Source organism: Quercus robur, chromosome 8 (genome assembly GCF_932294415.1).
Source record: "Quercus robur chromosome 8, dhQueRobu3.1, whole genome shotgun sequence".
Taxonomy (NCBI): domain Eukaryota; kingdom Viridiplantae; phylum Streptophyta; class Magnoliopsida; order Fagales; family Fagaceae; genus Quercus; species Quercus robur.
In genome coordinates, this window is record NC_065541.1 from 7,788,376 (window position 1) to 7,860,464 (window position 72,089).

The following is a 72,089-nucleotide window of genomic DNA, read 5'->3' on the forward strand; positions in this document are numbered from 1 at the left end:
CCAATAGATTTTTGCAGTTTTAACAAACATTAACAAATTTCTTTAATGATTTTTTATTTTATTTTATTATCCACGTGAATTTCATGACTGAAACTGAAGGGGACTACTTAATTAAGAGTTTTAGACATGCGTTACTAGTTATCAACCGCCAAAAACCTTTTATGCAATTTTCTTCCCAAAAAAATTAAGTAGAGATGTAAGTTACACCATTAGAAGTCAAGTCTCTATTAAAAATTTAGGTAGAGCTTCAAGTTTCACCATTAGGTAGAGATGCAATGGCGCTTAAACAAATGTGTTGTGCCTCGACACAATGATAGCTCTATTAAGACCCCGATAGTAGATGTGATATTATCTTTACCGTCACATGATATAGGGTTGATGAGTTTAAACGGGGATCTTTTTTGTTTAGCAAAAAAAAAAAAAGTGTAAAGTGACTTAAAATGCAAGTTAGTTGAATCCGAGACTTGGTAAATTGCATGGTCCATTCACACGATGATGGGACTACTGTTTCCCTGTTTTAGTCTTCAACAACCACCCTCTTTCTCGTGCATTTTTTCGAAGGAGCTGTTTCTTTCACACAAACTGCCTAATTTCTTTAATATTTTATGTTAAAGAGTTTTCCCCCTAACTTTTCCTAAAGCAAGTTACAGTTTGTTGTCTTCAAAATCACAAGGCCCCTCATCACAATTTTCGTACCCCATTTTGAAAAAAAAATACACACAACGGAGTCTTTTCACAAGGTCTTCTTTATTTTGGCACTAGATTCCTTTCTTTTTCTTTTTTGAGGGCCCCTGATTCCTTTCTTAAAGAGACTTAAAATGCAATTTAATTACTAGAGTCAACTAGAGTCTTGGTAATTGCATGGCCTATTTTTCCAAGGAAAAGACACCCATTTTTTTCCCCTCAAAAAAAAGTTACAGTATCCAGCAAAAAATAAAATGTAGGAAACATTAACGGATAAGTGTTAGGGTATTTTTTTTTTTTTTTTTAAATCTATTTTACCACTGTCAGGGTTCAAGTCTCTAGGAGGGAGCTTTACACACATATACACTTAGATTATCTTGTATAAAATAAAATAAAAATCTATTTTACACATTTAACATATATTTTGATCTATTTTACCATCTTATTTTACAATTTAACAAACTCTATTCATTTATTTATTCATTTCTCTCTCTTACTCCCCACTTTTTCTCTCTCTTCCACTCATTTTTCTATCTCATCCTTTAAAACAAACAAAATAAAATAAAATATTTTTGTTTTACAACCATGCTATAGTAGTTTGTATATATACAAAGTATAAACTTACTGCTTATAACTGCTAGAAAGTTTTAGCAATAACAACCAAATAAAGCAAGTTTTGGACCTCCAAGAATGTAAAATAGCAATTTGAAGGGTTTTACACCCCCAATGCTAATGCTCTAAGAGAACTTGTATATGTTCTTGTATAATAAATATATATATCACATTTTAGCCAATTAAGCTAAAATTTTATCAACATCAAATCATGTGAAATTGTGTAAAAATACATAATTGCTATAGTAATTATATAAACTAGTCGAGAACTCACGCGATACGTGGATAATGTTATAAACTTCTATATGAGAAGGTTATGTAGAATGTATAAGATATGTTAAAATAATAACATTAAGTAACACCTTTTTCCCAATTCACAAAAATAAATTCAATTAAATTTTCCAAAATTTCTCATGATCTAGAGTCAGAGTCGGGGTTTTTTTAGACCTAAGGGCTAAGGCTATAACGATTTTTTTTTGGGCGATATTTTATTGACAGTTTTTTTTTTTTTTTATAAATTTTTTTTACATTTTATTTATTACTGGTTTTAGGGGTGTCCACGGGTCGGGTTTGTGCCCAACCCGAGACCGACCCGATAGAATCGGGTTGAGAAAATCCTGATCCGCCGCCGACCGGCGAGGGAGTCGGATCGGCTTGGTCGGTTTTGCGCCGGAAACACAATCGGTTCAGTCGGAACCGTCCACGGTGAAAAATCCAATCAAAATAGTTGATTTCAGGCGAAAAAACGACAAATCCGACGGAGATCTAACCGGATCTGGTGAGATCTTGCTAGATCTGGTGAGATTTCACTAGATTTGGACGAAATATCACTAGATCTACTTGATAAGTCGCCGAAATATGAAAATTTGTTGCCAGAATCTGAAAATTTGAAGTCGGAATCTGGAAATTTGAGGCCGGAATCTAGAAAATCTCACCGGAATTTGGAAAATCACGTTGGATTTTGGAAAATCCCACCGGATTATGGAAATTTCTGTCAGATTTTGGAATTTTTTTGCTTGAAATTCTTAGTACATCGGTCGGATCGGGTTTTTTCGGGTTTTGGGAGGAAAATCGAGACCAACCCGCCGGAGTCGGTTTTTGGAACAAATGACCCGCCGCCGACAGGTGACTTGATCGAGTCGGCCGGTTTTCAGGTCGGATCCGGTCGGAATCTTCGGGTGGGTCGATTCATCTGATTGGATGGACAGCCCTAACTGGTTTAAAATGTAAACAAACAATTAATGGCAAATTTTCTTAAAATATAATTCATAGTGGATTTTTTTTTTTGTTTATTTATACAAGATAGAATTTCTACTCTAGTCTAATCTAAGTGTATATGTGTGTGAATCTCCCTTCTGGAGACTTGAACCTTAGCACTTGCCCTCTACACCCCACAAGCATTTACACTTGTAGAATGATCACCGCACCATGAGTGCACGGTGCACAATGGATTTTTTAACATCACTAACATGTTACACTGTTAGAGTCAAGTCTTTTGTGCATTACTTTCCCAGAAAAGATGCAAGTTACACTGTTAAAGCCAAGTCTCCGAAATCACATGGTGGATTTTCTTATTGATTCTTTTGTTAAAGGAGTATGGGTAAAATGCAAGTAACTTGTGTCAAGTCTTGGTAACTCGATTTTCCTTTTCCACTTTTTCAAAGAAAATAAATCTACCAACTTGTCCAAAAGCAGCAAGTTACAGATTCAAGTCTCCGTAATCTTTTCTTTTTTCTTAGAATCAAGTCTTTGTAATTACATGGCCCTGTTTATGGTTTTCATTGGAAAACTTAGATGTTTGGCCCTGCATTCTTTTTTTCCACCAAAACTCACATTCCTGACCAATTTCTGCATTTTCATATGAATTTGATCATTTTCAATTTTCATTTACAGTAATACATGCTCCCTTTTCATTTTCTAGAAAATAATCTAAGCCTATCAGAATCTCAAAATCTAATTGATTATTTGATATCAATTTGATCAGTCACATAAGTTGGCTGAAAATGTTAATATTTGGAATTTATTGCAAATTATATTTTATTTTTCTTATTAATTTGAAATACAATTTTTAAGTATATGATATTTATCTTATGAATAATTTATTTATTTATTTTACTTGTATATATGCTTGATCATGCTAATTCAGATTGGTTGCCTACTTATTCTCAAAAAAAATTGGTTACTTGCTTAGTTGGGGAGCTCATTCCTTATTTCTCTATTTTAGATTTTGAGGAGTAGTAGGTTTATCGTTGAGGTGGTTTGTGTAAGAAGAGTATTACGATTTGCATTAAAAAATGGTTTTTTTTTTAGCTTGCAATATTAATAAATGTTAGAAACTAGTGTTTTGTGATTATTGGATTGTTTTAGGTCCTTTTGTAGTGGTACTTTAGTTATGTAATGTATTATAAGCTTGTTTAAAAAACTCTATATATTACTTTCATGTTTGTGTGTTCTAATAAGTATTACTATTTCCTCAAAAAAAAAAAAAATAATGATTATTGGATTGTTTAAAATTTGATGTTTTCTAACTATTTTGATTTTCTAAGAAATTTACTTTTGTTGTTGTTGTGATGTGGATGTAAATTTTCTTTGTCTAGTTTTCTTCTCTCTTTAATTTTGCGTTAATGAGTTTATTTTCACAATAGTTGCTGACATTGAAGATTAGCCAATGCTAAACTTTTATTTTTTGTTTTTTTAAGAATATTCAAAGGAATTTTAATTTGTTATTGTGTTTTTTTTTTTTTTTAGAGAATAATTATTAAACTTTAGTGGAGCCTTGCACACTTGTGAATATTTCTTGATGTTTGGAGCCTTGCACCTTTTTATTAATTGCCAAAATAGTTTGTGCAACTCTTGATAAATTACCAGTTGTCTTAAAAGTTTAAGTTATTAGAAAATATTAAATTTAATTACTTAATTATAATTCTAATACTCTCGCTAACGTATGGGCCCAAACCTTCCTTAATAGGTGAGGCTCAACATGTTGAATTTTTAAGATTGTACATTGGAGATAGAGAGGAGACTGGAGACAAAGATTGAACTTAAAATTTCTTACTCTAATACAATGATAAACTATTGATTAACCCAAAATCTTTAAGTTGTTTGGAAATGTTTCACTTACCTATAAGTTTCACAATTTTCTTTCCAAAAAAATTTGGTAGAGATGCAAGTTACAATGTTTGGAGTCAAGTCTTTGAAATCACAAGGCCCATTTTCTTTATTTTGGGCCCCTGGTTCTTTTGTATTAAAGGCAACTTAAAATGCAAGTTACTAGAAACGACTTAAGTCTTAGTAATTTCTTGGCCCACTTTGACGGTTTCATTCCTCTCTCTTCCTTTTTTTTTTTTTTTTTTCTATCCACTTTTCTAATGAAAAGACATAATCAACTTTTCCTAAAATAAGTTACACTAATCAAAAATAAATAAATAAAATAAATTAGAGCAAGTTGCAATGTGAAGTCTTAGACTCTCTCTCTTTAATCACACGGCCCCTTTTCACAATTTTAGTTTTGGGGCCCCATTTTGGTATGTCGTGAGTCTCGTGACTCCTAAAGTACTGTTAGGGACTTGAGTCCAAAGAGCTAAACATGTAAGTTTTCCAATTAAAATGGTGAAGTAGAGCCATGATGTGATTACAAAGACTTAAATCTGTAATAACTTGCTTTTGGACAAGTTGCTAGATTTCCTTTCTTTATAAAAATGGAAAAGGAGAATGTAGTTAGCAAGACTTAACATGAATAACTTGCATTTTACTCTTTACTATTCCTATATTAAAAGAATTAAGGGTCCCAAAATAAAGAAAATTGGTCATTTGAATTCAGAAACTTGACTTCCTCTTTTTTGGGAAGAAAGTTGCACAAAAGGTTTTTGACGCTCTTGAGTCTTGCCTAAATCAAGTAGTCCCAATTCACTCATGAAATTCACCTTGATATTAATATATATAAAAAAAATCATTAGAGACTTATTATTTTTTGTAAAAACTTAAAAACCTTCCTGATGCAATGAATTATAGAAGGCATGTTTTTCAGTTTCATTAAAACTATATGTTTTCATAACTACAAACTGCTAAATACCCACTACTGATTTTAATGAATCAGAAAAACAAGCCTCCTCCAATTCATTACAGGGGATGCATATCTTATGATTTTATTGCTATCAACCCAAATTTCATGAGCGAATGGGGACTACTTTATTCAAACAACTAAGCATCACTAGTTATCATTTATTAATTGCCAAAATATTTTGTGCAACTTTTGAGAAATTACCCATTTCCTTAAATGTTTAAACTATTAAAAAATTGCGAATTTAATCACTTAACCATAATTTTAGTATTCTCACTCATGTGTGTGCCCAAACTCTCCTTTAATAATTGAAGCTAGACAGTGATTGAACTTAATAAGTTTTGCTTTAATACCATAAAAAACTATTGATTATCCCAAAAATTTAAGTTGTTAATTTCTTCCCACATAATATTTAGGTATAGTCGTATAGATGCCAGTTACACGGTTAGATCAAGTCTTTGAAAACACAAGGGCCCATTTTCTTTATGTTCGGCCCCTGACTCTTTGATAATTTGATTCTTTTGTTAAAGGTGACTTAAAATGAAAGATAATAGAGTCGAAGCTTGGTAAATGCATGGCCCATTTTCACGCTTTCTTCTTCCTTTTCCTAAAGCAAGTTACACTATACAGAAAAAAGTAATAAAAGCAAAATAAAATAAAGCAAGTTATAGTTTAAAGTCTTTGACCCTTTGTAATCGCAAGGCCCCTTTTAACAATTTTGGGATCCCATTTTGGTATATGTTGTCGCGAGTCTCGTCGTGACTCATAACAAATAGATATACATACAGTCTTTGTTTTAGTCTCCAAACATTAGAAAGTGAACTTAATAAGCGTGCAAAATTGTCCCATTTTTTCCCTATAAAATAGATACTAACATCCCAGCTCTCCAGATATCACATATCTGCTTATGAACTCATCAGGAATAATGAGGTGGTTCATATGGCTCTCTCAACTCTTTTACCTCTTGCTGCTCTTTTATTCTCAACTTACTTCGTCATCTTCTTCTTTCAACTCTTCTTCACCACTACTGTGCTCCCAAGACCAGAGCTCTGCATTGCTCCAATTTAAGCAATTGTTTTCTCTTTGGGAATATGCTTCTCTCGATTGTGATATTTCTTATCCAAAGATAGAGTCTTGGAAGGAGGGCACTGATTGTTGCTCATGGGATGGGGTTACCTGTGGCAGTGTGAGGGGGGACGTGATTGGTCTTGACCTCAGTTGTAGCAAGCTTGACGGCACCATCCCTTCCAACGCTAGCCTTTTTGATCTCCCTCACTTGCAACGTCTCAACCTCGCTTTCAATAGCTTTTCTCCATCGCAATTTTCATCTGGGTTTGGTCGTTTTGCTAAGTTGAGATATCTTAACCTTTCTTGGTCTTTCTTAGAAGGCCAAGTCCCACTTGAATTATCTCACCTCTCCCAATTGTCCTCACTAGATCTCTCTGGCAATTTCCGTGTCAGTTTCGAAACATCTGTTGTGAAGAGGCTTGTTCAAAATCTGACCAAGCTAAGGGAACTTCATCTTGATTATGTTAACATGTCCTCTGTTTCACTTAGCTCTTTCATGAATTTCTCTTCTTTGGTATCCCTTACGCTGGAATACTGTGATTTGCCTGGAAGTCTGCCAGATGACATTTTTGGCTTACAAAACTTACGCGAACTCAATTTAGGAAGTAAGTATGAATTCACACCTTTTTATTTTTTGGTTTCTAACACGTACTAGAGAAAATCATTTTTTTTTTTTAATCCTCAATAAACTTTCATTGAAAAATATTAAGGAGTTACATCAGCAAATACATATGTTGATGGCACTTTGATATAAATAATAAATTTAAACAATTCATGTGGGTTTGAGTTTTAAAGATTTTTCTTAAACAAAAATTAAATGACATTTTACACCTTATTTCATTTTGAATCATATATCATATGTATTATATTAAAATAAAAGTTGAGAGAAAGTTCAATTAAGAATTCTAATTTGATTCTAATTGCATTCCAATTTTCTACAATTGTCTTCTAATTTGATGCAATATGTCCCTAGATTTTAAATGAGTTTCAATTTTGTGCCAAGTCGTTATATATCTTATTTCATGTCTAGTCTCTTTACAAATTCATGCATGAATCTTAACTAAAAAAATATGCAAGGAAAATTAAAATTTATTACACTTCTATCTTACAATTTCAATATGTAATACTTCTTTCTAAGATATTAAAAACTATTTTAATACCCAATTGAAAATTGAAACTATTTGCAATCTACTTAAAACTAATCAAGATTTTCATATAAAAAATTATTATTAGTTTAAATTTAAATTTCAATGAAAAATATATACCATGCTCTAAAAAATTAGTTGTTCATACCTTATTTGAAAAAATGTATACATGAAATAAATTTATTGTATCACAATAGCAAAAATGAAGTTAAGAAGTGACAAAAATATATTTTATTGTTTTTTAAAATAAAATAATAAATAATCTGTGTACTCTACTAAATAATCCTTCAAGGATTTTTTTTTTTTTTTTTAAGAGTTGACGAAAATATAAAAATGACTATTAGTAGTATTCAACTTAGGTAGGAATATTAATTTGTATCTAATTATTGATAGTTTCTAAATTCATTCATGCCTACGCATAGTGTTATAGGCTAGTTAAAAATTAAAATTCAAATAATTTTCTTTAAATACCTAATTCCAAATAAGTCATTTGTTTTGAAGCACCAAATAAATCATTCAGGATTGTATAATTGCTATAATTGTTAAATACCTTACACAACTCATTTATTTGGATCTATTAGTTAGCGGTTTGATTGGTGAGATTCCATCATCATTTTCAAACCTCAAGGCACTCTCTTCCTTAAACAGGTAACTGTCTCAACGGTACGATCCCATCGTCACTTTCAAACCTCAAGGAACTCTCTTACTTGGATCTACAAGGGAACTATCTCAGTGGTAAGATCCCATCGTCACTTTCGAACCTCAGTATCAATTAGGAATACACAATTCTTGAAAAATATTTTGAATCTCACAAATTGCAATTTTTTAGGACCAATACCTGCGTCGTTGGGAAACCTCACCAAAGTTACTCAAATTTTCCTAGACTCTAACTACTTCACCGGCCATATTCCTTCATCACTTTCACATCTAAAGGATCTCAATCGTATTGACCTCAGCTTTAACAAATTTCAAGGTAGAACTCTTGATTTTTTTACCAGCCTCACAAAACTTGCCAAAGTTTACTTATTTTATAACCAACTAATTTTAATTTCACAGGATCAATACTAGTATTTGGGAACCTCACAAAAGTTACTGATATTATGCTCCAATCTAACAACTTTACCGGCCAAATTCCATCATCACTTTCAAATCTGAAGTATCTCAATGTTATTGACCTTAGTTACAACAAATTTGAAGGTAGAACTCTTGACTTTTTTACAAAGCTATAAAAACTTGCCAAAGTTTACTTATTTTATAACCAACTAATTTTAATTTCACAGGATCAATACCAGTGTCTCTTGGGAACCTCACAAAAGTTACTAAAATTACGCTCCAATATAACAATTTCACTGGCCACATTCCATCATCACTGTCAAACCTAAAGGATCTCACTTTTATTGACTTCAGTCACAACAACTTTGTAGGTTTTGTTGGTAAAATTCCTTTTTTGACCAACCTCACAAAACTCACTGCAGTTAACTTGTCTTACAACCAACTCACTAGTCAAATGTGTGAATTCCAACGTAACAATTCACTACAAAGTCTTAGATTGGAAAATAATAGGATTAACGGCTCTATTCCAAATTCAATCTCTAATCTCGTGAATCTTAGAGAGCTTCATCTTTCATCAAATGACTTGAGCGGCATTGTGGAATTTGATAAGTCCACAAATCTCAAAGAACTGCACACTCTTGATCTTTCAAATAATAGTCTGTTCTTAGGCATCAAAAGCAACTCTAACCATACCTTCCCCAATCTTCGGAAGTTAAACATGTCTTCTTGCAACATAATTGAATTCCCAAATTTTTTTAAATCGTCAAAATATTTAAATTACTTGGACCTATCTAATAATAGAATCCCAAACCAAATCCCAGAATGGATGCTTGAAGTTGTGGAGAATCTACAGTTTCTTGATCTTCATGCCAATCTATTGCAAGGAAATCTTCCTGATCCACCTTCTACTATGATCGCCTTTTTTATGTCAAACAATAGACTGACTGGGGAGATCCCGTCTATGATTTGCAATGCAAGTAGCCTTGAAATCTTAGATATCTCTAACAACAATTTGAGTGGTAAGATTCCACAATGTTTGGGAAACTTTGGTCATAGCCTTTCAGTGATGGATTTGCGAACGAACAATTTCCATGGCACTATTCCTGATACATTTGAAAAGGATAATAGTCTAGCAACTATTGCCTTTAATGGAAATCATTTAGAGGGGAAATTACCAAAATCATTTGTCAATTGTACAAATTTGGAAGTTCTTGACCTCGGAAATAATAAGATTAATGATTCATTCCCTTATTGGTTTGGAAGCCCTTTCGGAGTTACGGTTACTTGTCTTGAGTCATAATAGATTTCATGGTCCCATAAGAAATCATAAAAATAAGGGGGCATTTTTCTCTAAACTACAAATTCTTGATCTCTCTCACAATGAGTTTACTGGTCTTTTACCAAGAATTTGTTTTGAAAATTTGGAAGCCATGATGACTATTAACGAAGATGCACAAGAACCACAATATTTGGCACAACATTATGGTAATGATTATAGCCCATATCGTCCTGTTACTCCTGTATATAAATCAGATGTGCTTAGCGGTTCTTATCAAGATTCAATAGTGGTAACTGTGAAAGGGGTGAAGATAGAATTATTGAGAATCCTAACCATCTTCACAACAATTGATTTATCAAGCAACCAATTCCAAGGAGAGATCCCAGATGCACTTGGAAGACTTAAATTTCTCCGATTGCTCAACATTTCCCATAACAACCTAACCGGCCATATCCCATCAACGTTGGGAAATTTATTAGCACTAGAAGCATTGGATCTCTCTTCAAATAAGCTCATTGGTGAAATTCCTAAGCAATTGACACTACTAACATTTTTGGCCATGTTAAATCTTTCACAAAACCAGCTTATTGGACCCATACCTCAAGGCAAACAATTCAATACATTTGGTAACGAATCATATGATGGGAACTCGGGATTGTGCGGATTTCCATTGTCAATTAAATGTAGCACTAATGAGCCACCAGCAACAATATTCCTAGAAGACAATGATTCAACGTTTGCCAAAGGATTTCATTGGAAGGCCGTGTTGATTGGCTACGGATGTGGATTTGTGTTTGGATTAGTTGTGGGATATGTTGTGTTTAAAACAAGAAAACCCCAATGGATTTTAAGGTTGATTGAAGGAGAACGAGAGGGAAGGGTGACAGGGCGTATCAACCAAAGACCCAAGCGAAGAAGACGTTAATGCCACATGGATTAATACTGTGCTATGGATTAATGTGTGCTCTTAGGTGAGTGTGACAAACTTCTCTTTGCATTAATATTGTGCAGTGGATTTATATTAAGTTATATTAGAAGTAGCATTAACATTTGTAGTTTCCTATATATTCAATAATTTTTCTCTGTTTACTTGCAAGGTACTGTTGGAAGTGATGAGGACCCTATTATCTACTATGAGTTGAAGAAGATTACGTGCTTTGACTTACAACTGTTCATTAGAATGTTGGGTATTAAGGAGTTGATCATGCTTATATGAATTATGGTGTTGTTTTCCTATTCATCTAATAATAATGCTCAGATTTCACGTATGTATTTGAGGTTGAGGGTATTCTTTGTGTTTGTTTTAAAATTGTATCATGTCTTGGACTTAGTTTTGAGGCTAGTGTTGTGCTCAGTTGGCTTGTACTTATTGGAGGTTATTTCGTGTGTTCATTTGTGTTTGTTTTGATATTATGTGGCGCATTGGACTTAGTTTTGAGGGTGGTCTTGTGCTTAGTTAGATTACTAATATATTGTTATGAAAAAAATAAATCTAAAATGAAATATTTCTAATTGTAAATTATAAAACAAAAGAATTTTGATTTTGAAAAGGGAAATTTTCATTATGTGGGTTTATTTTCTGTAAGTAATTTTTAAAATGGGAAGAGGGATTAATGCTGCCAATCATAGGAATTATTAATTTTTTAGTAACTTGGACACTTATTTTTTGGACTATTTTTTTTGTGTGATCATGTGTTAACCGCTGAAGGAGTAATCTTACTAGAATCTACTTTTTGAGAAATCAAGCCAGGCACTGGACAACGACATAAAGAAGACCAATGGTATTAGTGAATCTTCAACCTAGAAGAAAAACCAATCCAAAATCTAAGAAGCGAAGCATGCGTGTTAAGTGGGATTTTGATTTAGGTTAAGGGGTGTCGATAGAGTATTTTATCTGCTCTCAATTTTATTGTAAAATTTTGAATAGGACATAGAAAATTACATGTTTGCCGCCAAGGCCAATGGAATGACAGGTATTAAATTAATTTGTCTCTATTGAATGTAGGATCCACCAATGTCATGAATTAGGCAGTGGGATTGACTAATAGTCAAACAGGCTCAAAATTCTACCAACACACCTTATCACACCCAAATACACCTTCCAAAGCGCTTTGACCAAATTTGAACATGTTCGACAGAGAATTTACCAAAAATCCAATTGTCTGATCGTGACAAGTTCAAGCTCATGGATAAGGTAATTGAATTCCCTTTAAATTTGTTGCTCGTGGGTCAAGTTCAGACTTAAATCAAGCAAGATATCATGAAAGTAATGAAAAATTGGAAACAACAAAAAAGAAGTCATTTTAATGAAAAAGTGTCCTAGAGCTTATTTGCAACCAAATTGCGGTTAACACTTTGTTTGGTCGCAATTGAGAGAAGAGAAAGGAAAAGAAATAAGTGAAAGGAAAAGAAGAGAGGAGAAAAGGAAAAGAAAAAACTTCCCTAGTATATTTTCATGATATACAAGAGAAAAGAAAGAAGTAATCCTTTGTTTGACTTCCAAATGAAAAAAAAAATAATGATAAAAAAAAATAAAAAAATATTATTATTATTATTATTTTTACTCTTATGCCCACATAAATTAGGGAGAGAAATATATAAGATAAGGACAAAAGAGAAAATTCAAGCTGTAAGAAGTAAAAAAGGTGGGCTCCACTTTTTTATTTGAGTTTCCCTGCTTCCTTTTCGGCCCAAATTGGCCGGATTGCAAACTGTGGGCCTGGAGGATTTGTTTTCTATACATTTCTTTTCTTCTCTATAATCCAAATACAAAAAATCCCTTCCCTTCCATAGCTGGTGAAATTATTATGTCCAGAATCTACTTTTTGTAAAACGTTTATGCATAAAAACTCAATTTATTTGTCTTCGGTGCTTCTTTTTTTCTTGTAATTTTTTATGAACTTTTTTCTTTCTTCTTCTTTTTTATTTTTTTATTTATTATTATTTTTTTTTATAGATTTGCCCTCCTTATATATTTCTATCAAGCTTTTCAAGGGAGGATTTTGTATGTTGACCTAGTTGTTGAGATATCTGATACACAAAAATATGTGCATGAAAGATGAAATGTACTAGTTGTTTAATTTTTTGTTAAATATACTAGTCGCTAGATTTCGCAACGCTCGGAATAATTCAATATAAAAGGTCCTTAAATATACTAATCATTTCATTTCTTCTTAAATATACTAGTCTCAAATATTTTCTTTTCTCCAACTAAACGTCCTTGTACAGCTATTTACAATATTTTTTCACCTTTGGAAATATCTCCTCATAAGAAACAAGCAATTGATAGAAGTAAACCACTCGTATCACATTCCACCCTTGGGGTTGTTCTTCAACCTTCTCTCCCGACATGAAAATTTCTCCACATCACACTATTGCCTTAGTAAATCAAAAGGGTGTTATTTGGCGCTTTATTGGTTTTTATTAGCATCTAAAAACTTTGAAGAGAAGATCTGTACTTTTGCAGTTGCTTGGATTCTTGAAGACAATAAACTTATTTGGGATAGTTTTGAATTTTCTTTTTTCTCTTTCATTTACGATATAATCATGTTGCTCTAGCCTTAGTTAGTGTTGCAAAAGAGAATAAGGAGGTCATTATTTGATTAGAAGAATGTCCATCTTTTCTCTTTCCCATTGTATAACATAATTTTGTATAAATAAAGTCTACTATTGTTTCCTCTCAAAAAATAATAATCTACAATACAAAAAAAAAAAAAAAAAAAAAAATCTCAAGATGTTAAAAGGTAAGGTAGGAAAAATATCCATTTCTAAATAACATTTATTGCTAAAAATTGGTAATTATTCTCTAGAAAAAAAAATCTTTCTCAAAATAAAAATTGTTTTCTCTCTAATATCCAAAACATAGAAGATGCATAAAAAAATTTAATAAAAGAAAAAAAGGGGGAAAAATCATAGCAAAATCCAACATTTCTATTAATAATATTTAAAACACAAAATGTATCCCAAAATTTTATAAATTCAAGAAAAAAAAAACTTTCAAAAATCTAAATCCAACCAAATTAAGTACAATTCAAAAAAAAAAAAAAATTGTTTTCTTTTGTCATAATAATATGGCGGTTTGGTTTTAATATTCAAATATGGTCTATTAAGGAAAAATCCAAGTGACAACAATCAGATGAGGAAGGTCAGACAGAATGTTAGGATTAGGATGCACATTTTAGAAAAGATCAAATCAAACATATAAGGCGACACAAATTGATAGAAACATCGGTTAATAAAGCGTATACAAGTAAGCAAGAGACACTATAACGGTGTTGATGTGGGAGATGGGGGACAAGATATTACCTATAATTCTGTTCAAAATACGTAATTCATCAGTTAAGCCTGCCACCCAATGAAAAATGTGACCCACAAATTGAGTAAGCATTTGAGAAGTGAATAATTAGGCCTCTTAAAGGAAGGGAAAGGGGCATTCTCAACCCTAGCTAGGTATCCCTAAAGTATCAGACACAACATGAAGATAATTTGATAGTTGTTACCCTGAATATAGACCCCAAATGAACCGTTTTCAGTACCACAGTTAAAGTTGTTAGCATAGAATTCAAAAATGATATGGGTTGTTGGCTGCGGAAATACAGAGCAAAAGGAAAGCCAAAGTCTAGATGTAAAAATGTGGGAAACACAATTAGACTCCAGCTCATTCAGACAAATGTGCTGCTATAAGACCAAAAAAATGAGGGGAAGTTTGGACTTCGTAATAGTCCCAACACGACTCTATATCCCTAAAGTGATGTCTATCCAAAGGAGGGGAAGATCAAGTGGATTAACGAGATCTTCTAGGTGGCATGGTGAAAACCTGAGACCCATGCAACACAAAGGTACAAGAAAATGAATATGGTGCACATGAGATGTGATATGAAAACTCAATGCAAAATACACCTAAAACTTAAGTCTAAGCATGGAATATTCAATGAAACGGCCTAGGCTACCTGAATGGAAGCACATGAAAAGCGTAAAGTGGTTGAAAAACCAACCTTGCATCTTTCAGGCATTTTATCGAACAATTAAAGTGCGCAATTAAATCTCCTACTGTCAAGAACAGATGTTATTTTGATTCTGTCAAATTTTTACACCCAAATGCAATAGGTAGGACTAACTTCCCTTTCACATTCCAAACATTGATATTAAAATCTCCTAACCCAAGTTTACAACTAATGCCAAATTAATCATTACGCATGCATGAGCTTGGAAACCGTTGATGATGATAAAGGGAGAGGGTGATGGACGGCTGAGATTATTTCCGATTCGCCTCGTACAACTTGTGCCCATGACCCAACGGGTTTGTGCATCAAGAGTTGGTTGGGAAAAAGAGAGAGGAAAGATAAAATGGAATAATTAACGAATTAATTAATTAAAAAATAGAATAAGGAAAAGAAATTAAAAAATAATTTAATATATTAATAAAAAATGCTGACCTGGATTTAGAATTACTCAAAACAACGTAGTTTGGTGATTTTGGGCTGAGGTGATTGTTAAAGGTCAACTCAATTTCGAACGGAGCAAAAAAATTTAGATTGGGGGAAAGTGGTGATATTACAAATTTATATATCAGTTAAGACAAACCTCCACACATATACGCACATACATATATATATATATATATATATACATATATAAATTAATTTTTTAAGAGAATTTTTTTCCCTTTCCCTTATGTATGTGTGTTTGTTTCTCAAAAAAAAATTATTTTCCAAATTTTATTGAGTATATAAAAGTCGTGTACTTTTTATATTAGACATGTACAAAAATAAATAGTAAAAAAAATAATGTAGCATCTCATATTAAAATTATGCTTAGTGATGATCTTTCATATAATAAAATTCATTTTTTAACATCTCCATAATGAAATTTTGAAGATTTTCATTTTAATATAAATTACTAAATCATCTACCTAAGTGAATAAAAAAATTTCAATGGAATTAATAAAGTTTTCAAGTTCAAGAATAATGCAAAACTTTAACATAACCTACATCATAATTTACAGTAAAAAATGCAGGTGAGAAAAAATATATATATATATTGTCTCTATAACTACTAGACCAGTTGGTCTTTTTTTCTAATTTGTATTTTAAGCGTGTAACAAATTAAACCCTATAGTTTAAAAGTAACAAATTAAACTTTATAGTTTCAAAATTAATAAATTAAATTCATTTCAAGAAGTAATAAATTTAACCCTCAACTTATATTAAATCTCAAACACAGTAGGTCGAAGTTTAATTTGTTACTCTTGAAACTACATAGTTTAATTTGTTAAATCTCTTAAATTATATGATTTTAAATATAATTTCTCTTTCTTTTAAGAGCACTGTTGAAATGACTTAAAATGTGGGTGGCCAACTTCAATTGTTACAAGTTACATTTTTTTTTAAATGTAAATAATATACATACTATAAAGGAATTTCTTAAAAAGAAAATTTTAGGGGAGGGGGGGCATGTGTGTGGCCCTACTATTGATTATGAATGAATGGAGCAAATCTAAATAATAAGTAAAATTAAGGAAGTGTATCAAAATTTTGAAACTTTACTTTAGGGACATAATTAAAATTACCCCAAACCATAAGAATATAATTTCACTAATTTGTAATTTCCTGAAATTTTTGATTAATTAGAAAAAATTATTTGGAATGTGGGAGAAAAAAGAAAAGTTGTGAACTCAAGTCCCACTAGTTGAATGTTGAAGCTTGAATTTGTCATTATTAAGACATATGTTGAGACTTTTGATGACTTTATCTTTATTGTTTAATGAAGTTGCAATAGTGCTTAATTGAATCTCAAATAGGATCTTTTAACAAATTTGTTTTTACAATATAAAAAATACATTAGAAAATTTAGATGAAAATTTCACAAATAAAAAGGAAATTAAAAAAATAGATAATGAAATAAATAACATAAGAGAAATATAATAATTCAATAAATATATTAATGTCTAAATATGTAATAAAATTACTAATTATATAAAAATAAATTGATCTTTTCAAAATGAACATTTCACTTAAAACATTTGTAAGGAATCAATTAGTAACGACCCCAAATTGATTTATTGGGTTCGAACGTTAAAGGCCCAAATAATAAATTTGTAGAGAGTGGGCTAAAAGGCTAAGTTTTGGCCACCGGACAGTTGTTAGTCATGGTGTTCACAATAATCGCACAAGGATGGACCGTGCTTGCCCAAGAAGGCTTTCTCCTCGGTACGGCCTAGGAGGCTCTAGTTCTTGACATCCTTTCTAGATTGCTTCCTTCTCCTTTTTATACTAGCTTTTACCCTCCCTCCAACGTCCACGTGTAGGTTCAGCTTTCTAGGGCTGATACTTGTCCTATCAACTCATACCCAAAGTGGTTGGGAGTGGTTGTAAAAGCTGAAAAGCATTACTCTGTCAGGCGCAGAGTACTTAATTGCAGTAATGGTAGCCTTTCCCTTGTCCTTTGTCACCACACTGTTTAGGGGCCCTTTCCTCATCAATGCAGAGGTGTTTAGATTTTCCATGCACCGCTCCTATACCGTACTCGCCCTTTCTTCTAGGAATGCTTTGGGATGCCGAGGACAGAATCGTCCTCGGCTATATCTCTAAGCCATTTGGACTTTCGTTGTATGTCCTTGGCAATGTCTCTCCTCGGCTCGGGTCTTGGATCCTAATGTAAAATGGATTGGGGTCACAAATTCTCTGGCTCCACAATAACCCCTCAAAATCCTGCTGTCCGACCCCTCGGACAGAGAGGAGGGTTTTGGTGACGTTAGGCCTATGTCACGGCTTGCCTAGCCTTGTCCTTCATCAATGCCGGTGCCTCTTCATTTGCTTGGGACATGCTCCTGGTTATGAGACATTCCTTTAGTTTTACTCACGCCGCATTCCTACCGTTTCAGTGCAAGAGGCGTGTTTTTAATAAGTTCTCTTTATGAGGCGACGCAAATCCAATGGTTGAAGACGGCGTTGGGAGTTGATCGGGACTTATCTCGTTTGTAGCTTTTCTTGGAGATTTGTACAGATTAAATGCCACCAGGCTTGCCCCCCTTATAAGAAGCACGGTGGGGGGGTCATTTTCTTTATTCGTGGACCCTTTAAGCCTTTCAAATCCTTAACCCTCCAGTTGTATCCATAGTCCATATTACCAGTATGACTGAGCCTTCGAGGGTGATATGGTCAAAGCTAGGATGGGCATGAAGAGACCACACCCTCTCCAGAAGTATTGGGTTTCCCCGAGACTCAAGATGGCCCGGTCAGAGTAAGGGAGACAAAGACTCAAGATATTTCTTCCCCTTGATAAGGCAGGAAATGAGTCTCTTCTTCCTTCAGCCAAAATCCGAAACAGGTGGAGGTCACATCAGATTTTTGGTGTGACAACACTGAGGTTTCTCATCGTCGATACCATCCGCTCTCTCTCGAGTGCTGCTAATATGGCCCTTTCTTGATGGGAGTCAGAGCTGGTACAGGGATTAGGCATCCCCACTTCTTCCTCTCTTCCATCACTAGTGCCACCTAGGTGCCTCCGCTTCTTCTTCTCTTTTGTCATTGGGGCCATCCTGACATGCTTAGTCGCTGCTAGAGCAGAATTTGAAAGATTTATCGTTCCCCTGTATCTTTTTCTTTTTGCTTCTGTAGTTAGCTTCTGGTATAGGCTTGCTTAAGCCCTTTATTGTACGCTGTACTATTTCTTTGTCTAATAAAAGATGACGTTATCCCATTTTATGTGTTCTTTCCTTTCTGCAATAATTATTTTGTGAGTGGATGTGCTGGTGTCCTTTTCTTTTGAACAATACTTAGGGCCGAAACCCTTGTTAACAAAAAGCTAGCACTTTGAACTTATTAAAACTAACGGGCACAATAATGTCGACCTGAAGTAAGTTAACCATATAAGACTAACCGAGATAACAGCTGAATGTTCTGTATTGCATATAGGGTGATCATCCGAGGATGAGTAACCTAAAATGAACTATCCAAGAGGGTCGCCGAGCACTAGGGTTCTTTGCCACGTTCCTGACAACATTCATAACTTTAACCTTTTTTGGCATCCGATCCGAGGACCGAGGTATGACTGTACCGGGTCTAAACACTTGGTTGCGTTAGTTTCCTTAAAGCTGGGGATCCGAGGACAGCACAGGATTTCCATTCTGTCTAGAACTTAAGCCATTTTCTAGTGACTAGTTTCCCCATAGGTTTGAGTCCGAGGACCATGCAAGACCTTAGTTCTGTCCAAAAATTAGGCTTTCTTAAAGTAGTTGGTTTCCCCAGAGGTTTGAGTCCGAGGACCATGCAAGACCTTGGTTCTGTCCAAAACTTATAGTTTTTCTTTAAGTAGTTAATTTCCCCATAGGTTTGAGTTCGAGGACCATGCAAGACTTTGATTCTGTCCAAAACTTATAGTTTTCTTAAAGTAGTTGGTTTTCCCATAGGTTTGAGTTTGAGAACCATGCAAGACCTTGGTTCTGTCCAAAACTTATAGTTTTTCTTTAAGTAGTTGGTTTCCCCATAGGTTTGAGTTCGAGGACCATGCAAGACCTTGGTTCTGTCCAAAACTTATAGTTTTTCTTTAAGTAGTTGGTTTCTCCATAGGTTTGAGTCCGAGGATCATGCAAGATCTTGGTTCTGTCCAAAACTTATAGTTTTTCTTTAAGTAGTTGGTTTCTCCATAGGTTTGAGTCCGAGGATCATGCAAGATCTTGGTTCTGTCCAAAACTTATAGTTTTTCTTAAAGTAGTTGGTTTCCCCATAGGTTTGAGTTCGAGGACCATGCAAGACCTTGGTTCTGTCCAAAACTTATAGTTTTTCTTTAAGTAGTTGGTTTCCCCATAGGTTTGAGTCCGAGGACCATGCAAGACCTTGATTCTATCCAAAACTTATAGTTTTCTTAAAGTAGTTGGTTTCTTCATAGGTTTGAGTCCGAGGACTATGCAAGACCTTGGTTCTGTCCAAAACTTATCGTTTTCTTAAAGTAGTTGGTTTCCCTATAGGTTTGAGTCCGAGGACCATGCAAGACCTTGGTTCTGTCCAAATCTTATAGTTTTTCTTTAAGTAGTTGGTTCCCCCATAGGTTTGAGTCCGAGAACCATGCAAGACCTTGGTTCTGTCCAAATCTTATAGTTTTTCTTTAAGTAGTTGGTTTCCTTATAGGTTTGAATCCAAGAACCATGCAAGACCTTGGTTCTGTCCAAAACTTATAGTTTTCTTAAAGTAGTTGGTTTCCCCATAGGTTTGAGTCCAAGAACCATGCAAGATCTTGGTTCTGTCTAAAACTTATAGTTTTCTTAAAGTCTCGAGGATTAGCCCCTCGACCAAGGTGTGGGGCGTTGACTTGATGTTGGAAGCCCTTAGAACTGCCTGTGCCACTGGCGCTTCGAAGTGTAGCCCCTAGTGGAACTTTATATTAGGATAACAACAACGTGCTACTGGAAATTATGGAGGGGCTTTCGCAGACCCTTGTTTGACAGGAACTTGATCCAACCATCGCCTGTGCCAACGCACAAGCCTTCCCACAGACGGCGCCAATTATAAGGACTCAATTTGTAACGACCCCAAATTGATTTATTGGGTTCGAACGTTAAAGGCCCAAACAATAAATTTGTAGAGAGTGGGCTAAAAGGCTAGGTTTTGGCCACCGGACAGTTGTTAATCATGGTGTTCACGATAATCGCACAAGGATGGACCGTGCTTGTCCAAGAAGGCTTTCTCCTCGGCACGGCCTGGGAGGCTCTAGTTCTTGGCCTCCTTTCTGGATTGCTTCCTTCTCCTTTTTATACTATCTTTTACCCTCCCTCCAACGTCCACGTGTAGGTTCAGCTTTCTAGAGTTGATATTTGTCCTATCAGCCCATACCCAAAGTGGTTGGGAGTGGTTGTAAAAACTGAAAAACATTGCTCTGTCAGGCGCAGAATACTTAATTGCAGTAATGGTAGCCTTTCCCTTGTCCTTTGTCGTCACACTATTCAGGGCCCCTTTCCTCATCAATGCGGAGGTGTTTAGCTTTTCCATGGACCGCTCCTATACCGTACTCGCCCTTTCTTCTAGGAGTGCTTTGGGATGCCGAGGACAGAATCGTCCTTGGCTATATCTCTAGGCCATTTGGACTTTCGTTGTATGTCCTCGGCAATGTCTCTCCTTGGCTCGGGCCTTCGGCCTTAATGTAAAGTGGGCCGGGGTCACAAATTCTCTGGCCCCATAACATTTATTAACAATACTTCTTAACATTGTTTCTGCTTAAAAGGGGTTTTTCAAAGAATTAAAATTGATATAATTTTACTTAAGATAAATTATGTCATTGGAAGATTAAGTGATTAATCATAATATCTGTTGAAAATAAAAATTAAATTCAAAAACTTAATTAGTAAATTTTTATATAATATTTTGAATATAAAAAATATATAAATTTAGAAAATAAAATAAATATTATTTAATTATTTTTATATATAAAAAATGCTTAACTTGGAATTGATTTTTTAAATCTCAAATTGAATTAGTGTGGGAGTAACTTTTCTAATCATAGCTACTGTAAGGGCGCGATTTGGATCCTAAGCCCAAGAAGTAACAGGATTAGAGCCCAAAGAGTCCAACACAATGAATTTGTAGAGAGTGAGCTAAAAACTAGGCTTCAATGAATTAAACAACACTCACAGTGAATTAAAGATAGTAAGAAAGCAAAGAAAAACAAGTTTTATGCGAAGAAATCCTTCCTCGGCAAAATTCAAGGAGAGTAGTTCTTGAATATATTTCTTCAGACTTGGTTACAATTTCAGTTCTTGTTGCTATAATATTTTCTCCACCGATTTTCAGATCCCCTTCTCCTAGAGGATTTCTTACATTATATAGTCTCTTTCCGCTGATCTTAACCCTCTATTTGTTGATCATGTAGGCCACTACTCGAGTGCTTGTCCCATCAAATGTTTCCCCAAATCCTCTGTGAGTTGCAGCAACCAAGACAGCACTATTCAGGAGTCTTCTCCACATAAACGCGACTAGAGGGTTTGGTGGGGTGCAATAAATGTGGTAGCAACTACCATCCCTTTAGACATGCCAGAACTAACCCCCTCTCTGAAGTCCTTCCACTACAGTGCAACCTCCTCTGGTAATGTGCCATCGACGTGGCCAAGGCTCGCCTTCCTGGCCTTGCCATCCGAGGGTATGGTATTCTCAGAATTGCCTCGGTCCCCTCAGCATCGGACATGACACATGGCACTATTACCTTATTAAGTTTCTGCATCCCACAGATACTAGTGTCTTATTTTATTTTGTTTCTCACTTAAAAATACAATCAATATGCTTGGAACTTGGAAGGCAATAATCTTTTTGCTTAAATATACTCAAGTGGGTATTTAGCGATTTTTAAAGGTGTGAAAGGCATTTCGAATTTTAATGAAATGGGTAAACTTGCCTCCAGGCCCTCCACTCTTACTTACAAAAATGATTTTTATGGAAAATAAGGTATTATCGATATATAGTCAGTCTTTCCATGATTTACTATTATCATCAACTTGAACTCGATCCATCGATAAATGGGGATTGACCAACCTAAATATTCTGAAACCAAGATAGAATAAAAAGTCTTTTGGGTTCAAGAAATTATGGCCCACCAACCATAGAAATTTCCAACAGTAATAATCTTTACGCTAATTTCTTCTCAAAGATCATTGAATACAATGGTGGCTCTAGGATTTTTTTCTAGGGAGGTCAGTAAGAAGATAGATCTTAGGTAAAATTTGAATCTTATGGTCTAAATGGTTTTCTTATTACAAATTTTTCTATAGTACATTCTAGTAATAGAATAAAAAATAAACTATAGGTTTATTTGACATTTTTCTTAATATAATGAACATGTTAATTGTTGTTGTTAAGTGAATTTTAATTATTACTGCTTAAATACTTTTTTTATTAGCTTATGACGATTACATGTTTACATTGTACCATCAACGTAAGATTTATATTATAAATAATTATACTACACACATTTGCAAAAACTATATAATATTGTACACATTTGTTTAGAAACAATGTAAATATTACAAGGATAGTACAATGTAAACTATGAATTTTTCATTAGTTTATTTAAAATTTATTAAGATCTAAATGGGCTTTTTAAAACAATTTAAATGAAAAAAAAAAAAAAAAAAAACAAAAACAAAAACAAAATTTACTTTGTTGTTGGGCTAACTATTTCTCCCAGATTTTAGATAAAATTGGATTGTTGTTAGGCATTTTTTTTATTTAAAAAGATCAAAATATTGTTAAGATGATCATAATTAAACTTATTTCAAGTAGGTTTTAAAAAAATTTAGAGTTAGAGTATTCAAATTTTTATTTAAGAAGTCAAATAAAGAAATATATATATATATATATTATATTTTTTTAAAAAAAATTGCTAGCTCAGGGGTTCATTTGAACCCCTGAACTATAAATGGCACCGCCCATGATTGAATAAGAAGGCTTATAAGCAAGTTTCAGAGTCAAGTTTGAAATTTGCTTATAAGAATGTAATGTGCAATTTCTTGAAATTTTAGATTAGAATGAATTATTTGGAATGTGTTACAAAAAGGAAAAGTTGTGAACTCAAGTCCCACAAGTTGAATGTTGAGACTTTTTAGGACATGTTGAGACTTTTTGTGATTTTATTGTTTAATGAAGTTGCAATAGTGCTTAACAAATTTGTTTTTATAATATGAAAATATATTATAAAATTTAGATGAAATTAAAAAAAAAAAAGTTAGATAATGAAATAAATTACATAAGAGAAAGATAATAATTCAATAAATATGGTGATGGTATAAATATATAATACATTTTGATTATATAAAAATTGTTTTATCTTTTCAAAATGAACATTTCACTTAAAACATTTACTAACAATACTTGTTACCATTTTTTGGGATTTTTTAAATTAAAACTGATAAAATCTTATTTAAGATAAATTATGGCTAGATTAAGTGATTAATCATATTATCAATTGAAAATATAATGAAAGAAAATTTTTAATACAATACTTAATTAGTAATTTTGTATATAATATTTTGAATAAAAATATTAAAATTTAGAAAATAATTTAATTTTATATATAAAAAAGACTTAACTTAGAGTTGATTGTTAAATCTCAAATTATATTGAACCAGTGTGGGAGTAACTTTTCTAATCATAGATACTAAAGTGTCCTATTTAATTTTCTCTCTCTTAAAAATACAATCAATATGCTTGGAATGCAGTATTCATTTTGCTTACATATACCCGAGTGGGTATTTAGCGATTTTTTAAAGGTGTGAAAGGCATTTTGAATTTTAATGAACTTGGTAAACTTGCCTCCACTGTCACTTAAAGATTTTTTTTTTTTTTTTTGACAAAAATGATTGGTGTGGAAAATAAGGTGTCATCGATAGCCAGTCTTTCTATGATTTATTTTTATCATCAACTTGAACTTTATCAGTAAATGGGAACTAGCCAACGTAGATGTTTTGAAACCAAAATAGAATCAAAAAGTCTTTTGGGTTCAAGAAATCATGGTGTACCAACCACAGAAGTTTCCAACAGCAATAATCTTTGTGCAAATTTCTTTTCAAACATCACCGAATAAGAAAACTTTTAAGCAAGTTTCAGAGTCAAGTCTTAATGGTGAACTCCTTAAAAGTTTGGTCCATATCAAAATGATGGTTCGTAGCAAAACCAACAATAAATAATATATCAAAATGATAGTGGCTTTGTTGCTCAGTAATTCACGTAAAGACGACGGCAAATAAAAACATAAAAAGAAAAAGAAATTACAATCATTTGAATTTAGTTTTCCATCTCATTACCAAGCACGTCTTCTAGTTAGTATTGACATGCGTTTGTTGCTTTTTTTTCTTTTTCTTTTTGAATGGCAGCAAGATTATGGGGTGTTGGGACACAGATAGATCTCCTAGACTCTTGAAGGAGTATCAATGATTTAATTCTTGTACTGCCTGTTTGTCTTTGTTTTTCTTCTTCCATTTTTGAGTGTCCTTTGTATACTTTCTTCTGTACTTTGGCTTCAGCATTTTTCTTTTAATTTTGATAGAACTTTTACTTACTGATGACGTTAAAAATAAAAATAAAAATAAAAATCCTACAACATTTATCAACAGTACTTCTTATCGTTGTTTATGCATTAATAGGTTATTCAAAATTAAAACAAATAGGTCAATTGAAAATGAAATGAAAGAAAAACCTAATTACAAAAATTTAATTAGTAATTTTGTATCTAAAAATAATAATAAATTTTCAATTAAAATATATATATAGAAAGTAAAATAAATATTATTTAATTAATATTTAAATATAAAAAAGACTTTACTTAGAATTGTCCGTTTAAAAGTTAAATTTCAAACTAAAACATAAGATTAGAAGCAAAATTAATTGAAAAGAACATTAACAAAAATGGTTGGTGTGGAAAATTAGGTGTCATTGATAGTTAGTCTTTCTATGATTTATTATTACCATCAACTTGAACTTCATCGGTAAATGGAGACTAGCTAGCCAACCTAGATGTTCCGAAACCAAAATAGAATCAATAAGTCTGCAGAGTCAGGAAATTATGGCGCGCCAACCTTAGAAGTCTCCAAGTCAGGAGATAACCAGCCTGTAATTTGCATGATTGTATCTAATCCAATTATTTTATTACAACATGTAAACTGGCTTTGTTGACGACATCCATATGTGATTCCTAATTCGTCACTCTTCACTCATCAGCCAACATCCCAAAAATCATAAAATTGCTTTATTGACAAGACTAATACAAATAAAAAGAAAAAGAAAAAGAATACCAATAAAATACAACAACGAGGTTGTTGTCATAGCTTTTTCCTATAAAATTAATCTTCCAGTTTTTCTTTCACGTATGACAGTCATATACGTGCCTCTGATCTCATCCAGAATAATGATGAGGTCTTTGATTTTGCTCTCTCAACTCTTCTTCTACCTCTTGCTGCTTTTGTATTCTCAACTTGCTTCATCCTCTTCTTCTGCACCATTCTGCTCCCAAGACCAAAGCATTGCATTGCTCCAATTCAAGCAATTATTTTCTTTTTCCAATGATGTTTCTTTCAATTGTGATGAAGTTGATCTTCATTCTTATCCAAAGATGGAGTCCTGGAAGGAGGGAACTGATTGCTGCTCATGGGATGGTGTTACATGTGATAGGATGAAAAGAGATGTGATAGGCCTTGACCTCAGTTGTAGCTGGCTTTGTGGCACCATTCCTTTCAACAGTAGCCTCTTTCTTCTCCCTCACCTGCAATGGCTCAACCTCGCTTCAAACAATTTTAGCTATTCCTCCATTTCATCTAGGTTTGGCCAGTTTGCAAGATTGAAACACCTTGACCTTTCTCACTCCATGTTTTCTGGCAAAGTCCCACTTGAAATATCTCACCTCTCCCAACTCGCCTCACTAGATCTCTCTGACTACAATAGCTATCTCAAACTCGAAGCATCTGTTGTGAAGAGGCTTGTCCAAAATCTGACCAAGCTAAGAGAACTTCATCTTGAGAATGTTGAGATGTCTTCTATTTCTCTTAGTTCTCTCATGAATCTGTCTTCTGCTCTGACATCCATTACTCTCAACAATTGTTTATTGCGCGGGAAGCTACCTGATCACATTTTCCGCCTACCAAACCTGCGTGAGCTTATTCTAACAGATAATCCTGAACTCACATGGTCTTTTCCAATGGTAAATTGGAGCACACCACTAAGGTATTTGGATGTCTCTCGCACAATTTACTCAGGAGAGTTACCAAAATCAATTGGCAAAATGAAATTCATGCAACATTTGTTTATGAGTGAATGCAAGTTTAATGGGTCCATTCCTGCATGGCTTGGCAACCTTACACAGCTCATCGATTTGGATTTATCAATTAACAATTTTAGTGGTGAGATGCCATCATCAATTTCAAATCTCTTTGTACTCTCCTACTTCGACCTACGATCCAATAATATTCAAGGTAAGATCCATAAGCATTTTTGGTTATTAACGTGTAGTCCACAATTAGAAATATTTTGAACTCATAAAATTGCAATTTTACAGGAGCACTATACCAATATGGCTTGGGAATCTCAGGAGAGTTACTGAGATTTTCTTTGGAACTAACAACTTTACGGGCCAAATCCCATCATCACTTTCAAACCTAAAGAATCTCACTTTTCTTGGCCTCAGATATAACAACATTGGAGGCAGGATTCCCAATTGTTTTGCCAACCTCACAAAACTCACCGCAATTCACTTGTCTTACAACCAACTCACTGGTCAATTTGCTGAATTTCAATTTAGCGATTCACTGGAGTTCCTATCATTAGATAATAACAGGCTTTATGGCTCTATTCCAAAGTCTATCTCTAATCTTGTCAACCTTTCATTTCTTGATATTTCATCAAATGACTTGAATGGCACTGTGGACTTTAATATGTTCAAAAAGCTCAAAACACTTCTATATTTGAACTTCCGTGCCAATCTACTACATGGCGTGCTTCCTGTTCCCCCATCTTCTATGCGCAACTTTTTGATCTCCAACAATAGATTAAGTGGGGAGATCCCATCTTCAATTTGCAATGTAACTTCCATTGAAATCTTTGACATCTCTTACAACAGTTTGAGTGGTACCATTCCTTCATGTTTGGGAAACTTCAGTAATTCTCTTGTAGTCATGGATTTGAGGAGGAATAACTTCTATGGCACCATGCCTGAAACATTTGCAGAGGGTAATATGTTGAGGACTCTTGTCTTCAATGGTAATCAGTTAGAAGGGCTATTACCAAAATCTTTGGTCAACTGTAAATATTTGGAAGTTCTAGACATAGGAAATAACAAGATAAATGATTCCTTCCCCTATTGGCTGGAAGATCTTCCAGTGTTACAAGTTCTTATCTTGAGGTCCAACAAATTTAATGGTCAACTAGACAATTTCAAGACCAAGTCATCTTTCTCTTTGTTGCGAATCATTGACCTTTCTCATAATGAGTTTTCTGGAAGTTTACCTACGAATTTCTTCAAGGGACTGAAGGCTATAAAAACAACCAAAGAAAGTGAAGGCGAAGTGAAATACATGGAACAAGGCTATTACCAAGACTCAGTTATTGTAGCAATGAAAGGGCAAAGCTTTGTGCTAGAGAGAATTTTAACCATCTTCACTACCATAGATCTATCAAGTAACAAGTTCCATGGAAAGATTCCTGAAGTGATTGGAATACTGAACTTTCTTCGAGGTCTTAACCTTTCCCATAACAGACTAATTGGCCATATACCATTATCTTTGGGCCTTTTGTCTGTACTTGAATCTTTAGACCTCTCTTCAAATAGGCTTAATGGGGAGATTCCAATGCAACTGACAAGATTAACATTTCTGGCAGTGTTAAATCTTTCGCAAAACCAACTTATGGGACCCATACCACAAGGTAAACAATTTGGAACATTTCAAAACAACTCATATGGTGGAAATTTGGGATTGTGTGGATTTCCATTGTCAAAGAATTGTGGCATCGATGAGCGGCCACCACCACCAATATTCCAAGAGGACAACAATCCAATGTTTATGAGTGGATTTGGTTGGGAGGCTGTTTTATTAGGGTATGGATGTGGATTGGTTTTTGGAATAGCTATGGGGTATTTCATGTTTAAAATTGGAAAACCTCAATGCCTTCTAGGGTTAATTGAAGAGAACCGGCCAAGAAAGTTGAAAATGCCTAGCAACCAAAGATCTAGAGGAAGCAGAAATTACAGCATTCAAAGGGTGCTCCAAGGTGAGTGTGACAAACAATTCTTTAAAATAATATTATGCTAATGTTTTATATAAACTAGTCTCAGAAGATGCAACATTAATTTATGCAATTTGTGCTGCATATTCTTTAAATTTTCTATGTCATGACTACTTACCAGCAAGCTATTGGACAGGGAGTTGTGGATTATGAAGTCAAAGAAAATTGTGAGCCTTAACGTGCGGAAGACCATTAGGAACGGAGGCTGTCCAGGAGTGAATCTTGTTTTTATGTATTATTGTGCTACTGCTATTTGCTTCTTTGTAAAATAAGCCTCAAATCTACGTATATTTGAGGGCATTCCGTGTGTAGAACTTTGCAGGGAGCTCCTGCTTTAATATTTTATTATTTTATTTAACTTGTGGATATAAGGATTAATGTTTTAGCTATTATGAAAATGTTGTAATAATTTATTGTGCCCATAAAACAACTCTAAATTAAAAATCTAAAAATGTTTTTTTTTTTTTTTTTTTTTTGAAAGGAAATGTATCCATTTTAAATGACATGTCAAATCAATTAAATAAAACCATGAAATGGACATTTACACCTCCAGGAAACAATGTTGGTAGCCGAATATGATTAAGTGAATTTTTTTCTTATTTTTTGGTTAATCAGAATGTTTAGAAATTTGACTATTCACACTATTCCCCAAATGTGTGTACCTAATCTAGTAACTAAAAAAAAGCTATCACCAAAAAAAAAAATGGTTTTATAAATACATTAACCTAATATATTGGGTTAAATAACATTTTTTTTAACATTTTCAATTGTACCACTTGAAACATCTATAGCGGCCAAAACACCCAAAAAAATCTCAGATACAACCATGTAGTCCAATATTTTATTTGATTCCTTTTAAAGGAGTATTGTTACCTGTTTAATGGTCGGTACAATATATACTACCGGTAATTAAGATTGGTACCAGTATGACATTGACTTCCTTGGATAAAACATCATTGCAAAAACAGTAGTATACTATGAGCACAATAGTTTTACAATAATTTCATAACAAATTTTCATAATTAATTAGGTCCATCATTGACATCACATTTTTTCCTACCTTTAACAACTTACCACATATACTTTATTATGAAATTGTTATGCCTATAGTTTTATTCTTACTAAATGAGTAGTGATATGGGTATAACAGTTTCACAATAAAATTAAAAAGCCTAATTTTAGGTTGGAGTAAAAAGGTTTTTTTTTTTTTTTTTTTTTTTTGTGTGTGTTTGAGAAGGGAGTAAAAATTTGTTAATTGATAAAAGAGCCTAAAACATACATGGTTAAGAAGCACTTTGGAAGAAATTATTGACTGGATTATAACATAAAATGTGATTGTATGTAAGTGAATAGTGATCCTTGAGCAGCCAACCAATATAAGCTAATATTTGAAATTATTCAAAATTGCAATTTAGCATTGATTGTAAGAAAAATAAAATAAGTTTCTCGGCTCCAAAAAAGGGGAAAAAAATTGAAGTCCAAAAACCTGTTCTTAACCCTTTTCTTTAGAAGTCTCAGGACGTTCAAAGTAAGCCAATGAGTTGAACACTAGAGTATTCCCTTCTCCGAAAAGAATTCACAACAATCGTGTGTTTATCATAGAATTCAAAAAATAATAGACTGCATGCATTTATTGGGAATGGGCATGTCTTATCCAAGAGTTACGACTTTACCCAAAAGCCAATTTCTCTCTATTGAAACAATTTTGCGTCTGTAAAGCAACACCACATATGTGTGAGGGTACCCTATATTTTGTCGTGATCACCTATCATAACCGCAGCTGATTCACTGAAAATAAAGTGTGTGGTTTTAGGGTGGCCAATTGCAAGAATTACTTTTTGAGGGTATTTTGTTTGTTTGTAAATAAGGGAAATATATAGAGATCGAGAGAGAGAGAGAGAGAAAGTCAGCCATACTTGGAATAAAATGAAAATTTCATAATAATTCCATTACCTATGCTTGAATTTAAATAATTATTCCTCGTTCTTGTTTTGGAAATTTTTTTTTATTTTTTTTGTTAATGTGAGTGTCTAAACCTCTTCAAACACGTAACTATCATCCTTAGTATGTGTATTCCTTCATTCTACACTCCCCATGTAATTATAGAAAGGAATCCTTTGATATGGTCCCAAAATTCTAGCTTGCTAGGACTCTTAGGACTCTATTGACTATTTATCTACTCAATGTGGTAAGTAATGGAACAACCTGTCATGTAAAATGCACTAGTTTCAGGTACAAGGGATAGCTTAATGGTTCTATCACCTTAAGTGTTACCTGAGTATTAGAGTTCAAGCTCTGCTAGCCTCCCATCACAAAATTTACATAGCAAAACTTAAAAAAAAAAATGCACAAGATTTTATTTTTTTCAATGACTCAAAAAACATATCAATATTAATGAATAAGAAAACCTTGATTTAGATAAGCCTCACTAGTTATCATTTATTATTAATTGTCAAAAAAATTTGTGCAACTTTTGATATATTACCAATTGTCTTAAAAGTTTAAGTTATTAGAAAATATTAAATTTAATTACTTAATCATAGTTCTAATACTCCCGCTAACGTATGGGCCCAAACCCCCCCTTAATAAGTGAGGTTCAACACGTGGAACTTTTAAGATTGTACATTGGATATCTTACTCTAATACAATGATAAATTATTGATTAATCCAAAATCTTTAAGTTGTTTGGAAAGGTATCAATTAACCATAAGTTTCACAATTATCTTTCCAAAAAAATTAGGTAGAGATGCAAATTACACTGTTTGGAGTCAAGTCTTTGAAATCACAAGGAATATTTTCTTTATTTTGGGGCCCTAGTTCTTTTCTATTAAAGGTAACTTAAAATGCATGTTACTAGAAATGACTCAAGTCTTAGTAATTTCATGGCCCATTTTGACGGTTTCATTCCCCTCTCTTCCTTTTTTTTTTTTTTCTATGCATTCTTCTAATGAAAAGACATAATCAACTTTTCCTAAAATAAGTTACACTATTCAAAAATAAATCAATAAAATAAATTAAAGCAAGTTACAGTGTGAAGTCTTAGACTCTTTCTATTTAATCACAAGTCCCCTTTTCACAATTTTATTTCTGGGGGCCCATTTTGGTATGTCATGAGTCTCATGACTCCTAAACTACAAGGGACTTGAGTCCAAAGAGTCAAGCATGTAAGTTTTTCAATGAAAATGGTGAAACGGGGCCATAATGTGATTAGGAAGACTCGAGTCTGTAATAACTTGCTTTTGGACAAGTTGTTAGATTTCTTTTCTTTATAAAAATAGAAAAGGAGAATGTAGTTAGAAAGACTTGACATGAGTAACTTGCATTTTACTCTTTACTATTCCTATATTAAACTAATTAGGGGTCCCAAAATGAAGAAAATCGGCCATGTGAATTTAGAGACTTGACTTCCTCTTTTCTAGGAAGAAAGTTGCACAAAAGGTTTTTGACGCTCTTGAGTCTTGCCTAAGCCATGTGAATTCAGAGACTTGACTTCCTCTTTTCTAGGAAGAAAGTTGCACAAAAGGTTTTTGATGCTCTTGAGTCTTGCCTAAATCAAGTAGTCCCAATTCACTCATGAAATTCATCTTGATATCAATAAAAAAATAAATAAATCATTAGAGACTTATTATTTTTTTGTAAAAACTTAAAAATAATCCTTATGCAATGAATTAACGAAGGCATGTTGTTGGGTTAAAAAATATTGACTTTGTTTAATTAATTCAATTACCTAAGTTGATTAATTATGTCAAATTACATGCAAATCATGGAGGTATCAACAAATTACCAAATAACTAATATGCAAAAAATTTCATTGTTATAACAAATTTCATTTGTAAGGTAAGTTTTCCTCTAATCTAACTTCACTAGCGAGGTTCCAACATCATTATCAAATCTACAAGATCTCACTCTTATTGACATCAATTACAACAGTTTTGAAGGTAGAATTCCTGATTTCTTGACCAACCTTACAAAACTCATCCAAGTTGACTTGTCTTATAACCAATTCTCTAGTCGAATCGGTGAATTCCAATCTTGCAATTCTCTACCAGTACTTATATTGAGAAAAAACAGGCTTTCTGGTTCTATTTCAAAATCAATCTCTAATCTTGTGAATCTTAAAGAGCTGGATATTTCATCAAATAACTTAAGTGGCATTGTGGAATTTGATAAGGCCACAAAGCTAAAAGAACTTTGGCTTCTTGATCTTTCATATAATAGTCTATTATTGAAAATCAAAAGTGAGCTTAACAATACCTTCCCCACTCTTTCTAACTTGGATTTAGCATCTTGTATTATAACTGAACTCCCTAACTTCTTACTATCATCAAAAAAATTAGAATGGTTAGACCTATCTAATAATAGGATCTACAGTAAAATTCTGTAATGGATGTTTGAAATAGGAGAGAATTTGAGTTATCTAAATCCATCTCGTAACTTTTTATCAAGTATAGAGCGACACCCCATGGACAAATCTATGGTATCTTAACCTTGTACCAATCTACTACAAGGAAAGTTTCCCATTCCATAATCTTCAGTGGAAGTCTTATATTTCTCAAAAAATAATTTTGCTGCAGGCAATATCCGATCTACGATTTGTAACATAATTTTACTTTGAGTCCTTGATATCTCTCACAATAGTTTGGGCGGTACACTTCCACGATGTTTGGGATACTTTAGTGCATCTCTCTTAGTGATGGATTTGAGGATGAATAATTTTCAAAGCACCATCCCAGATACATTTGTAAATGATAATTCATTGAAGACTCTTGCATTTAATGGTAATCAATGAGAAGGTTTATTACCAAAATCTTTGGTCAACTGTACAGAATTGGAAGTTCTAGACTTGGAAATAACAAGGTAAAAGATTTCTCCCCTATTGGTTGGAAGCTCTTCCAAACCTAAAGGTTCTTGTTTTAAAATCCAATAAATTTTGTTAAATATTAGCATTGATACATCATGTTGTGTATGCTAGAGTGGATGCGGAAGAGGAAGCATAGAATAGGAACACTGAGAACACGAGGGTTACGTGGTTCAGCCTTGACGGCCTACATCCACGGAGGAATCCCTTAAGGGTTACATCTTTATTGTATGAGAGTGTAGTACAATAACCTCCTGTGTTACAATGAACCCTAACATGAGTATATATAGGCGACTAAACCCTAGACTACTAGTACAAGCAGGAATGGGCTTGGACCTATTACATTGGGCTAATATGTCTAATATATATCTCTAACAAATTTCATGGTCCTATTGGAAACCATAAGACTACTGGGGTATTTTTCTCTATGCTACAAATTCTTGACCTCTCTTACAATGAGTTTACGGGCCTTTTACCTATAAATTTTTTTGAAAACTTAAATGCCATGATGATTCAGGATAAAGGTAAAGATGAACCGACATATTTAAGTGAAAAAGAACCTTCTAATTATTATAATGATTTAGTAGAGCTGACAATGAAAGGGTTAGATATTAAACTACAGAAAATCTTAACAATCTTCACAATTATAGATTTATCAAGTAACAAATTCGAAGGAGAGATTCCAAAATTACTTGGAAGGCTTTAATTTCTTCGATTACTCAACCTCTAGCATAACAGCCTAACTAGACGTATCCCATCAACACTGGCAAATTTATCAATTCAAGAATCATTAGACCTCTCTTCAAATCAATTGATTGGGGGAATTCCTATGCAATTGACAAGTCTAACATTTTTGATCATGTTAAACCTTTCACAAAATCAAATTACTAGATCCATTCCTCAAGAAAAACAATTTGGTACTTTTGAAAATAACTCATATGATGGGAATTTGGAATTATGTGGATTTCCATTGTCAATTAAATGTAGCACTGATGATCTGATGCTACCACCTCCACTACCATCAGTATTCCAAGAAGACCATGATTCCTCGTTTGCAAGTGGATTTGGTTGGAAGGCTGTATTAATCGGATATGGATGTTGATTATTGCTTGGAATAACTATGGGATATGTTGTGTTTAAAACAGGAAAACCTAAATGGCTAGTATGGTTCATTGAATGAGAAGAAAAAAAATGACAAGAAAAGAAGGCCAAGACAAAGAAGGAAGTAATGCGTCTGAGTTACCCTCAGGTGAGTCTGACAAACTTCTCTTTAGATTAATTTGTGCTATGATTTTATACGAAGTTGTATAATATATATATATATATATATATATATTTTTTTTTTTTTTTGGGTGGTGCATGCAAGGTATTGTAGAAAGTGGTGAGGACCATGTTCTCTAGTAAGATTCAATGAAGATTTTGAGCCTTTATCTTGCAGCAGTAGAGCATTGATTTTGAGCCTTTATCTTGCAATAGCAGAGCATTAGACTTGCGTATGTCGAGGAGTTAGTTATTCTTGTATATGTGAATTATGGTATTGTCTTCTTCTTCTTGGAATAATCATATTTAAAGTTTGTCTTTTTTTTTTTTTTTTTTTTTTTTTTTTGAGATGAAATTTAAAGTTTATGTTTGTATATTGATTTTAAGGGCATTTTGTGCATTTGCTTGTTTGTTTTGAGATTGTATGGCATGTTAAGCTTAATTTTGGGGTTGGCCTTGTGCTCAATTGGACTTCTATTTTGGGACAACATGGCATTTTGGACATAGTTTAAAGCATGGCCTTGTGCTCAATTGTACTTCAAATTTTCAAACTCTCTCTTTCGCTGAATAAATAAATGTTGAAATAGAATATTTCTAATGGTAAATTATACAGAGGAAGTCTAAATTTGAGAAAGATGCCATGTCATTAGAATATGTCACCTCATTGCTTTAGGGGACATGGAGTTTGCATTTTAAGTTGTAGGGATTAAAATCTTTCATTTGAAACTAAGGACCAAAAGCACATAACATATACTCTTTAGAAAAACAATGTATCTTTCTCAAATAAAATAGATTTTAAAGCGTAAAATAATATGATTTATTTATCAAATGTGTTTTTGTTGTTTCACTTAGCAATAGAATCATCCAAAGATGTGGTCTGGTCTCCCCTTCCAAAGAGCTGGATCAAGCTAAATTTTGATGCTGCTATCCGTGAAGAGGAAACCACAATTGCAGTTGTGGGAAGAGATATAGCTGGCAACCTTTTGTTGGCATGGTCAAAGCAATTTGAGAGTGGAAATTCCCTACTAAGGGAAGAGAGAGCAACTTGGTATGCCATGAGGTGTGCTATGAATGAAGGATTTCAAAATATAATCTTGGAGGGAGATGCTTGGAATGTCATTGAGCAGTTGAAAAAGTCATATGTAACCCCGCATTGGAGTATCAGGTCTATTCTAGAAGATATTTTGTTCTTTGCAAATTGTTTTTCAAATGTTCAATTTTCTTTTGTTCATAGAAAGGGTAATGTATCTACACATTTGCTCACCCAATGGACAGCTCTTGTTAAATGGTTTGGGCCGGTTCCCATCTCCAATCGGCCTTTGTTAGAGATGGGTCCAGGCCCAATCTTTTTGTTTCTCCCTTATATCGGGTTGAGTTTTTTTAGCAATAAAATATTTATTCAGCAAAAAAAAAAAAAAAAAAAAGAATCATCATATAAGGGGTCTTTATGGAGCATTTTTGCATTAAGGGGTCTTTAAATGGGGTAGCGCTATGAAGAAAGACTTGGCTGTTTTTGAGTTTCCTTTAATTGCTGAACTTGAGACTTTAGTTGCTAACGATTATAATGGCTTGTATTATGCCAGTATGGCAGCTGTATCTGTGTAATTCTCCTTTTGTTGGTTTATATCTGAATTACCTTTAACCAAAAAAAAAAAAAAAAATTAAATTAAATGAATTAGAGCTAAAGTAAGCCCTGACCACTGGCACCTTCACCGCCTCTATTGTAATTGCATTCATTGATTACTATTACCACCACTAGTATTTCTTTTGCGGCTAGCCTCTTACCACACCATCGTCATTACCAACATCGTTACCACGAGTGTTACTACTGTCACACTACCAACAATTTTGCCACTTTCTCCATTTTAGGATAATTCTAGTATCACAAGTTCACAACTTGTGACACTAGCATTGCTCCCATCTTTATTGTGACTATATCCCCATCATTAAAAGTTTTATAAAAGGATGAAATTAAGTAAACTTATTTAATTTTAAAATAAATAACTTTATTTGGAAGTACAATAAAAAAGAAATGAATGAAATTATTTTATGACAATATTACTATTAGACCTCAATTTCAAAATAAATTGCTGAATATATATGGATATTTTAGGAGTTTAGTAAAAATTGAATTCCATCCAATTCCTGAGAAATGAGCATTTCCTCCTATTTATTTTTTTATACGAGATAAAAATTCTAAGTTTCATACATATTATAATCTAATTTAAGTGTAAATATGTATGAAACTCTTTATTAAAACTTGAACTCTAGCCTTTCCCCCACACTCCATAAGAACTTTATATTTATAATGTGATTATCATACCAAAGATACACAATAGTGAAAATCCAAATACATTCAAACTTCTAAACATTCCTTCCATAAAACTTAGGGAATTGAATGAATGTTATAAAAATGATATTTTATTTATTTATTTCCAATTAGATTCTTTATCTTCTCTTTCTCAAAAAAAAAAAAAAAAAGATTCTTTGGGTCCGTTTGGATTGAGCTTATTTTTGCTGAAACTGAAAACTGAAACTGAAAACACTGTAGCAAAATAATTTTTAAATGTGTGAATAGTATTGTGGGACCCATTTTTAATGAAAAAGTTGATAAAAAGTGGAGTTTGTGGGACCCGTGAACAGTGCACTTGTGCACTGTTCACAGCTGACCGGGTCAACTGTTGCGGCTGGGAGAATAAAAAAAAAAAAAAAAAAAAAAAGGAAACGTAGAAAGCAAACGCAGACGGGCAAACGCCCAATCCAAACTGCGCCTTTATCTTCTTCCAAGCCGAATGTAAATTATTTTTACGATCATTGTTAAAGTTAAAACCATACACGATAAAAGAAGTTATTTTTTAATATTAAAAAATTCCATTAAAAATACTATTATATGGCAAACTATTTTAACAAATAGTCAAATAGAGGTAAAAATAATAAATAAATAAATAAAAGGGCCTTTTTCTACGAGATTTGCTTCTCTCCCCTCTTGCACAACACAAGTACAACAGCCAATTTTCGAAGCTCGGCGTTCTCTCATGCCCCCTCACACTCACACCCACCTTCTCCAACAACCCCAACATGTTGCTCCACAAATCTCAATCTCACTGTATCCCTCTCTAAGCTTTCTTCTCTTCACTCCCATCTCTCTCTCTCTCTCTCTCGCCCTCTCAAATTCTCTCTAACACCCTACCCTCCCCATCTCAATTTTCACTTATCATTTAACCCCCCCCCTCCAAAAAAATCACAGTCCTTAAACGTAGTCTAGGACAACGTTATTGCTTTTCTATGCTTTTGTTGTTGTCTCAGTATTACTTTATTTGTTGTTATCTGTAAAGCACTAGGAATATATTCTTATTCAGTTTTGTCATAGGTACCCATTAGTTTTTTGGTGTTCAATTTTGGGTTTTGGGTTTTGTTTTCTGTGTAATTTATGGATATGTTGCTTAAATCGCCGATTTTCAATGCACTCACTTATAATTCCAGCTTAAAGTCGCTGTATTTGGTGCCTTCCAATAGGCAAATGAGAATGCCGATGAAGATTTTGCAGAGAAATAATCAGTACCCATTTCGGTTAGCATTGAATTGCGTAGGTCGTTGTGGTTATAGGAACTATATCAATTCTAGACACCGAGAAAAAGAAACTGACTTGTTTGTTGGTAGAGCTGGTTTGGAATTTGTAGGTAAAGATAGTGAGAGTTTGAGCGATGAAAATGCGGTTTCGGGTGTGAATTTAGAGCTTGTTAGGGAGTTGATAAAGCGAGGGATTGTTTTAGCGGCAATGGTTTGTGGGGTTTTGGTTTTTGGGTGTAAGAGAGTGTTTGCAATGGAAGGTGCGGCGAATGCTGGTTATGGGGTTATTGGGCAGAGCATTTTGTTATTGAGGAATGCATGGCCGAAGACATTACAGGTTCTTCAGGTTTTCAAAGAGCAGGGTCTTATTCTGGCCGCCCTTTTGGGACTCTCGGCGTTCTTCTCCATGGCAGAGACTTCAATCACCACACTTTGGCCTTGGAAGGTGCCTTTTTTATTCCCTGATAGTGAGTATTTATAGGTTTTGTGGATGCTAAGCACTAAATAATTAAGGCATTTTACTTAATGTTAGTATCAAGATTGTTAACAAGCAACATGTTGAGTTAATGTCATATTATCTCTTGATGAAGTTAACAAGCATAGTCATTATTGTAGGAACGTTGTCGAATTAGCAAGGCAAGAACTTTATTATTCATTTGATAGCGTGTTATGCTGGTTGTTACATCTAGTTTTATATCGAGTATGTTTGGATGTTTTATGCTTCTGGTTGTTAGATTATATGGTGACACGTGCAAGTTGACTCTAAACTTTGTTCTGCAGTGTCGCTTTACTACTTCATTGCTTAAAACTGCTTATTTCATTTAATGCAAATCTCAATTTCACACCTGAAAGTTAGCATAGTTTATAGTTCCTTCTCTTCTGTATATGAATTGTGAAGTAAAAAATTCTCTGATTATGAAGCTACATAATATTTACAATTTGATTCCCAGTTAAAGTTTTTAATTGGAGAATGTAAGGTACAACATATAGATTCCCAGTTAAAGTTTAATTTCAGATTTTGAACCATGTGGCGGATATATTTTTTTCTGAAAAATAATTCTGGGTGCTTATATGATGAGTATGTCAGTTGATGTTCTCTTTTCATTTTCCAGTAAATAATCTAGCGTTTATAGTCTATAATCCTGAAGTGTAATTGGTCATTTGATCTCAATCTGTATCAGGTGCGTGAATTGGCTGAAAAGGATTCTGAGAATGGCGTCTTTAGAACACTTCACAGTGATGTTACCCGGTTTCTAACTACTATACTTATTGGCACAACGTACTGACCTTTTCATGGTTCTCAGTATTAAGGATTCAATTTTCTTAGCTTGAATTGAAACAATTCCTTATCTTTTTGGACTCTATTAATGTACTCAGTGTTGTCAATATTGGAGCAACTGCCTTAGTCACAGAAGCTGCAACGACATTATTCGGTGAAGCTGGTGTTAGTGCAGCAACTGGAGTAATGACTGTATGTCCCGATATCCATTTTTAATAAACAGGAGAAATGTAGCATGAAGGTTAAGAGTTTGAGTTAGAATAAATGGCTTGAAGACCTGAACTTACAACATTCTGTTAGTGCTTATGGCTGTATAATTCATTATCATGTAAATCCAAACCTATTAGGTTGTCAAAAATCACTTTTTGTATCCTGATTATATCAGTACCTGCTATATAGACTTGCTAACTTACGGATGGTAGAGGCATTTGGACAGGTGGGAATGGGAAATAAATTTTGAAAAGAAGGAAAAAAAAAAGTTGAGAATTTAGTTTTTTTTTTTTTTTTTTGGTTGTATATGAGAAGAATTGATTTGGCATCTCATTTATGTATATATATTAACTGTAGCTATTGATTTCTTTGAAATTTTATCGTCTACCCCTTTTTTTATCTTTCAAGTTTTCCCCTTTATCCATCCTTAATTTCTTATCCTTTTTCTTGTGTTCAACTGTGACTCTGTTTAAACATTGTCCAACAGAAATACAGATGAATTCTTTCTTAGCATTGGAGTTTGTACTTTGTTTGTTAACATGCATATTAGTTATTTTGGGGTCTCTTATAGAAATATTGAGAACATTTATTTAGATATCATATGAAGCACTGAAGTTCAGTTTTTTCTAGCTTAATTGAGTAGATTTCTGTTTTGCATTTTGAAGTGTAAATAGAGGATGTGAAAATGCTAACAAAGTTGGTTTTATGTTTTCCCTATCCTTATATAATTCTGGCAAATCAAAGTATGCACACAGTCGGTCAAGGATATTTATATTTTACTTCATTATATGTTTCTCCTAGACTAGATATTGAATATGTTTTTTTTTTACCTTGATGATACTAGGTAGCCATTTTGCTCCTCACAGAAATCACTCCAAAAAGTATAGCTGTTCACAATGCCACTGAGGTTGCTAGGTTTGTGGTAAGCTGAGAAGAACTTCTCTTTTTTCAAAACCAAAATTCACTGTTAAATGCCTAATTAAGCATGCTCATCGTTTGCTAAGCTGTTCACTCATTTGTGCTTAGCAGATGCCACCAGTTCTACTTCTACTTTATATAACAAGTTTTTCTTGCAATGCTTTTAGGTCAGACCAGTGGCATGGCTTTCCTTGGTATTATATCCTGTGGGAAGAGTTGTTACATATTTATCTATGGGGATGCTTAAACTCCTTGGTTTAAAAGGAAAAAGGTATACTTTATTAATTAACCACGTCTTGATCTCGCTGCAGCTCCCCATCATATTGTATTTTTGCCTCCTGCTTCTTTTTCAAATGTTTATTAAGTTTTCTATCTGTAGTGATGCTTTATGTATAAAAGTATTTTTTTTTTTACTTTTCATTCAATGAGGTCAATCACAAGAAGTAAAAGAACATCTTAAATATCAGATGAGGAAAAAATATTCATTTGGTCTGTTACTGGTGGGGCTTGACAGTGATATATTACTTTTGTATATTGATGGTCATTATTTTCTGTAGAATGAGCATTTGTCTGTTAATTGACGTCTTAAGTCATGCAAGCCATATCATAATTCATAGGAGGGTTGCAGGATCAGAATGTGGATAGTGTTGATCTAAGGGAGAAAGCCTATTTATTTCTCATCTTGAATTTTAGTGGTTGTTTGGGTTTATAAGTTGGAGAGCATGATACAACTTGGTTTTAAGAGGGTCAACAGTGCCACAAGACAGTTTTACAGTTTTTTTTTGGTATTATCTTTCCAGGTAAAATCAATGTAAACGGGAAAAATAATCCTTTGTGCCTTATTCCAACTGTGTGTGGTTAGCAACAGGAACCTCATTTACTTATTGAAAAGGTTTATCTCTTGGGTAACTTCATTGTTATTCAGCTTCTTCCCTCTCCCCAAAGTTCGGTATGGGAGCTAGTATGTCAATGGATGTTCAACTTAAAGCAATTGGCACACTTGTTGTGATCAATTCTTTTCTTTTTTCTTTTTTGGAAATTCTTGTCAATGGTTTTCTTATTGGAATGTTTTTTGACAAACTTCTTGTCATTGCTTAACATTTGTTATATATATATATATATATATATATATATTTTTTGTATCAGTGAACCATATGTAACTGAAGATGAGTTGAAACTGATGTTGCGAGGGGCTGAATTGAGTGGAGCAATAGAGGAGGAAGAACAGGTAATAGTGTTGGCTTTTATTGAGTGTATTGTTTTTGTAATATTCTTTTGTTTTGATATTATAATGACTATGCATTGCACTCGCTGAATGATAACAGTGAAATGTTACCCCGCTAGAAGTGCACATGTTATGCGGCATATTTTTTGTGTAATTGCATAGTGATTTGCCTTCTAACCTTCTAAAAGGGGGAAAATGATTGTGCCTATCATTACACTACATCACCATGCTCCATAAATTCTTTTCAATGAGCTTTCTTTCTTTATTTCTGGCTAAGATGTTCTTGTTCTAAATTGCTTTGTAGGATATGATTGAAAATGTGTTGGAGATTAAAGACACCCATGTTAGAGAGGTGATGACGCCTCTTGTAGATGTAGTTGCAATTGATACCAGTGCTACGCTTGTAGATTTTCATACCTTGTGGGTGACACACCAATATTCAAGGTACACCTCTTTTGATGTATTGTGAATTTTTTTTCCTCTTTATTTGTAACATGCCAATATGCTAATAAATTTTTTTTTTTTTTTGTTTCTAGAGTGCCTGTTTTTGAGCAGCGTGTTGATAACATAGTGGGTATTGCATATGCAATGGATCTGCTGGATTATGCTCAGAAGGTTGGCCAGTTTCTACTCTTGTTTCTCCTGCTATGAGTTTCAATTGCTTTCTTATTGATTTATGCCACAATCTCATAGTGTGCAGAATTATAATCTGTTTGATTTTGAAGGGTGAGCTACTAGAAAGTACTACTGTTGGAGATATGGCTCACAAACCTGCATACTTTGTTCCTGGTAAGCTCTAATTTTTATGTCAACTTGGGGTGAGAATCATATGCACAGTATAGTGAAAAAAAACTGAATAAAGGTGGATAGTGGCCTTAGGTAGAACATGTAACTTTCCCCCAAAGTTTAACCAACACAAACCTGAAAAGAAAGATGTTTATTTATCTTACTCAAATACTTTAAGGTGTTTCCCTACTTCTTTCAGATCTTTCTGTGCAATAGGGTGGTGCCACCTCTTTGGAATTTTATGCTATAGATGCCAACTTATCCAAAAGTTAATTGCCTTAACTAAGCCTCAATTTTTATTTTATTTTTTGGGGGTGGGGGAACCCTCGAACTTGTACTCAACAGCCAAGGATTGCACACCCTCTAATGAAAGCATCTTAAAAATCAACCAAATAGTTGCTACATCACTTGAATTTCCATTCTTTTACATTTTGCATGAATTGTCTGATTTGTTGATCAAACTTTTGACTGTCCTGTTCCATGGGTAAAAAATTTTCATTAATATTCTGTTTAGTTGACAGTTGTGTGACTCTTCATTTCAGTTAGTTTAATTCAGTTATTAGTATTTATTGGTGTGCACCACAATTTTAACAGACTGTCAACATTATTTTGGTGTGTGTGTGTCTAAGCTATAAAGTTTCAGTGTATTATATCATATTTATTGGTTTTGCAGATTCGATGTCAGTCTGGAATCTTCTTAGAGAGTTCCGAATCAGGAAAGTTCACATGGCTGTTGTCCTAAATGAATATGGTGGAACTGTGGGAGTATGTACACACACTCATCTCTGAATTCCAACAAATTGGTACCGAATCTGCTGTTTGACATTGTACATCAGGGACCTAAACTAAATGGAAAATAAGCACGTACCGAGATGCTAGAATCTGAAACCAATATTAAGCTTCTGACATTGGACACTAATACATGCTATTTTTGTATAGATGTTACTTCAGGAATTTTTTTATAAATAATAAAATTTTACTAAAAAGGAAAAGAGGTCAAAACCCTAGCACATGCAGAGTATACATGAGCGATACAAAGAACTAGATCCAGAAATTCCAAGACAGAGGACCAAACAAAATCCCCAATATCCCTAAGCTAATAAAATAAAAGTGATCTTAAGAATAGAGACTCAATTGAAGCCTTCAAATTTCCTAGAATTTCACTTCCTCCAAATGCAACACATTAGGCAAAGTATTCCACACTTTTAGAACTTTGATGTCTCTAAAGATCTGTTTGAATACCGTTTATTGCTGAAAACTGAAAATGTTGTAGCAAAATAATTTTTAAATATATTAATAATGCCATGAGACCCAGTTTTAAAGAAAAATTTGCTAAAATCCGTATTTGCGAGTCCCATGAACAGTGCGCAAGACCCACACAAAAAATACTAGCACAAGCACAAATGCAAACACATTTGTATCCAAACAGTCACTAAAACCCCCTACTTTAACATGCTAAAATCTCATTCAGTGAAGATAAAATTACTTCTGGATTTTTTTTTTTTTAGTAAATTACTTCTGGATTTTGTCACGATCTAGACTTCAAATTTTCTCATTGGTGCTTCTCTTGTATATTTTCCATTAACTTGTCTGTCTTTTCCTTTGATGTTGATAAAGTACTTAATAAGTAAAAAGAAAAGAAAAAATGTTTTCAAAGATGGGAGATAAGACAAATGAGTTTCCCCCTCAGTAATTGATACTTTTAATATAATGTTTGACTTAACTCATACTTTCTCTAAGGTCCTTTCTGTATAAAGTCTGCATGATCAGTTATCAACAAATTCAGCAACACAATGTGCCCTGCATCTGTAATATTTATTAATTTTTTGTTTGTGATGTCAACAGATTGTGACCCTGGAAGACGTTGTAGAGGAGATTGTTGGTGAAATCTTTGATGAAAATGATTCAAATGTAAAGCACACACTCTCTCTCTCTCTCTCTATGTGTGTGTGTGTGTCTCCAGGTTTTCTTTGTTCAGAAGAAAAGAGATGCTGAACATGATTGCCCGTGCAAGTTTTAGTTTACCTTATAGGAAAATGTGCTAGATTTCATTTCCATGAGTGTATACTACTTTCATTCATGATTACATATGATTAAAAATCTTCACAAACAAAAACAACCTAAATGTAAAACTGTGATTGAAAGAGTCAAAAATTTTAGCATTTGTACTTGACTTCTTTGGATATCTTTGTCAGTTGAATCTAGTGGATGAATCAAGTGGCAATTAACTTTATTTTTATGGCAGTTGTGACATTATAGGGACCCTTGAGATTTGTGATTTAGCATTCCATGTTTACATTTTGGGATAACTTGTGGGATTTTACTGCTCTGGCATTTTTGTATTAGTCGAGTCTATTTGATAAATCAAGAGGCACTTAAATTTATTTCTGTGAAAATTTCGACATTTGGGCAGTCTCTGAGAATTGATAGTTTATCAATCTATGCTTGATAATACCTTGAATAATTGGTGCTTTTCGATGCTTTGGACTTGTATCCTGGTGCTACTGGGTCAAGTATTGCCCAGTTACAAAAATGATATTTAGTGAACTGGTTTTATGACTAGATTTCAACTAGGAGCAAAGCTACTAAAATTCAGACATTTGCATGTAAACTATTTTGCCATTATTATGAAATTTTGTATTTTGGAAGACATTCTTGGTAGGATCTAGGATGTAATTATTCCATTTAAGATATCAGTTGTGCTGGTTGCTGGCATTACACTTTATGCTGTCACTGAGATGCTAATTTTTCCCCCAAATCCTCACTCTCAACTTGTTTGCAATATAACAGGAGGAGATTCAGAAAAAAACAGGCTACATAGTAATGCGAGCTGAGGGAGTGTTTGATGTGGATGCAAACACTTCTATTGATCAGCTTTCTGAAGATTTAAACATCAAAATGCCTGAGGTATATTTTTTTTGATAAGTCAAAATGCCTGACATTTTACTTTTCAGAATAATAATTTAAATCAATAGAGTTGTAATATACCTCAGGCAAATGCCTGAGGTATATTACAACTCTATTGATTTAAATTATTATTCTGAAAAGTAAAATGTCAGGGGTACACTATTCTTTTTTAAATGCTAAATTCTTTTTCTTGGTCTGCATTATAAAGTATCAGTGCCTATGCCTATTCCCTCCTGGTTTCTCTAGTCCAACTACAATTGGTTGAAGGAATCTATCTAGGCCAGCCATTTCTTTGTGGTAGTTCACCTGTTTAACCATTACCTGTGACATGTTACTAATAGTTGGAACAATTGTTTTGAGCAATTTAAAGATAAATTCTTTTTGAAATGTCTAGTTGAAATGAGAATATTAAGAAGGATAAGTGAAACTACAAGGAACAATAGGATTTGAAATGAAGAAATATGCTTAAAGATAGGGATGGCCCCTATTGATAATGAAAATATTTTTTTGATAAATCTGTTGATAATGAAAATAGGAGGGAGAATTGCTTGAAATGGTTTGGTTGTGTTTAGAGAATAGGGATTAATACACCAGTGAGAAAGAGTGAGTTGGTTCAAGTTGAGGAAATGGAAAAAAGGTAGAGGAAGACTAAAAATAACATCAATAAAAGTAGTAAAAAATGACATATCAATTAAGGAGGTGATAGAGTATGACTTTTGGGTAAAATAGAATGGCAGAAAAGAAACATGTGGCCGGCCTAGCTAGTCTGTTGGAAATCCATGGCCACCCCAAATTTTGGGAACAAACTTGGTTGCTTTCTTTTTGAAATGTGAAGAACCATAATAATTTTGTCATAACTGAAATTAGTCTTCTTGTGTGTTGTGAGCCATGACCATGGTTGATTTTATACATTCTGCTAGTGATCACCCTTGGTTCTCTTTAAGGTTTACCATCTCATAGAGTAGGCTTCTCAAATGTCCAGCGTGCCAACTCAAATGGATGGAAGCTTTTATTAACTTCCATTCTTAAACTCACCCAATGTGTATAATCTTTATATATATGTATGTAAAATAAATAAATAGAGGGAGAGGGCTCGTGGGGTTCGATCACTGTTGCCTAGATAACACAAGAGGTGCTCAAACCATTGGGGCATCCCACAAACCCCACTTGATGTTTTTAATCATGACCTGTGATTTTAGTTGAAGTAGTGTCCAGTTGCTCATAGGTGATGGGAATTCCTGCTTTAGTTGTTATTTATGAACAGACTTACCATATACTTTATAAACAGTTTTTCCTTCCCTTTCTTATTTGTTTTCCTTTTACATATCTAGATGATAATCCATAAGGTTAAATTAATAAGACCATGCTTGTAGCATTCACGTTGTTAACTCACTTCACTTTGTCAAAAATTCCCATTTAACTCACTTCACCTATTCTGGTACAGGGTCATCAATATGAGACAGTGTCAGGTTTTATATGTGAAGCATTTGGATATATCCCACGGACGGGTGAGAGCATCAAAGTGGTCCTTGAAAAGGCAAATCAAGAAGAGAACCATGAGTCCAAATCTGACCACCAGGATCAGAAGGAAAAGGATCATATATTTAAACTTGAGGTACAGTTGAGTTATTTCATGTGAATAGTTGTTTGGAGAAATCATTACACCAAATTGTTTCTAGATTACTTATCAGAAAAATACATCAAATTGTTTCAAGAATTTGTACAATGAAAATTTACTTTTTGTGAAAGTTAAAATTTGTACAAATCAAATGGTTAGCTCACTGTATCACCTTTTTTACAAAGGATCATGCATTGTTAGCTCCAATTTCCCCCTTGTTTGATTCTATGCTTAGTAAGTGGTCTTGGCGGCCTAACTTTAAATTTTTCCTTGGGCTGGGTATAATCAGAATTTGGTAAATCTCATGCCAAAGCCAATATGATAGTATCACCATAATAAAATCGGTTCCTGTTTTATTCAGATGAGCTAGGGTGTTGATGAGAATTAAATGAGAGGTAATCACAAAATTGGAATTGTTTCCTTTGAGTTAATGGGTGGGTTAAGAATAAATTGGTTGTAAATGGAACTAAGGGAATGCAATCTTATGATTAATGCTGACATTGACTGATGTTTAATGATGATGTTCTTCATTTTTTTCTTATTTTAAGAGAACAGAATGTTGAAGAATTTGATATACATCTTAAAGTGTCATTTTTGTTATTTCTCCTCAACAATTTATAAGTAGGAACTAGATGAAGATGTGTCGTAACAAATTAAGCCAAATTATTAGGGTGGATATGTTGATATTTTGATTAATCTTTTTGACTGCAAGAGGGAGAGAGAAGTTGGAATCTTAGAAGAGCTTCTCCATGCAATACCTGATATAAGATTCCTAGTTTTTGTATCTGCTTGCATATTCTCTCAGCAATTAAGCAAAACATAAAAAATGAAAATGGGCCTAATCTTGATTAGCTTCTTCTAACAATTGCAAAATAATACTTTTTGTCATATTGGCTGTGGTGCAGATACTTGCAGGAAATGCCAGAAAGGTCAGTGCGGTTCGATTTGAACGGATCGACAATGATGAAACAATGTTGGAGACCAAAGAGTTGACTCGCTTGTTTCCCAAAATCATGAAGAGGAAATGGAACAGTGGTGAGGACTCTGATAGTACAGAATATGATGATGATTTATCTCCAAGGAGACCAGAGGATGGCCTCTCTATTGAACATGAAAATAATCATGATAGTCATGGTAGCAATTAGTTACATTGCTGTTTGTATTTTTCATTCTTACAGCACCATGGAAGAGGTAAAAGATCAAGAACAAAGTAACAAAAAGTAGAATTAGCAATGAACTAAAATTTGTAAAATTTTCACAGATGAAGAGAAGTGTCAACATCTGAATCATCAAAATCATTTTTTCTATCCATGACTGTATCTATGGAACCTAAGCTTCCAAAAAATGGAGTATCTTTGACCTGGATATCAGTGTGCCTGCTCTGAAAGTTTGGTTGGAGGTAGAGAGAGCCTTGGGGAAGTGGTCTAGGTGAATAGATCAATTCTGAATGGAAAAACAACCTGGTAGGATCATAAAGCGTGGCTGGATTGACCCTCTCTGGTTCAGATGACAGCCTCAAGAGCTCCCTTGCCTCTCTCATCTCTTTTGCTCTCTGCAATTGTCTAAACCTCTCTTGCAGTAGAGCAATGGAGGAATGAATGACAGTGGCATCACAACTTTGCCTACCCATTTGAGAAAGAACCGAACTTTGCATAAGAGACTGAAGGTAGGTGCCGTCTTAGGAGGCCTTGGATGTGCACTCATTACTATATATAGAACGTGCATGTTTTGCCCTCTTAGTAGATTCTGAATGATGTAAAATCGGCGCTGCGGTGCAAAATCCAAGAAGACAAAGTTATGTCATTATTCTGGTTTGGTAGATGTGAGGAAAGGCAAAAAGAACATCTAAGGGAGAAAATGGTTGGATAGAAAGTCCAAACGGAAAAATGGAAGGTAGCATTTGTATAGGTTTTTTTTACCGAATATATGAATAGGTGATGCTCTGTCAGCTTGTCTCCAAGAGCTGCTTATAGCTTTGGAGAAGATGGAGCCCTCGTTTGGTGGGATCTTGGTATTATTTTACATTAAAACATTCTCTTTTCACTTTGGTGGAATACAAAAGAAAGTAGAGGTGATGATGAACAGAAAGGACAAGAACCCTTGTTAGAAGTGGGAATAATTTTTGGGTTTGTTGATTTTGTTCTTGATTGAGCACTTTTTTTATGGAAAGAAGAGAAAGATAACCCACCAAATGGCACAATGCTTATACCCTTTTTCCCTTGTCTCCCCACTAGAAGTGGCACAGCATAGCCAGCCCTCTCTTTCTTACAAACCTTCTGTTTGTCTTTGAGCAGTTGGATGGAAATGGCATGGAGACAAAAAGGGCTATAGTTATTTGATATTATTGTGGCTGTTCTTGTAGGATGCTTGTGTTTTAACACCAAAACTCCCTCCATTTGTTATGTGAAACTGTGAAAGGGAGTGCTTTGGAGAAGTTACCTAGAAGTCTATATGTGTAGGCAAGCTCTAGCAAAGTAGTGTTGGTAAAGGAGCTGCTTATTAGAATTTGATAAGGTAGACCCCTTTGAAGGTGAAGGTGGATAAACGACCAAACATTCTTCTGCACCGCTAGATAATCCCGAGGTTAACTTAATAGGCGCCATGTGCAAAATGATCGTGACACACAAATCTATTTTATCCACAAACGTGTCGGTCCTTTTATTCTAATGAAATTTTGCAGAGTTGAGTAAATAAATTTATCGAGAAGATAATTCCATTTAGGAACTAATTTCAAAGAATATTGTGTGTTCGAAAATAAAAATCTAGTAAGACAATAGATCCCCATGAACTGAGGGATTCAGGATTGCCGTTGTCTGTTGATGAAGTTGTTATTTCCACATTTTATGGCTTTTTTTTTTTTTAATTTTAATTTTAAGATGAGATTAGTCCTAAATCATTCTACATTAATCTCCTATGATGAGCTTGGCCAAAAGGGGTCACCATCTTCTTTTTATTTTCAATATAAGAAAGAAAGTGTCATTTGAATCAGAACTTATTCAGTACATTAAAAAAAAATTATACAGATAAATTTTGGCCATGTGGCTGCTAAACTTGCAGGAAAAACAAGAAAATACTTGAAAATGTAAATCTTTGAATTCAAAAATTGAACAATTCAATTCTAAAAGGCTATCTTGGGAAAAAAAAATTTTAATTTAAAATTTTTTTAAAAAGGGAAATAGAATGAGGTTTGTATGGTCACCTCTCTTAAGAGTAAAGAAGAGTGGGCTTGATTTCAAAAAAACTAGGGTAAATGGTTATGCCCTTCGAGTTCAGTTAATCTTTTTTAATTTGGTCCTTAAAAGTAGAAAATTATAAAATGATCCAATTTTGTTCTACACCACACAAACACTAATGTGTTATCCGACTGGCCATGTTTATAGTAAAAGAATGTTGTAGATGTACATGTAAGCAGGTCCTACAGATTAAAAATGCCACATCTATATGCCTAACCCAAATCTATGAACCCAACCCACATAGCATCATTTAGTATCGGCTAGTCTAATAGTGTGGCACTTTCTATCCATTTGTGTTTATCTCGTGTATGTTTAAAAACACTAGACCATTTTTATTGGTAAATGTAGCCATTCAAATTGAAATTAATCACCTTTTGGGGTGGTTAGTGAGTAATGTTTGGGTGAACTAAAATGGTCTTGGTAATAATCATATCTAAATATTGTAAGAGAAGTAGTTATGAACTTTCTAGACAACTATTCATTAAAAATAAAAAGGTAGACCATCCCCGCATGAAGGTGGTGAAGTGATGGCCCCACCCAATGGATAAATAAGAAGAAGTAGAAAAAAAAGACAAAAGAAAAAAAAAAGGAATAAATAGTAATAATAGATTTTCATGATAATAAATAAAATAGGAGAGAAAATACAATTTAATTATTTATTCTGTTTTATCAAATAAATAAATAAATAGGAGTTAGTAAATATGACTTAACACACTTACTTTATAATAAAAAAACATTTTTGGCACTTCCTAATATTTTTAATGGAAACATCTAGGGTTCAAATCTTCATTCCTATTAAACTATTATCTTCTCATCATTTGTAATATGTGGATTTAACCACAAGATGATTGGTTGTTATATGAGCTACCAAAAGCAACATATGAGTGAATTTTGAGTCTAATAGGTTGAATTCCTTATTTGTCAAAAAAGATAGGCTTCCTTGGAATATCTAGTTATTTTCAAGGATTCCTCAAAGGGTGTTTGGATTTCAAACCAAACAACTCCTCACTGATTCCATCTCCAACAACACGTTTTGAGATTTCTCTATTTTGTCTAATGGTTTTGCTACATGCTTCCGTAGCTTTAGTGAAAATATGATGTAGTACCATTTTTACAAAGAAAATACTCTCCCCATCACAAATTGTTAGTCCTTTATTTTATTTTGGAATGTTCCAAAATAAAGCTTTCTTTCCATCACAAATTGTTAGTCCTTTATTTTATTTTGGAATGTTCCAAAATAAAGCTTTCTTTGAAAAATCATTAAATAGAATTCGTCTCTTACCCATTATTTTATTTAAAAAGTTAATATTATTATTTCTCTTAGAGTTTAAATTAACAAGGATAAATTTGAAAATTTATACATTTTCAACTAACAGACAACTCATTAAATAATACTCCCTTAAAAAGTAGAATTGTCTAAACAGAACTAACAATTTGGGACAATGGTAGTATTGGGTAACAGCCAATCCTTATAGTGAATTAATGCAACCAAAAACCCAATAAATTGTGAAGAAAAATAAATGAGATATTGTTTGTTTGAGCCCAATATTCAATGTCCAATAATTGCTAATAAATTGTAGCCGCATGCAGGGATGGCCAATATCAAGGGATGGCCAAAAATTTCGGGTATTATCCGATATGTCATGGGTAAATAGAATCAAGCCAAGTTTGGGTAAAAAATCGAAATTTTTTGGGTCAGGTACGGTTATTACCCGAATCCAATCTGTGTTATAAGAAAATTATTTAACAGGCATCGGCCTAGTCCTACCCAAAAATTATTGGGTTGAAAAGTCTGAACCCCAGTTTAATACTAGCAAGTGATCCATTAAGTGTTTTTTTTTTTTTTGGGCAAAGTGATCCATTAAGTAATTGCAGTGTGGGTGATTACAATTACAAACTAGACATTCCCATTTACCAAGCCTAGCAAATATTTAGTCCTAGAGAGACACAGATAGACCACCCAATATGTCGTAGACTCTGAAACGTTGAACTTGCACTAGTATTTATTTTTGTTTTGTTTTGTTTTAATGAGGTTTGGAACATGAATCTTCGTTAGAACTCCAACAAACATTTCATCGTTGAAGCCACGAACATGAAGAATTTGGTTTTCATTGTATTTTGGGTTCTGGGTTTTTGCATATTATTTTTAAAAAATAATAATAATAAAAAGAAAAACAAATAAAATAAAATAAAACTTTAGAACAAAAAAGCCCCAAATATAGGGTTCGGGTTGTATCTAGATATCCATATGTAAAAATTTCTGGTTAGATTTGAGTATGTCCGACCCAAACTCGGTCCATGGTAATCCCTACCCCCATGGACAAAGACCCAAATAAATAGCCCTCTGGCTCAGCAACTCCCAACCAACATGCCTCTGCCTATCTTTATTTGTTAGCTTATTCTAGATAGCCAACCCAACAAAAATAAATAAATGCTTAGAATATGCTTGAAAAATCAGCTTAGCTACCACCAGTACTAGCTAGGTAGGATTGTAAGACGAAATCCTCTCCAATTATCCTACAAACAACTACTCAATCTTTTCAACAACACCCACCGGAATTGCACCTAATTTACTTTGTTAATCAACCAAACTACAGGTCAATTTCATTGATCATCAATGACAAACTTTGAGAATTAATTATTCAGAGATCTGCTAGCAGCATCATACATAACTAAGTTACCATGCTTTAATTATTAGGAGCAAAAGGCCATCATTATGCCAAACTTTGTTAAGGCATAAAATTAAGAGAAGGATATCTCTTTGATTATTCTTGGCATCCCCTAGAAAACAACAAAGTAAAAGAAATGGAACTATATGGTATAAATCCTTAATGTTTCTTTATTTACTAATTTATAAATACATAAAAGTCAACAAATTCTAGAAGCCACAAATAGAGGGTAAACCACGCACAATGAGTAACATGCATGGTTGAAGATCTACCTACATACTTTTCAAAACGTCAATAAAAGCAAAACAAAGAAGTTACAAAGAAAGATTAAAGAAGAAAAAAGGGGCATTGAGATTACACCAATTTTCTATGAAGTCCATCCCATTTCACATGATAGTACAATTTGGTTGAGAGCCATAGGGCTCGTAAACCACTCCATACGATTCAAACTGAGGTGGGCAACAAGGTGGTGGCATGATACATTGAAATGGTGGTGGATCTTTCTTATCTTCTTTTTTCTTATCATCTTCTTTTTTCTTTTCAGCTGGTTTATCTTTGACTTCCTCTACAGTCTCTAACCTTGCATACCCAACCTTCTTCCTTAATGTGTTTGTCAAGCAAGCTGCATCAACTCTTTCTCCAATCACCACCACTTGATCTTTGTCTTGACCTTGTAATGACACTGACATAACGCCTATATGTAACATTATAAATCAAGGGGAAGAAACAAAAATTCAAAATACTAAGCAATTGAGTTCAATGGCTGGTACTAAATTGACATGGGAGAGATTTTTGAACAATAAGTATGATAAACTCATACATACACACCATCTGTTGCAGCGGCTACCGTCATGGCTTTGGACCGGCATTTGTCACATCTCACATGCACCTTGATGATTATCTTTTGCTGCACACCATTAGACCATAGAAAAATGCCATGGTTATTATGTTGGCTTGGACAGGACCAATATTGTAGTAGATAGCATATATTTTACTGTTTCTTTTATCCTGGCTCAAAAATGGTATTAAGAGAGAGAATAAGGCTATAGACAAGGAAATTGAAATAAATTAAAACATGAATTTCATTTCCTCTTCTTGTCTTGTAAATAGTTCATGGTAGAAAATTGAGTTATTTTTGGCCATGAAGAATTAACAAAAAGAACTACTATTTTTCAGATACGAGATATCTACCTTGATCACTATGAGTACATTTGTCCAAGTTGACACATTTAAAGGAATCAATGCCAAACTTGTTGGATTCTTAGCAATATATGAGAGAATTGGCCATTGGGGTCCCTAGAAAGCTCAGTTTATGAAATCAAAGAGAGATTTGTTACTTATTTGCTATGACTGAAAATCTTTTTACATGCAGTCTTTCTCCACTTAAAAGTGAAATCAATGTTGTATAGTCATTTTGCATTGAGCTAGACAATTGAAGATATGTTTAAGCTACAAGGTAAATATGCATGACAATAAACCTAACCATAAAGGAAACCATTTTTTTCATTTTCCAACGAAACAAATGGATTAAGAATAGCATAAAAATGTTGTTTAGACTAGATGGCTTACCTTCATATTGTGAAATGCTTGACGAAAGAGCCGGGTTTTCGAAGAGAGTGCAAATGTTTTGGTATCTATGACAATCAGATGAAGAATAAGAAGAGAATGATGCTCTTTATATATATCGCTAAGCATTAATATTCCAATTAACTTGTCTACATGTGATTATAACTAACCCTTTGATTAGGAAATAAAAGGACAAAACTGGCGATCCACTTTCCATGGGTCAAACATAAACTGTGACGTATTTAACTAAGCTTTGCTGATTATCATCATACTGTAAATTTAAAATTTTACAGCAAGTCCGTGAACGAAGTCATAAGTCAACTATTAATAACAACGTTAACACTGATTGAGTGAATACCACTATACAATCCACACCATCACGTGACTAGATTAATATAGTGACGGTGATACCTAATGAAGCAGGCTTAACTTGATCCGTCTCCAAATTGTACTGGTTTTTCAAATATTTAAGATTTCTGTGTGAGAAAATTACTCAGATTCAACTGTAAGGGAGAGAGGGTTAGCTCGAGCTCTTCTGGTTGTATAGTACATAATAAATATTGTTTATCCATTCTCTCTTTTCATCAGTAAGAATAAAAATTTAAAAAAAAAAAAATATTTAGTTCTAAAACCTTTTAATAATGGGTTCAACCACAGGTATTTTTCTTTATTTTTATATCTCATCCCGTGCTCTCAATTTTTTTGTTTCAAATGTATAATAACTTTTGTTGCTTCCAAATATTCGGAAATTAAATTTAAATGGCTTGAATGTAATTAAAGAGATTAGTGATTCAATGACATTGTCTAATTCTTTCTCACATGAAAAAACTTCAAATTGAACCCTCCTTTCCTCACTTATAGTAAGGGTAAAAAAAGCTCAAATTGATAGAATGGTTTTTGTTTTTTTAAATAATTGATTGCTTTAAGTTTACATAATATAGCATGAGGAAATATGGTAATATTGGGCCAACCTCATCCTCGACTTGTCTTGGTCCAATATCGTAGACACAGACAAAACTTAGGTACAGGACCTTAAGTAATGATTCTTAGATATCATTTTTAAGATTCAGCCATGTGATTATTTAACTAAAAAATACACTTCCTTCTTATGAGAAAAAATCCACATAGAAAAATCTTAAGAGGAGAACTTAAGGAACAGTAACTTAGTATTGTACCTAAATTTTGCCCACGTAGACACAACCTTTCTTTTTTTTTTTTTCTTTTTTTTTTTTTTTGATAAGAAGACAACCTAATTGAAAATTATAGAGAAAGCCATTTAGTACTAATTTTTATATAATGGATGAGTTCCTCTGTATTTTTTATGAACCGATCATTTAAATTATGAACTAGAGATGCATCTTTTTCCTCCATGAAAGTAAGTAAGTAATGTCATTTTAAGATACAAAACAATGCTACAAGAATGTACATGAAAGTTTACTCCAAATGATAAAAAATAAAGAATAAAGAATAGTATTTTGCATAACGCGTAATACAAATACCATCCGGTTGTATACAAGGTCCCACTCACGTAAAATGGATCCTATATATAAGGAAGGTGTTATATGTCAACATGAAACAAAATAATAAACAGTGGTAAACAAACAAAAACGCAAAAGTCCCCAAAACTTTGAGAATTGCCATGAGAATAATCACTCTTTTTCCTCGTCTCTTCCCAGACGCGTAAGGAATACTATTTATCTTTGGAAATTTGACTATGTGTATGAGAACAATTTGACAGTTTTCAAATGAATGGTTTTCAGTAACTAACATGGTACTTCTTGGAAAGATCATAGCGTAGAAAGCGAACATTGTTTTTATTCCATCCTAAAATTCACATTCTAGGTCCTACGCATGCATTTCACTGTCTCTTTGTAATTTAGTCAGATATCTCTGAAGGGATTAACGCGTACACGTGCTTAATAAGTTCAACTACCACTCAAATTCATCTATTTTTATTCCACTAGCATTATATTCATAATACGTTACAACAGTAGGAGAGAGATTGCCTAAATTTTTTTATGAATGGAGAGGATCCCAAAATCTTAATTTTCTTGGATCAATCTTTTAAAATATGTGATCAATGATTCATTTTTCTTGGTAAAATATTAGGTAACTAGTTGCTAATCTATATATATAATAATAGGTAAAGTAGAAAGAAAATTCAATTAAATTTCAAATTAGAATTCAATTAGAGTCTGTAAAGTTGTGATTTACAACTATTTTGTGTTGACTTTAATTTCATGCCAAATTTGATTGTAATTTTGTTCAATCTTTTGTACCCTATATTTTATGTGGAATTTCATTATAAGGGTTCTGTGAGAGAAAGTGTGAAGACTTAAGGCAAATTAAAGACCAAAGAAGTTTTCATGGGTAGCTCACAAGAAGCCTTCCCGTGAAGTGAAGCATGTGCTCAACACATAACTAAAATGCGAAGAGTCATGACAGATGATGAAAGCTAGTTTTCACGAGTGTCTCCTAGGTAAGGCCTTCTCGCGAGATACCCGTGAAACATTCTGTTTTACCAATTTGTCATATCTGATACATCAGATCTTTACCCACACTATATATACCCACATTACCCACATATTGAGAGGAGTGCTTTTCAAAGAGAAAACCCTAGCCATTACCCTTGAGAATGAGAGATTGTCATATCCACAATTCTCTACACAATCCATTATGGTTTTCCTCAACTCCTACCTCTCTATTTCCAAATCCTTGAGAGATTAATAGTCCAAACACTTACCACACCCATCTTGAGTGTAAAGTGAGGTTTTAGTGCTGCTAGGAAGCATTGGAAGAAACCATTTGTTTGGTGGATGCAATCGGGCTGAATTGCATGATCTGGAGAGCTACAGAAGATAAGGTTTCGTTACCACACCCATCCTAAGTCAGTTGGTAACAGGAGCTTGGAAGGCTCGAGTACATGAGATAGACTACGCTTGAAGGGTCTTTTATTATTCGTGTACTCCAAATTATTCTCTTGTGGATCGATTTACCGCTTAGAGGGCAGCGGAGAGGTTTTTCACCGTGTTCTTCGATTTCCTCTTCGATAACACATCGGCGTATTATCTTGTGTTTACATTCTTCTTCCCTACTCTTTTAGCTTTCATTTTACTGCTATGTTTTAATGAATTTGGCTTAGAGTAGTTATATTGTTTTATCCGCTCGCATTTACTCTATTCACCATAATTATCCACTTAACCTTGTGCCAAGTATCTACTTTAGTTTTTAATCTTTGTGTTAAGTGAGTGTGTGCAAAATACTAAAAATTTAATATTAATGAACTATAAAATTTAAAAAAAAAATCACATGTACTCAATAAAAATCACCACATGTTTCTCAAAAAATAAATAAAATAAAAATCACCACATAACAAAAATCACCATATGTTCTATCTTATTAAAAATTAGAAAAAAATTATCATAAGTAATATTAAATTTAGGTAAGAATTTTAATATGTGACTAATTATGTTTACTTAAAAAATAATTTGACTAATTATCTATTTTATGATAAAAATTGTGTTTAATTTTAGGTGTATCTATATGTATGCATGAATGCATGTATTACATGCTTAAAAAAAAATTAATTTGACTAATTATTTATATTTTTATAATAAAAATTTGTTTAATTTTAAATGCATCCATGCATTTGCATGGAGTTACATGCTAGTGTGTATAATGTATGAAAAAGTTTGACAAAAACTATTCTCTTATAGAGTCCGAATTTGGTAAGTATGAGATGTAAAGGCATGTTATACATCATCCAATAAGATATTATTAAATCAGTTTTTTTACTTAAAACTCAATACATCATACCACACTTAGATAACATCTCAATAAACTCCCAATTAGGTTCAATTTTCATATGAGCATTAGAATTAATTCTAACATAACACATCATCATATCACATATTAAAAAATAGGCACATCCGCACTCATTCAATATTAAATGAGTGCGGTTGTGCCTATTTTTTAATATGTAATAGAATGATGTGGCATATTAGGATTAGCGAGTGTGTAAAACTTAGGTTTTACTCCATATCCTTATAAAATTTAATTTCTTATATATGATATATGTTTAATTAATAAGTATTAATAAATAAAAAGTCAAATTAAAATTTTGTATAAAAGAATTTACCAATTTGTTTAGAAAAGATCAAGCTCAATTTAATGAATTTTTTTTTTAAACTAACAAAGTTTATGATAACTCTAAAAATTAACCAAATCATAGAATAACAACAAAAGAGAAAGTTAACCAAAAAAAGGTCAAGGCTACCATTTTATATAGACTATAGATTATATATATAATTTTAATATATAAGATAATGTTATAAGAATATACAACAAAGTCTACTCCGAACGAATAATAATAATAATAATAAAAAATCAAAGTCTTAGAAGTATAGAGGGCACTTTTGCCTTGTCCCTCCCCACTTTGCCCCGCGTGGGTTTTCCCCGCCCTGCAAAGGAATGAGGCGATATTTTAGCCCTACACCATGAGACGAGGCAAGGATGGGTAGAATTTTTAGAGCCACCCCTGTCTCACCCTGCCTTGCATTGATACTTGATAAGAGTTATAATTGTAATTTTTTCATACCCTAAAACCCTACTATTTAAACAAACATATCAATATTAACTAATTTTATTCTATCCAACAAGGTTCTCTATCTCTATTTTATTATGTATTATATTATGAGATGAAGTAAATTAAATGTGACCCCAAAAAGTGGGGATGGGGCAAGAAAATTTTCTCCGTTATGCAGGGTGAGGCAAGGACAAGGACAGGGTAAGACAAAATCATGTGGAGCAGAGATGAAAACCCCATCCTTCAGCCCTGCCCCGCCCCATGGCCATCCCTAGACTTAGGACGTATACCTATATGTGCATAATGATAGTGCATAATGATAATATGTCATCAAAGTAGAAGCAAAAAATAATTCTTGAAATATTTTCATGCATAGTAATCTCCTCTTCACAGATTTAAAATTTTAAATAAGATTAGCAACTAAAGAAAAAAAACAATTACCACTGCCAGATTATTACTGCAAAAACATATCTCATCTTCATCACAACATATTTTCAGAATCCTTTACCTTCATTTCAAACAGCCAGCTCTTCAACCACACCCTGTCTATGCTTCTCCTTTTCTTCATTTGTTCATCATTATACAAAGGATTTCACCAAATAAATAGGAGATACTGATGAAAAAAGGTTTCTGCAGTTCTCCAAATCAGAAGTACAATATTGCTATTGAAATTCCAAAGATGCTCAGCATATGAATTTTATAGCATTCTTTGTGTTCATTTATGACTCAATACAATCATACAATAAGCATTTTACAAGAATATTCTTTCTTCCATGTACTGAAAAATATCACAACGGCCATAGTTTAGTTTTCTTTTTCTTTCTTTATATAAGTCAAAATGGCCTAAAAATTATGTTAGGTTTTGAGTTTGTAGTGTAGGCAAACTATGACAAATTGTAAGTCTTGTTGAGCTAGAATGTGTACTTTCAAGTCCAAGACAAATACCCAAGTCTAGAATAAAGAAAGACGTGAATCTAAAATTTTTGATTCCTACTCGATTCCCATTCGACCTGTCTAAACCATCCAATTCCTATTCGACCTGTCAAAAATGGTAGAATCAGAAAAAATCGACAAACATGAAAGAGCTCACACCTTGTTTGTTTCAAGCCCAATTTGTGATTCGTTTGTTGTACGTGGTATTTAAAAGACATTATATAAGCTATCCTTAGAGAGATTTTTAAAGAGGGAGAGAGAAGTGCCTCATGTTTTGTATTTAGGATTTTTGTATCCAAAACTCTCTCATAGCTTCTACCAGTGATATTCTTTGAATTGAAGAAACTCAAGATTCGATGTTGTAGAAGTTGCTGCCTCATATCAGTCATCAAAAGTGCTAGAGATCTAAACCTTCAAGGGTGGTCTCAGAGTCGTGGACTGAAGGTTCACATTGGAACATATACATATCAAAGAAGTTTGTGGATTTCAAAGCTCAGTTTGGTAACTGTAGTTAAGTTTACAAAGAATATGGCTATTCTATTTGTGAGCTTTTATTTGATAGTGAATCTACTTACCTAAGGATTGTAAGGTCAAGACTTCCTAGAATTTTCATGTCAAACGATTTGGTTTCATTGGTTTTCTAGGTCATCATATCGTGTCTTCTTTAATTTTTCTCACTTGCATGATCATGATTATCTAATTAACTTAAGGTTTTCATAATTAATCTAAAATTCAAGTTGACCTTAAAACTGGTTAATTATTGTTTTTGGTAGGGGTCTAAACTCAACAAGTGGTGATATATGACAGAATCTACAATTTAATTTTTGTAATTCATTAATTTTGGTATTTTTATGTAATTTTCGTTATTTTAGGTTTATGTTATTATTTCTTTAATTTTAAGTGCCTTTAATGTTGTTTAGTCAAATTAGGGTTTTGTTTATTTTCCTAACCGCTCTAGGTTTTCCTAACTGCCCTAGATTTTCTTTTTACTATTTAAATGCATTCTAGCCTCCAAAGGCAATTTAGTTTTTAAATTAATAAAATTCGGACTTCGTATTTTTTTTTTTCTTTGGTGGATTCTAGTAAATTATCACCTGGTGGATTCCAAAAAATTATCACCTTGTAAATTCAAAGAACCCCTCGTGAATTCAAGAAACCTCTTGTGGATTTGAGGTTCACTACCAAAAACTAACAATATAGTTTCTGTTCTATCAAAAAGAATATCGTGTGTGCTTTCTTCAGGTTTTGACGACATCAAATGGTTTCAAAGCAAGTTAGCTCTTGATAAAGTAGTTTTTTCCTTGAGTTAATCATTGACCCCTGAAATTGGCCATTGGAGTCCCTAGAAAAGCTCATGAAATCTCTGAGAGATTTGTTACTTTTGTTTCGATTGAAAACTTTTCACAAGCAATCTTTCTCCAATAAAAAGTGAAATTAATGTTGTATAGACATTTTGCATTAAGCTAGCTAATTGGAGCATTACATGTTTAATTTCTACTTTGACAGTTTTTTTTAAGCTACATGGTAAATATGCATGACAATAAACCTAACCATGGCATAAAGGAAACCATTTTTGCATTTTCCAATGAAACAAATGGATTAAGAATAGCATAAAAATGTTGTTTGTACTAGATGACTTACCTTCATGTTGTAAAATGCTTGACAAAAGAGCCGGGTTTTCGAAGAAAGTGCAAATGCATGTTTTAGTATCTATCTATGACAATCCGATGAAGAATAAGAAGAGAATGAAGCTCTTTATATATATTTGAGCATTAATATTCCAATTAACTTGTCTACATGTGATTATAACTACCCCCTTGGATTAGGAAATTTGAGGACAAAGTTGGCGATCCACTTTCCATGGGTCAAACATATACTGTACTGTGACGTGTTTACGTGCGAAGCTTTTCTGATGATCATCTCTTGTCCTATTGTTATACTTGTTTATAATCTTACTTCAAGTCAATGAACAAAGTCTTAAGTTAACTATTAATAACAACAATGATTGAGTGAATATCACTATAGAAATCCATACCATCACGTGTTTAGATTAATTTGGCGAAGGTGATAACTAACGAAGCAGGCTCAACTTGATCTGTCTCCAAATTGTACTGGTTTTTCAAACACTTGAGATTCTAATTCTATGTGAGAAAATCACTAAAGATTCAACTCTAAGGGAGAGAGGGATTTGCTCGAGCTCTTGTGTTTGTATACTACATTTTACATAAATATATATATATATATATATATATATATATATATATAGTCTTTTTATGAATTAGATTGACAAAACTTTAGTTCTAAAACTTTTAAGATCAATTATAGATTCTTAACAAATTAATCAAAGTCAACCAAATGTATTTTTCTCTAGTTTATTTTTATCTCACGTCTCTCAACCTTTTGTTTCAAATGTATAATAACTTTGTGTTGCTTCCAAATATTTGGAAATTTAAATTGTTTGAATGTCAAGAGATTTGTGATTCAATGATATTGTCTAATTCTCGCATGATAAAAATAAAATTTTAAAAAAACCCTAAATTTAAATCCTTCTCTCCTCACTTATCGTAAAGTGAAAAAAAGTTTAAATTGGTTGAATGATTTTATTTTATTTATTTTTTAATAATTGAATGGTTTTAGCTTAGACAATATAGCATGAGGAAATATGGTAATATTACGCCAACCTCATCCTCGACCTGTTCTTGGTCCAATATTGTAGACACAACCCAATTGAAAACTCTACATTAATATATAGAGAGAGCCATTTGGTACAAATTTTTATATAATGGATGGGATCCTCAAACTGTATTTTTGATGGACCTATCATTTAAATTATGTAACTAGTGATGCATTGTTGTAATCCATGGAAATATTAAGATTTTAAGATATGAAACTTGTTACAAGAACGTACATGAAAGGTTGCTCCAAATCATTAAAAGAAAATATATATATATATATATATATATATATGTGTGTGTGTGTGACCTTAAGAAATAACTGGTGCTTTATGTAATGATTGCACAATTATACAATATTTCTCTCACATGATGTTACGTGTAATTGTTAAACAAAATAATAAATATTAGTAGCTTAATTGACATATTTTAGTATTTTTAATGGAGATATACAGAGTTTAAATCTCTTCTTCCTCATTATTATAACTATCAAATTTTTAAAAAATAAAAATAAAAATTCATAGTCCCCAAAATTTGGATTTTTGTCGCGAGATTAATCACTCTTTTTCGCCGTCTCTTCCTATGCATGGAAGGATTACTTTTTTTAATCTTTGGAAATTTGACTAAATCTATATGTATGATAACAAATTAACAATTTGACAGTTTTAAAATGAATACTTTTCACTAACTAACATGGTACCTCTAAGATCATAGCGTACGTAGAAAGATAACATTGTTTTTATTCCATCCTAAATTTGACATTTCAGGTCCGATGCATGCATTTCATTGTCTCTTTGTAATTTAATCAGATGTCTCTGAAGGGATTAACACGTGCATGTGCTTAATAGGTTCAACTACCACTCAAATTCATTTATTTTTATTCCATTAGCTGCTTAATATTCATACATAACACATCACCACAGTATGAGAGACATGGCCTAAACTTTTTTATGAATGGGGAGGATCCCAAAGTCTTAGTTTTCATGGATCAACCTTTTAAGATATGTGATCAATGATGCATATTTCCCGGCCAATAAAATATTAGGAAACTTGTTATTAATTGGTATAATGTATGGGAAAGTTTGACCAAAAAAAAATATTTATATATGATATATGTTTAATTAATAAGTATTATATGAAAGTTGGATTCCAAAATTGGTAGAGGTACACTACACTAATATGTGTTTCTTTTCAAAACAATTTACAACAACATGTGGTAACTTATTCCTACATTTTGTTGGTATGATATGGACAAACAACACCATATGTTAGAAAATTATTTGAGCATGTTAATATGATTGCCATAATACTAGACATATGGCATATAATTTAAAAAATTTAGTGAAGTAAATGCTTTTGTTTAGTATAGCATTTAAGTTCATGTTTTTATTCTTATTCTTATTTATGACTATTAATTCTTAATTTGCCATTTGCCTATTAATTTTCCTAACCATTCCCCTTGTAAAGGCTATTCAACTATTTTGTTCTAAAAAAAGGTATTTTGTTGAAAAATACTTTAATTGAGTATAATATATGTGTAAGAACAAGGATTTACTGCAAACTAAGTTGCAGCAATTCCTGAAAAATGCAAACGTGTCAATGCCTCAAATAGACATATTTAGTGAAAAATTCAATCTTGACACGGAAAAATATAAGCCAAGACAGGTGTCTATCTAAGACATTGACATGTACGCATTTTTACAAGAGTTGCTATAATGTAGTTTTCATTAAATCCTTACCCTATGTGTAATGAATATAAAAATGTAGAAGCACTACTATTTTTTATTTTTTAGAACCATAGAAGCAATACTAGAATTAATGAAAAACACCTAATATACTAAACGTTATTGAAAAACATAATACTAGGAAGCTTTAAATGCCTAATTAGAAGAAGAAAAAACTGCTAAAATGATGGATCCATCACTTAATACCACCCACACAAACGCACGGGAGTGCACACATACACGAGTAATTATTAGGTACTCCTGGAGTACGGTAAATAATGCTCTCTTGTCTCACAATTATAATGGGGTCTACTCATTAAATTCATAGTGGAGTCTATCATGAATGTGAGAGGATGGAGCACCATTTCAAAGGAGGAAGCACTATTTTCACTATACTTCGGGTCTACCTAAGTATTTTCCCACACACATATATATATTGGAAAACCAAAAAAAAAAAAGACTAATTAAAAGTTAAAAAAAAAAAAAAAAAAAAAAAAAAAAAAAAAAGACAAACTTCTAAAATGATGGACTGACCACCCAATTATGTTAAGTTTAAATAATTGTTGTTGAAATTTTAAAGTACTCACAAGTGTACGAACCGTACCAAAGTATAATTTGACAAGAACAAAGTCGAACCCACAGGGACTTAAATGAACGTAGGAAAATTAATCAAATCTTAACCAAATTAATCCTAATCTAATTTAATAAAAATTGGTTGTTTGCAATTAAATATACTAAGCAAAGATATAATATAAAGCAATAAAGAGATGTAAACAAAGGAATTAAGGTTTTAGAATCCGTCTTGTAAGTCATATTTGCATATATTTATGATCATTAATTTTTCTCAACTACTGCATGATAATCTAGAAATCAATCTTGCTATTATGGAAAATATTATCATTAAAACTTCTATTTAAATATCTAAAGCAGGTTCTTCTTCGCTCCCTAGGTATAAAATCAAACCATCAATTGTATCTGTAGCCAAACAAATCACAAGAGATATTCAATTTTAAAATCCAGAAATAATAAACCAAGCATTCAATTAATTAAGACAAATCTTAAATCATGAGAAAAACATGATTGAACTCATATCTAGAATCTCATCTTAGTCAATTGATATAAAGCAAAAACAATTTAAATCATTAAAGAACAACTATTGTGGGAAAAAAATCAAATCACATAAACAATACTGATAATCCTTAACAAGGTTTCATTCTCAACCTTAATTATAAATTTAGCTACTCATAGTAATTGAAAGAAAATACAAAAATAAAATACTAAGGGGCTATTTAGTACATAATTTCAAACACATGTTTTCAGTTTTTAAATAACACTAGTCGCTAACCCGTGCGATGCACGGAAAAACTATTGACTCTGAAAAAAATGAAGAAATATTTACCTTCTATACTTTTCCATAATTTAAAAGTGTTGTCTAACATTGAACGTTATTGAGTTGCAAGTGCATAGTTACTGAAACTTTCTAAGTAATTTACAATTCTTAAATTAATAAAGCAAAACTTCCAATAGTTATATATACACACACTTAAAACTAATATAAACTACAAATATATAAACAAATGCCATGATATGAGGAAGATACACCAAGTTTCAAATTTGAGTAGCAATATAACTTTCTCGTAGTAATAACAATATAGACAATTCAAAATTATAATACCTAATTCCATTATCTTTATGTTGAATCCATACAAATAATTAATTGAAATTAATCCAAACAAATAATTAATCAACCAAAAATCATAGCTTTTAATAAGAAAACAAAAAATCACATGAACCTAAATAAAAAGCATTTAAGGTGAAGAATTAAGATCAACATATGAAAGAAAATTAATTCTAAATATAACAAAAGAATAAGATAGAAAGAAAATCACAGGCACATATGAAAGCAAATAAAAAATTCGACATAAAAGATAAAATTCATTAATAACAATATAAATAAATATCCACATATGTTGAATTGAAATTTTATTAATAATAACAATATAAACAAATTTGACATAAAATTCATTAATCAAAGAAGAAAGTTGAATTTTTGTTTTTGAGTCTTATCAAAATCTTTTTTTTTTTATATAGATTATCAACGTTTGAGTTTGAATTTAAGTTGGAATTATTAGAAAGATAAAGTTTTACTCATTGTTAAGTTTTGATTAAACAAAAATAATTTTGTTTTAAAAAAATGATAATGATGAGTTTGAGTTTAAGTTGGACTTGTTAAATAGATAGAGTTTCACTCCTTGTTAAGTTTTGACTAAACAAAAATAATTTTATTTAAATAAAATGATAATAATGAATATATATATATATATATATATGTGTGTGTGTGTGTGTGTGTGTGATCAATCCTAACAAATATCTTAAAACATCTATAACCGACCACAAAAAATATATTAAATTTGGTTGAGGATTATATTTAAAAAAAAAAAAATTAAAAACAGTACTTAAAAATTAAAAACCAAGCCTACAAAACCGCCTGAACAACTCAATTTTTGGAGTGGCTTGAAAACAATGGCTAACGTTTGGTTGTGTGAATGCATATTAAACTTAAAATAATTAAAAGTTAGTTTTGCTTATCTATATATAAATTATGAGGAAAATAGTTTTTGAGCACTGATTTTTATAATACGTTATAGTGAAAATGTGTAGAATAAAAAACAAAAAAACATGGAAATCATAAGAGTATGAACCTTCAATTATGTCATCTTCGTCTTTGTCATCATCTCTTTCAATTCTCTATTACTTCTGAACCTTCATGCTTCCTACCATGGTTTTAATTTGCCGTGTGTTTTCTTTGTGAAAATTTTAGTGAGTATGAAGTTTTGACCTTGGCAATGGTTTATATTTGTTGAAATTTTTGTTATAGAATTTTAGTTGAATTAGAATTTTCAAGCTCTTGAACCATATATCTAATAGAATTTTATTTAAACTAAACTATTGTAACACTGGATAAGATAATTACACATTGAAGAGAAATAATAAATATAGAAAATATAAAACCTAAAATAAAAAAGAATCTAAAATAAAAATAAAAATAAAATAGTGATGACGTGGAAAATTGTGAAAGTTTCAGAGGCTTCGGTTTTATATATATATATATATATATATATATAAATTACACATATTTCCATACACTTTTTCATCAACACGTATTTTCATTCATATTTTCAAATAATAAAATACATATTTTTAAGTATATGTACCAAACACCTCCTATACATTCAATTAAACGAAATAAAATAGAGAAATAAATAGTCACAGAAAAGCCAGAGAAGAAAACACGTTCTGCTGCCTGCGCTCCAGTCCTAGCCGTCTTCCTTACTTTTCTGTTTGCTCCTATTTATATCACACAAAGACACGCACTTCAAAGAGAAGCCGCCTGACTCTATGAAAATTCCTAATACAAGTGAAACTAGGATTGTGCCCAGCCAAAACCAAAGACTAGCCCAAGAGTGTTTGTGTTTCAATAAGAAATAGAGAGGCCCACCAACAAGTAACAAATGTTCATTTAAACCTCAAGCCCATGTATCTCTTCCACGTGAATAAGCTCCCTATCAATTAGTTCTTTTCTTTGCTCCTTCACGTATCTCCAGGTCCTTTTCATGTTGGCTTTGAATCAATAGGCCTGGACCTCTTTTCGTTAATTTTCTCTACTTGCTTAGCTCGTGTTGCTTTTCTTTTCTTTACTTCATGCCCTCCAGGTCCTTCAGGTTGGGTTAGCAACTGACTTAGCCCCACTCAGCATGTAAACCCCTTATCACCTATTAAACATAGATAATATATAGTCAGTAGCAAGATAGCTTAAAAGTATGGCAGAAAATGCAAATATGAGAGTATTTTATTATATATATTTCATGCACAACAATTATATTTTGCAAGCATTAATCGTAATTTGTCCAATCAAACCCCTAAAATTAATGACTAATTCTTCCTCAAAAAAAAAATTAATGACTAATTGAAAGTGTCAAATCTCTCATAAACGTTTTTTTGGGGGGGCTAAAGTGTAAAATCTCATAAATGTATTTGGTAGACCAAAATAGGGGTTCCAAAATTCAACATGGCTTGCTAACACAACACAACATAAAGTTACATAACACAAAGTTAGCAGATTATGGGTTAAAACTTAATGGATTCATATCATATTCAAGTTGACACCCATAAACATGTCGTGTTCGTGTCCAACCCATAGCACTCATTTAACTCGTTTAACTAAATGTGATTTTACTAATATACCCTTCAAAATACTAGGTATATAAACTCATTTGACTCATTGAGTTGAATACTTATGAGTTGACAAGGCACGAACTTAACACGTGAACACGAATTGTCACCCCTAATCCAAAATTACTTTTAAAACTTAATATTTTACAAATATATTAATATATATTAATATTACTCAGTTACTACATTCATTACACGTATATTCATGCTATAAATCTCTTAGTATATGCTTATTCTCTCTCTCTCTCTCTCTCTCTCTCTCTCTCTCTCTTCAGCATTTATTCCCTTTAAATAATAACCATTTAACAGTGGAAAAAAAATCATAAATTACAACTTTCAGCTCTAAATTTATTTGTTCCAAAATTTTTCCAAAGGAGAAAAATACTAAGGCAATGCTACAATTCTCTTAGTATTTCTTCTCCTTTTGATTTCACATTTGATTTGCATATTCTTTTTTTAGTTTTGGATTAAGCATCACTTGAGAATAAGGGGAAAAACTGCAAATTTATTCTTTCAACGTAGAATCTTTTTTAGTATTTTCTCTTCAATTCCAAACATATTTGCAATTAGTTAAGACTTTGTTTTCTTTTTCTTTTCTTTTTTGGTGGTGAAAATATGCAGAAAATAAAAATCCTGTTATTATGATTTCTCAAGATAAACGGTTAAGATAAGATTCTATCAATTTTAACTTCTTCTTTTTTTTTTGTAAATATTATGGTCTTTGTCATTCATATAATTGGTTGATTTTTATTTGTATTACTGATTTCATACATGAGTCCTATTTTGTTCAAAGAGATAAGAGATCACTTGATATAAGGTGCTCCTTCCCCTTTTCATAGATTGGTACTTTTCTAAAACTATATGTAAAGGAATGGTCTAAATATTTTCTGCTATGAATTTTGATAGATTAAGATATGGAATTAATATGCAATTTTTCCATATTCAATTTTAGATATTGTGCAAAATAAAATCTGAATTTTTTTTTTTTTTTTTTGTAGGTTATGTTATGGTTGATGGAGGGCTTATGATGGCTTTGACCTCATAATATTGTTTTACATTTCAAAGTTAAATTTTATGTCAGAAATTGCTACATATTAATGAATTAAAAAAAAAATACTCATAATTTTATATTAAACAACCATTGGTTCCTATATTTTTCATCATTATAAATAATTTTAATTCTTTTTACCGTTTATTTTCACGTTTTGTATGTGATTATAAATTGTTAAAATTGCAAATTAAATAATCCACCATTTGTTTTATTACACTATATATTTCCCTAACCATCGGTATATTTGCTTATTTTTGCAACAAATATTGAAAATGGTGCTAAGCAATGCAATATGATGTTTTTTCAATAAATACATACAAATAACAATTGGTTTTTAGTGTATAACATGGAATTCTTTAAAAAAAATGATTAAAAAATATATAACTTATTTAGGTCGTGATGAATATCACCCAAAATCTCCTAATGGTACTTTTTTCTCATTTATTGGTGAATATTTCTTAAAATTTACTGCAGTTGTTTATTGGTTGATGCAATTATTGATTATTACTATCTCTTTTTTCTTCCTCTCTAATTTTTAAGTGCGCCTTGTACAGATTCAAGCATTTTCGAAGTGTTAACAAAATATTTTATCATATGAAAGTCGTGAAATTCACAAAATTATGTTGACAAAAATCTTATTTTTTGTTAAAAAATTATTATAGTACTAAAATTTAATACTGAAGACAATTGATAAAGTTGAGTGCTTCTTTTTCAACCCATTTGATTTCAAAAAGAATAAGTAGACTATAGATTAACTTTTTACATTTTATTATATGGTCTAATTTACTTATTAATAAAAATATCCTATATTGCATTTGAGTCATGCACATAACATATATGTAAAAAAAATTTAAATTAAAAAAAAAAAGAAAAAAGAAAAAAGAAGAGTAGCATAGGTAAAAACAATATGCCATAAAATTCAAACCCATTGATAATACTTTTTATATTTTTAAGGAGTTAGGTGCCTAAAGACTAGTATTTATAAATTTAAAAACAAAAAAAAAAAAATTTGTGCAACGCTAGGGTCAATAACTACTATATTTAAAAGTTTAAGTATAATATTTATTGTTGCTAAACTCTTGTTGAGCCACATTAGCTTAACATTTCGGTCCATTCAGTCCTATTCCGTCAACTTTAGTCTTATTTGGTCCTATTCAGTCCATTTAGTCGTATTCGCTACACTTTTGTCCTATTCGGTCCACATTGGCCCTATTTGGTAAATTTTGTCCTCTTCAGTCCTGTTTGGTCCACTTTGGTTCTATTCAATCCAATTTGGTCCTATTCGGTCTTAGGCTCTATTCAGTCCATTCGGTCTACTTTGGTCCTATTTTATCTACTACATTCCTATTCGGTCTTATTCTATCCACTTTGGTCATATTCGGTCTATTCAGTCTTATTTGATCCACATTGGTCCTAGTCTATCCACTTCAGTCTATTCCATCTTCTTCGGTCCTACTTAGTCCACTTTAGTCCTTTTCAGTCCACTTCGGTCCCATTCAGTCCACATGGATCTATTTGGTCCACTTCAGTTCATTCTGTCCACTTTGGCCCTATTATGTCGATTCATTCTTAGTTGGTCCATTTTGGTCTAATTTAGTCCTATTCAGTCCACTTCAGTCATATTCGGTCTACCTTGGTCCATTTTGTCTACTTCGATCCAATTTGTTCCTATTTAGTCTACTTCTATTATATTCAGTCTATTTAGTCCACTTTGGTCCTATTCAGTCCATTTGATCTTGTTCAGTCCACCTCAGTCCATTTTGGTCCACTTTCGTCAATTCGGTCCATTTTTGTGCACTTACATAATGGGAAAAGACAGGTTTAGACTGAGAGCATCTATTCTAAATCCAAATTTATTATTAAAAAAAAAAAAAATCTCAAACTCATAATATCTAAAATCTTAAGCATGGTATTTATTGTTACTGTACTTTTGTTGAGCCTCATTAACGTAGAATTTCGGTCTACTTCGATCTGGCTAAATTTAAGTGATAGTCTCTCTAAACATAAAGGCTATGAATATACAAATATAATCTTTAGGACAGTTACTCATTTGTTTTAACATTATTACTTTTAAATGAACTACATGAGGTTGATTATATATATAAATAAATATATATATATATATATATATTTGTGTAT

At 32.6% G+C, this 72,089-nt stretch overlaps 6 protein-coding genes across 8 annotated transcripts; 5 read left to right on the forward strand and 1 right to left on the reverse strand.

Moving 5' to 3' along the window:
- Positions 1-6,240: 6,240 nt before the first annotated feature.
- On the forward strand, positions 6,241-9,932 carry LOC126694399 (receptor-like protein 6). Its single transcript, XM_050390637.1, has 5 exons — positions 6,241-7,029; positions 8,218-8,304; positions 8,399-8,542; positions 8,626-8,766; positions 8,850-9,932. Exons 1-5 carry the CDS (start codon positions 6,264-6,266, stop codon positions 9,920-9,922), a joined length of 2,211 nt encoding a protein of 736 aa, XP_050246594.1. The 5' UTR covers positions 6,241-6,263; the 3' UTR covers positions 9,923-9,932.
- Positions 9,933-10,052: 120 nt separating this feature from the next.
- LOC126694401 (putative receptor like protein 25) lies at positions 10,053-11,293 on the forward strand. The gene is made up of 2 exons (XM_050390638.1): positions 10,053-10,872; positions 10,999-11,293. Exon 1 carries the CDS (start codon positions 10,053-10,055, stop codon positions 10,824-10,826), a length of 774 nt encoding a protein of 257 aa, XP_050246595.1. The 3' UTR covers positions 10,827-10,872; positions 10,999-11,293.
- Positions 11,294-25,747: 14,454 nt separating this feature from the next.
- On the forward strand, positions 25,748-27,145 carry LOC126695789 (receptor-like protein Cf-9). The gene has a single exon (XM_050392605.1). It carries the CDS (start codon positions 25,748-25,750, stop codon positions 26,903-26,905), a length of 1,158 nt encoding a protein of 385 aa, XP_050248562.1. The 3' UTR covers positions 26,906-27,145.
- A 152-nt stretch (positions 27,146-27,297) lies between these two features.
- LOC126694402 (receptor-like protein 9DC3) lies at positions 27,298-28,967 on the forward strand. 2 transcript variants are annotated; one of them, XM_050390640.1, is made up of 2 exons: positions 27,298-28,638; positions 28,775-28,967. In XM_050390640.1, exons 1-2 carry the CDS (start codon positions 27,306-27,308, stop codon positions 28,804-28,806), a joined length of 1,365 nt encoding a protein of 454 aa, XP_050246597.1. In that variant the 5' UTR covers positions 27,298-27,305; the 3' UTR covers positions 28,807-28,967. The 2 variants fall into 2 exon arrangements, with proteins under 2 accessions (XP_050246597.1, XP_050246596.1); XM_050390639.1 differs by having other exon boundaries at positions 28,790-28,967.
- Positions 28,968-37,739: 8,772 nt separating this feature from the next.
- Positions 37,740-48,595, forward strand: LOC126694403 (DUF21 domain-containing protein At1g55930, chloroplastic-like). Its single transcript, XM_050390642.1, has 14 exons — positions 37,740-38,786; positions 39,523-39,620; positions 39,719-39,812; positions 40,675-40,752; positions 40,916-41,019; positions 41,895-41,976; positions 42,278-42,417; positions 42,510-42,588; positions 42,699-42,762; positions 43,433-43,524; positions 44,605-44,670; positions 45,550-45,666; positions 47,111-47,281; positions 48,190-48,595. Exons 1-14 carry the CDS (start codon positions 38,202-38,204, stop codon positions 48,427-48,429), a joined length of 2,010 nt encoding a protein of 669 aa, XP_050246599.1. The 5' UTR covers positions 37,740-38,201; the 3' UTR covers positions 48,430-48,595.
- A 4,738-nt stretch (positions 48,596-53,333) lies between these two features.
- On the reverse strand, positions 53,334-61,983 carry LOC126694404 (heavy metal-associated isoprenylated plant protein 47-like). Of its 2 annotated transcripts, XM_050390643.1 has the most exons (5): positions 61,912-61,983; positions 54,756-54,820; positions 54,378-54,482; positions 54,015-54,093; positions 53,334-53,880 (listed from the first exon to the last, which is right to left on the reverse strand). In XM_050390643.1, the coding sequence occupies exons 2-5, from the start codon at positions 54,759-54,761 to the stop codon at positions 53,573-53,575; spliced, it is 498 nt and encodes a 165-aa protein (XP_050246600.1). In that variant the 5' UTR covers positions 54,762-54,820; positions 61,912-61,983; the 3' UTR covers positions 53,334-53,572. The 2 variants fall into 2 exon arrangements, with proteins under 2 accessions (XP_050246600.1, XP_050246601.1); XM_050390644.1 differs by lacking the exon at positions 54,378-54,482 and having other exon boundaries at positions 61,912-61,934.
- Positions 61,984-72,089: the final 10,106 nt, after the last annotated feature.

Coding starts and splice junctions, on each gene's coding strand:
- LOC126694399 (XM_050390637.1), top strand. CDS start 6,264: ATGAACTCATCAGGAATAATGAGGTGGTTCATATGGCTCTCTCAACTC. Junction 8,305..8,398: donor ACAAGGGAACTATCTCAGTG/GTAAGATCCCAT, acceptor GCAATTTTTTAG/GACCAATACCTGCGTCGTTG. Junction 8,767..8,849: donor TAGTTACAACAAATTTGAAG/GTAGAACTCTTG, acceptor TTAATTTCACAG/GATCAATACCAGTGTCTCTT.
- LOC126694401 (XM_050390638.1), top strand. CDS start 10,053: ATGATGACTATTAACGAAGATGCACAAGAACCACAATATTTGGCACAA.
- LOC126695789 (XM_050392605.1), top strand. CDS start 25,748: ATGACAGTCATATACGTGCCTCTGATCTCATCCAGAATAATGATGAGG.
- LOC126694402 (XM_050390640.1), top strand. CDS start 27,306: ATGTTCAAAAAGCTCAAAACACTTCTATATTTGAACTTCCGTGCCAAT. Junction 28,639..28,774: donor CATTCAAAGGGTGCTCCAAG/GTGAGTGTGACA, acceptor ACTACTTACCAG/CAAGCTATTGGACAGGGAGT.
- LOC126694403 (XM_050390642.1), top strand. CDS start 38,202: ATGGATATGTTGCTTAAATCGCCGATTTTCAATGCACTCACTTATAAT. Junction 39,621..39,718: donor ACTATACTTATTGGCACAAC/GTACTGACCTTT, acceptor TAATGTACTCAG/TGTTGTCAATATTGGAGCAA. Junction 39,813..40,674: donor CAGCAACTGGAGTAATGACT/GTATGTCCCGAT, acceptor TGATGATACTAG/GTAGCCATTTTGCTCCTCAC.
- LOC126694404 (XM_050390643.1), bottom strand. Junction 54,094..54,377: donor ATGTACTCATAGTGATCAAG/GTAGATATCTCG, acceptor AATGGTGTGCAG/CAAAAGATAATCATCAAGGT. Junction 53,881..54,014: donor GGTAGCCGCTGCAACAGATG/GTGTGTATGTAT, acceptor TGTTACATATAG/GCGTTATGTCAGTGTCATTA.